At 37.3% G+C, this 69778-nt stretch overlaps 3 protein-coding genes and 1 non-coding gene across 6 annotated transcripts; 2 read left to right on the top strand and 2 right to left on the bottom strand.

Moving 5' to 3' along the window:
• The first annotated feature begins 6456 nt into the window (after positions 1 to 6456).
• Positions 6457 to 7474, top strand: LOC145018449 (hevamine-A-like). The gene has a single exon (XM_078976334.1). The coding sequence runs from the start codon at positions 6491 to 6493 to the stop codon at positions 7397 to 7399; it is 909 nt and encodes a 302-aa protein (XP_078832460.1). The 5' UTR covers positions 6457 to 6490; the 3' UTR covers positions 7400 to 7474.
• A 2299-nt stretch (positions 7475 to 9773) lies between these two features.
• On the bottom strand, positions 9774 to 24176 carry LOC145014583 (spatacsin carboxy-terminus protein). Of its 2 annotated transcripts, none has more exons than XM_078972995.1 (25): positions 24013 to 24176; positions 21805 to 21989; positions 20124 to 21704; positions 19937 to 20012; positions 19726 to 19848; positions 19405 to 19651; positions 18898 to 19302; positions 18552 to 18737; positions 18198 to 18476; positions 17467 to 18114; positions 16097 to 16475; positions 15861 to 16003; positions 15493 to 15660; positions 15195 to 15404; positions 14546 to 15118; positions 14129 to 14466; positions 13591 to 14014; positions 13069 to 13524; positions 12864 to 12980; positions 12597 to 12718; positions 11887 to 12511; positions 11489 to 11743; positions 11236 to 11418; positions 10801 to 11142; positions 9774 to 10726 (listed from the first exon to the last, which is right to left on the bottom strand). In XM_078972995.1, the coding sequence occupies exons 2-25, from the start codon at positions 21977 to 21979 to the stop codon at positions 9977 to 9979; spliced, it is 8805 nt and encodes a 2934-aa protein (XP_078829121.1). In that variant the 5' UTR covers positions 21980 to 21989; positions 24013 to 24176; the 3' UTR covers positions 9774 to 9976. The 2 variants fall into 2 exon arrangements, with proteins under 2 accessions (XP_078829121.1, XP_078829122.1); XM_078972996.1 differs by having other exon boundaries at positions 21805 to 21986.
• A 1444-nt stretch (positions 24177 to 25620) lies between these two features.
• LOC145014945 (uncharacterized) lies at positions 25621 to 28366 on the top strand. Of its 2 annotated transcripts, none has more exons than XM_078973393.1 (2): positions 25621 to 25773; positions 26320 to 28366. In XM_078973393.1, the coding sequence occupies exon 2, from the start codon at positions 26464 to 26466 to the stop codon at positions 28153 to 28155; it is 1692 nt and encodes a 563-aa protein (XP_078829519.1). In that variant the 5' UTR covers positions 25621 to 25773; positions 26320 to 26463; the 3' UTR covers positions 28156 to 28366. The 2 variants fall into 2 exon arrangements, with proteins under 2 accessions (XP_078829519.1, XP_078829520.1); XM_078973394.1 differs by having other exon boundaries at positions 25631 to 25773; positions 26421 to 28366.
• An 8917-nt stretch (positions 28367 to 37283) lies between these two features.
• Positions 37284 to 37386, bottom strand: LOC145018971 (U6 spliceosomal RNA). Its single transcript, XR_013667295.1, has one exon. It is a non-coding gene; the product is annotated as a U6 spliceosomal RNA (small nuclear RNA).
• Between the last annotated feature and the right edge of the window lie 32392 nt (positions 37387 to 69778).

The raw sequence follows: 69778 nt of genomic DNA, 5'->3' as shown, positions 1-69778 counted from the left end.
CGCAGGTTCTGGGGGCGAGGTCAATTTCGAAGGGAGGGTGCAGACAACTGTAAATAGGATATAAAGAGAAGAGGTGGGATGAAGGAGAAGGAGCAATCTTGTTGGAGCCTACCTCCTAGAATTCAAAAACAAATCAATCATAAGTCTGCATCGGGCGTTTACCATGAGGATCCGATCTTGAACTAATACCGGAACTTGAAGATTTCCGGAGAGGAACAGAACTCAAACCACCATGACCAGAGGGACCTGAGGCGGAGAGGTAAGAAAAGAGGTGGGATGAAAGAGAATGAGCCAAGCGTTGGAAGTCTTGGTGGGAGTCGATTTCAGGGAGGTCGACGACGGAGGAGGTGATTGGTGCTTGACATGGTCAGAGGTAGGAGGAGAGTTGGAGACAGAAGAGATGATCTGAAGGGGGTGTGTTGTTTTGGAGGCGGGCATATCAACAACGATGAGGGTAAAAGAGAGAAGGACGCGTGCTTTTTATTTTTCAGATGCAAGCCCAAGTCTAAAACTTTAAAAGGCTTCTGAAAGTTTAAGAGGCTTTAATTCATAGCCTACCAAACACTCTTAATCTGAATAATTAAGAGGTTTCCTCTTAATTTGTCAATTAAGAGGCTACCAAACAACCCCTTATTGTCCAACTAATCCACCGTAATCTCCTTTCACCCAAATCACCTACCAACAAAACAGGTTTCTAATATACTCCAAAAGTTTTATATTTTTGGAGTTTTAAGTAGGAACATATAATATATCCACATACCGCCCAAAACCAACATGAGTATAAGCAATCTACCACCCAACGAAAGCAATTTAGCCTTTAAATTGGAATTTTTTTAGGGTTGTTTTATTAGCTTATTACTGGTTTCATGTTGGTGATTTTAATATCATCATTTCATTTTATGTAATTGGACTAACATGTAATCTAAATGGATTTGTACGGGTTGGTGCAGAGTGTACGTATGTATAAGATCAAATTAGAAGTCGGTTCAACGTCAAGTCGAGGGTCTAGGGCCAGCGCCCCTGGGTCCGAGGTTTCCAAAGGAGCGGCGTCCCTTTGGCGGGGTCGAGGGGTAGCGCCCCAAAACCTCACCGAATATTACATATGGGAACATAGTGGAAAATTCAGATTCTTGAGGGTTATTATAGTAAAACTAACGAAACTCGTTAGTTTTGGTAACCCTAAATCCTCATTAATCTAGATTACCCTGACTTTCTTCCAAAGCAACTAATGACGGCCCAACCTAATGAAACCCTAATTTCGTTTATTATATAAACGACTCTTCCTATTGTGAAATTAAACTTGAAAATTAGCTCTTGTTTTCTTCAAAACTCTCACATAATTTTTCTAGGAAATTGGCTTACGATTTCTATGCCTAGAATCGTAAGTATCTACTTGGATTATCCTAGGCTGAATTTCTTGCAACCCAAATATAGGGTATAAATATCAGTTCGGAAAGTGTTCTCACGATCCAAGTTGGTATTTAGATCTCCACCACAAACCCTAAATATTCTAACATTCCACACTATAGCAAATTTAATGAATTGCCTTGTGTGATGGCGTTGAATTGATTTCAATATATATATATATATATATATATATATATATATATATATATATATATATATATATATATATATATATATATATAGAGAGAGAGAGAGAGAGAGAGATGTAGGTAGATTCAATTGAGAAAATAAAAAAAAAAATGAGAATGGGGGAATCATTCTCTACCACTCATTTATTTTTACCACAAAAATCTTCATCGTACCGACAGGGGAAATGAATACACGTGTGTTTTTTCAACAAAACATGTTTCATTAAACTATGCTAATCATTACCTTAATATATACGAAACATAGTTTTTTTCTTTTTTTAATTTTTAATTTTTAAGGAGCTATTTTTATCGAAAAATGATTTTAAATATATCAAAATTCATAATTTTTTATTCTCTATAAATAGACATCCATATTGATATAGTTTTAAGATAAATTAAAATTTTATTTGTTTTATAGTTTCAGCTATCGTTTTCTATAAATGAATAAAAATCCATCATATTTTTACTACAGTATATTCGTTATTCACTTATGAATTAAAAAAATATGATTAATTTTTTTTTTACAGTTTAAGTATCAATTATACTACTTATTCATATATGAATAGCAAATTAACTGTAACAAAAATCTGATAAATGTTTTATTCATGTATAAATATAAAAAATGATGACAACTAATACACGTTTTATTCATATATAGATATAATTTGTAATGAAAGATGATGTAAAAATATATATTTTACGTAAGAAAACTTTATTACGTGCTATATTCATATATGAACGATACTCGAACTATAAAAAAAAGTTAAACATATGTTTTATTCATAAGTGAATAACGAATACACGTTTTATTCATATATAGATATAATTTGTAACGAAAGATGATGTAAAAATATATATTTTACGTAAGAAAACTTTATTACGTGCTATATTCATATATGAACGATACTCGAACTATAAAAAAAGTTAAACATATGTTTTCTTCATAAGTGAATAACGAATGTATTATAATAAAAATATGATTGATTTTTATTCACTTATTAATAATGAAAGCTTAAACTCTAAAAAAAATAATTTTTTTATTTTATCATAAAACCATATCAATATGGATGTCTATTTATAGATAACAAAAAATTATGAATTTTGATATATTTAAAATAATTTTTTTGATAAAAATAACTTTCTAAAAATAAAATAAAAAACAAAAAAAATGTTTTGTGTGTATTAAGATAATGATTAATATAGTTTAAGGAAACATGTTTGGTTGGAAAACACATGTTTATCCGTTATCCATTTCCGCCGGTACATCTAAGTATTTTGCGGCAAAATAAATGTGTGGCTGAGAATTATTTCTCATTCTCAACATTTTTTTCTCAATTGAACTATCTTCTCTCTCTCTCTCTCTCTCTCTCTCTATATATATATATATATATATATATATATATATATATATATATATATATATATATATATATATATATATATATATATATATATATATATATATATATATGACTAGGTTATAATGTGGATGGATAACTATTATGTCGACGTGTGGATAATGCTATTTCATTAAAAATTACTAAGAGAATATGTTGTTTAGTAATGTGAATACGTTCAATCTCATAGAACTATTGTTATTAATATATATATATATATATATATATATATATATATATATATATATATATATATATATACATATATATATATATATATATATATATATATATATATATATATTAATTCCCAAAGGGTTTAGGTAACAGTATACTTTATCAGCTTCAAAGTTTTAGCACAAAATTTTGTAGAGATTGTCATTTTTACTCCTCTTTCATTTGGGGTTTAGACTTTTGCCACAATTAATTCCCAAGGGTTTAGGGAACAGTGAACTTTTCTTACTTTTTGTTTTCGCCACAATATTTTTTTCTTTTGTTCTTGTGGCGGAAGTTTAGAGTTTTTGGGTTTTTACCACCATTGTGGTTGTTATGTGGATTAACTTCTTTATAATATATTTTCTAATTTTTTTTTGTTGAGGTTTAGAGAATAGTATATTTTTTGTCTTTACAAATTTGTCACATAAGTTTTTTCAGTTTTACAAGGTGAAAAAGATTAAAACTTTTGAAAATTGTCAGTTTTGGTCTGTTAGGTTTGACATGTTGCCGATTTAACCATCAACACAATTTCCTTTATTAAAACTTATTTTATGAAAACTACAATATAGTCCCTGGACTATATATTTCATAATTTATTATTATTATTATTATTATTATTATTATTATTATTTACTATTGTCACTACAAGCCTTTATGTCTCACACATTTGTTTTTATAATGTTTTAAAAATTTTCGTTTAATGCTTCTTAAAAGTCATTATAGATATTTATAACTTTAGTTTAGTTATTATTATACATTTTTATCAAATCTTTTAATTATCTCCAAATTATTGACTTATTGTCATGTTCTTATTATATCATATGACATTCATTATAAAAATCGTTTGGCATTAACAATTTCAAGCTTATCAAAAAAATTATTTAGTTTAAAACTAATCAATCAAGGTTTAAGTAGAATCTTCACCTTTATGTTCTATTTACCTTTATGTTCAAGTGAGTTTCAATTTTATTTAGAATTCCATACTTTTGTGAATTATAAGAATCGAAACTATTTAATAGTTCTTATTTTGTTACAGGTTTGCATAAAAAATTTTTTTAACGTTGTGTTCTTGTATCCAAGACCACAAAAAAAAGCTTCTCGAGGTTCAAACAACAACTGCTTAAGTTGTGAAAAAAAATTATTCGAACCCACGCCAATGGTGTTGTGGCCTTTTACTATTACAAATAAAAAACGCGTCTTTGGTGTGACTGAGCATTTCCTAGTTTTAATGGATTCTCACCAATTCTAATTTATTTTTGCTCTCATTCATCGTTTTTTTATTTATTTTAATTCTTACAGAATACGACTCAATAAACATCCTGATAACATTATGATAAAATGAGAATAATTTTAAAAAAAAATGTATAATAACCTTATAGACAATTTAATTAGTAAAAATGCTTAATTATTAAAATAATTATATAAGATTGAACGTATTCATATTATCAAACAACATATTTTCTTTGTAATTTTCACAGAATAACATTATCCACACGTCTACACATAAGATGTCAATCCACATTTGAATCTAGCTCTCTCTCTCTCTCTATATATATATATATATATATATATATATATATATATATATATATATATATATATATATTCTAATAAATAAATAGTTCTAATCTTCTTTTGCTAAGTGTCACTTTAATAAACTCTTCATTAATATTATATCATCTATCATGTAGTTATATTAGGCAACTCATTTTAAAATTCAAATTTACATTTTCTAATTATATATTAAATTTGAAGTTATAATAACTTTAAAATTTTGATATATCTCTTAATTAATAATTTATTTAAAATAACTGATTAATAATTATAATTTTTTATAAAATTTTAATTAATTTTGTAACCGTAGTTCCCACAGATTATAACTTATATATATATATATATATATATATATATATATAGGTAGGTAGGTAGGTAGGTTAAAATATTTCTCACATCTATTATGTGATAGAATGTACCAATAAAAATTTAGTAAACATTAAATATATATTAAATGATATCCATACCTATAATTCATTTTTATAAAAACTAATTAAATTCATCATTAATGTCAATAATAATATTTTTGTAAAATGAATTCATATATAGAATAAAAAAGTATATTCTATTAGAATACACCCTTATTCTTCATAACCCATATAACTTTATTGTGTTTTAAGTGAGTGAGTCTTGAAAGAATGTTATTGCTGACATAAAAACCTAGATACAAATTCAGTTTGAAAAAATATTATTGGTAACATTAATGACGAATTTAATTAGTTTTTATAAAAAGAAAATTATAATTATGGATATCATTTAATATATCTTTATTTAATTAAATAATAATTAAATTTTACTAAATTCCTACATTATAGCACACCGTAAATGTAGGAAACACTTTAACCTAGTTATATATATATATATATATATATATATATATATATATATATATATATATATATATATATATATATATATATATATAGAGAGAGAGAGAGAGAGAGAGAGAGAGAGAGAGAGTTATATATAGAAAAATGGCAACTTGCTTAATGGTTGACTATACATTTAGATGATGGGCTAAAAAGCATAAATTTGATATTATTATACATAGAAATGGGGGACTCCTTCAAACCACGAACCTAATAATTAATAAACTAAGAGAATTTGTCAAAATATTTGTAGTTTTAATATAATAATCATTCAAAATCTGTTCTGACATTCTCAGTTGAATATTGTAACCAATATAACAATTAGTTTCCAAAGAAATTACATGCGTACCATTATTAGCATAAGTTCGCTAACAAATATAGGGCAAGCTTATAGTTTAGCTAGTTGCTATAAATTAATTTCGTACTGTAATTAATTACTAACTATATAATGAGTTCTTTTCATTTTATTCAAAACTTATAACATAGGTTATTAAATATTATTTTTGAACATACTTTTCCTAAAATATAATTCAACTTAAAGCATGTTCATTTTACATGTAGTTTGTATTAAGAAAAACAATTGTTATTCATATCTATCCCATACTTGATTACTTAAATATTAATATCACTTATTACTTATTATATGTGGTTTTTTATATGTTAAAAGAAGCAAATATTGACTACTTCTCGTCGACCAATTGCATGAGCTTTATGTTGGCATGGTGAGTACACGCACTTCCCAGTTCCCACGGGCGGCCGGCGGTGGTCCTTTTTATTTAACATTAAAGAAGTCAACGTGTCCACTTTCTAATCCTATTATATAAACACCACCACCACCATCCATTTTCTTGCAACAAAAATGGCTTCAAAATCTCTTAAATTCATCCCCCTTATCCTCCTCCTCCTCAGCCTATACACCACCCCAATCTCCGCCATCAAAAAAGGCGGCATCGCCATCTACTGGGGCCAAAATGGCAATGAAGGAACTCTAGCCCAAACATGTGCCACCGGAAAATTCCCTTATGTAAACCTAGCCTTTCTTAATGTATTCGGTAACGGGTCAACCCCAAGCCTTAACCTCGCCGGACACTGTGATCCAGCAAGTGGTGGATGTGTATCTTTAAGTAGCGACATCCGTAGTTGCCAAAAACAAGGTGTTAAGCTCATGTTAGCCATAGGTGGTGGCATCGGTAGATATTCCCTATCTTCAAAGCTAGATGCCAAAAATGTTTCCTTGTACTTATGGAACACTTTCCTAGGTGGCAAATCACCATCTGTGTTTCGCCCACTTGGCGATGCTGCATTGGACGGCATTGATTTTGATATCGAACTAGGATCATCAGAGTTCTATGATGATCTGGTTCGATATTTGAAATCTTACTGTGGAAAGGGTCAAAAAGTGTATATAACTGGGGCCCCACAATGCCCATTTCCGGATAGGCTAATGGGGTCCGCTTTAAATACTGGACTTTTTGACTATGTATGGGTACAATTTTATAATAACCCTCCGTGCCAATATAATGGTAATATTACAAATTTGATCAACTCATGGAATGTTTGGTCAAAATCGTCAAGTATAAAAAAGTTGTTTTTAGGGCTGCCGGCGGCAACACAAGCAGCCGGAAGTGGGTTTATTCCGGTGGAGGTTTTGAGGTCTCAAATCCTTCCGGTGATTAAGAAGTCCCCTAAGTATGGAGGAGTAATGTTTTGGTCAAAGTTTTGGGATGACCAAAGTGGATATAGCTCAGCAATTGTATCAAGTGTATAAGTAATTGGAATAACACTACTTTTGTATCAGAGGTATACTTGGAACAATAACACTACCTCTGTATACGTTTTTCAATCTCTCTTTTTTTTTTTTTTTTTTTTAATTTCCTTAATTTTCACAATGTTGAATAAATTAATATGTTTTTAGTTACTTATTAATTGCTCAAATATATTATTTTACAATGAACATGTAATGTTGCTAATTTGCTATGCTATATGCAACCTCCACAGACAATCTTCTGTTTGAATCACAAATTATTAATTACATCAAAAAATATTTGTTTGTAGTTATTACTTTAGTTAAACTCGTTAGGTATTCATGCATATCATGATATCAAACAACTATGTTTTTAATTACTGTGACAAAGTTTTGATACCTTGTGATAGTAACATTTGCATGATTTTTCTTTTTTGAATCGTAATTTATTTACATTATAAAAGATACCATAGTCCATTTTACAATGATTTCAAACCCAAATACTGCTATCATTGTTTGTGAAATATTATATATAGATTTTCTTTGGATTGTAGATGTAACATCCTTCAAATTTTGTTCCTCATGATAAATAATGGGTAAGAGATAAATAATGTTGGAAATATTTGAAATGATAAGGTACTACTTAAAAGCAGAGAAAGCTTTATTAATGATTTTAGATTTTAGGGTCTTTTTAGGTTGGCTTTTTAAGAAAAATGCTTATTAGTTTATGGCTTTTAGGAAAAACGGATTTTAAAAAGTGTTTGGATAAGAAAAACTGTTTTTCAGGAGTAAAATTGTTAAAAAGCTAAAAACTAGGATTTTCCAGTTTTTTTGAAGTTTATTTTTTCCTATCCAAAAAACAGTTTGAAAAAACGTTTTTTAAATAAACAAACACTTTTTTTTAACTTATTACTTTTTGAAAAGCTAAAAAACTAAAAAGCTAATAGCTTATTTTCAAAAGCTAACTCAAACACTCACTTAGTAGAATTATCAATTCCAATGCAAATAGTAAAGCAACCTTTTGGTAATTATGTGAAGGTAGTTAATATTTTCCTACAATAGCTTTTGCATTCTAAGTTTGAATAAATATATACAAGAGGGCCATGGGCCAATACATATTAAAGCTATATATAGGCTACATAATTGACAACACAAATGTACTGTACAAGATAATAAATACATAGGCTAACATCTTCCATATAATAAATACACCAATAACATCCTTTTGCAATTTCATCTGGAGGACAATTCCAAACCTTCAAACTAGATGTGAAATTGTTGAAGAGTTGTGTCAAAAGGCCTTTAGTGAAGATGTAAGTGTATTGAGCGGGAGACAAAACGTGGTAAACGTGAATGAGACCCATGACAACCTGATCTCGAACAAAATGAATGTTAATCTCGTTTTGTTTGGTGTGCTGGTGTTGAACCGGGTTCAAGGATATATAAATTGCACTGACTTTGTCACAATAAACAATTTTGGCTTTGACATGCAGATAACTTAGCTTACGAAGCAAATTTCAATGACGGTATATGTAATGCCACGATACTAAGCCTCAACATTCGAACAAGATATGACTCACTGACATATAGGAGGTTGCCTCCTAATAAAAAAAATATGATAATCATAGGTGTAGTGTTGTGACACGGGACACCCTCCCCAGTCGACATCAGAATAAGAAATAAGGTCTGAGGAAGAGGAGACATGAATTTGAAGACCATGATATAGAGTCCCGCAAATGTACCGTCGAATGCGCTTCAAAACGTGAAGATGTGGCTTTCTAGGATCATGCATGTAAAGCCAAATCTACTGCATAGTAAATGTAATGTCGGGGATAGTAAATATGAGATATTGTAAAGCTCTGTCAAGGGTGTATCAATTAGTATACGAGTTGGATTGCATTGAAGCATGTGAGCCCTCTTTAGGATGTCAGTAGCCTACTTTCTCTGAGAAAGAAAAAGACCATATAATGACCGAGTGGCAGAGATACCTAAGAAGTTGTTTCAACAAGAAGAATTATATATCGATTTTTAACAATGTCAAAACTAAAAAGTGATCATAAAGATTACATTGACAAACAAGAAGTACTTTCATATATTAATAAGTAGTTCATTTATTCATACATAAGTATGATAACAAATGATTAATCTCTTCGTGTCAAAAAATGAGGTTTTACTGTTTGAAGATCAAAAGGTGAGTTAGTAGTGAGATTGATTTACAAATTCTTTTAAAAAGATTTCAAGTAATTCATCCAGTTTTTCACTTTCAAAATTTTTTGGTAAACAAATTTGTTTGAAAGCATCAAAGTTTAGATGAATTTGATACGAGTAGCAAAATTGAGTCTTACAAGGCACAAGTATTTTGAAAAGGTATCAGTTTAAAGAAAAATAAAAAGTGGTATATTGAACATTTCTATATTGATGTGGAACCCTAAAATTGTGTATCTTTTCAAGTTTTCTACACCCAGCCTATATATATCATTATACATCTCATTTCTCAAATCTACATTTGCTACAAAAAAAAAATAAGTACAAATAAATAAACACAGCCCCTCAAACCAAAAACAACACAAAAATCAATCATGAGAAACATTGCACTTAGGTTTACATTAGAGGAAGGTAGGCCCCACCATGGCCTTTCCTCAACACAAGGGGCCCACCATTATCCGGAACCCGATCCAATGCTTTCAAACACCCATCAATGACATCACTAAACCCGGTGGCAACCGTGGCCAGCTGTAACCTCAACCTCAAATCCCTAGTCCTCTTCAACAAACACCTAAACGACCTCTCCAAATACTTGGCCCACTCAGCCGGCAACCCGCCACCTGTCAACCAAACCGAAAACTGCGACTGGTCCCCACGCGCCGCCACCTCCGCCCTATAAAACCTGGCGATCTCCACCAGCATGGTGGGGTGGAGCGGCAACACCGCCACAAACTCCGCCACAAACTGTTCGGTCAACTCCGGTTTCAACATCTGGTTCCAGAGCACGAGGGCCCACTCGCCGGGCTGGTTGAGGTTGTAGGCTTCCGCCACAATTAATGCTTCCTGGAAGCGGGACTGGTCCACCAAGGCGCGGCGGGCTTTGGTGGCGGAGAGCGACAGCCATTGGAAGTCTGGCATGCGGATTTGGAGGGAAACGAGTGATGCGCTGGCGCAGGCGGCGCGGGTTTTGTTTCCCGCGTCTATGGAGGAGTGGACTTGCGCGGCTTCGATGAAGTACCGCATGGATTCCAGAAGGTCTTCCGTGTGGTCTTTGTTGTAACGGAGGAACCACATTTGGTATGATTGTTCGGCTCGTGATTCCAGGAGTGATGCTGTTTCGTGCTTCATGTCAAAGTGATTGTACACCTGTGCATCGTTGAGTCAGACAGAGTAATTGTGGTATCAAACAGTCTGAATCTGTTAGTTTACCAGAGACATACCATAGCGAAAGAATCGAGATCTTTGGGGTTAAATTGCTTGAGTGATGTAAGGACGGCCATGCGGAAACCGCGAACGGCCTGGGCGGTTCCGGTGTGAGTGTCGGCTGCGGCGGAGTATTTTTGAAGAAGAAGTTCCAGCTGTCCGTTTTCGATAAGGATTCCAAGTATGAAATTAAGGGCATGGAAGTTTCCAACTCCGGTTATTAGGCGAGCCAAACATGCGAAGTCGCCTTCTGACACGTAAGCATCCACTCTTGTTGCTGCCAGGGCTACAAGAACATCAACACCATCCAGGCAAGCTGATGATTTGTAGAAATGGTGCGACAGAATTAGCAGCTCAACCTGAAAAATAAGTTATATAACATCTTAACTTCTCTCTCAGGCATTTCATCAAACACATAACATGAGTGTTTCTTTTCGACTTGATAAAAGTACCTCACAGGCATGTGGTATTTCCTGTCCTGTAATCACTAAACGCATCAAAGCATGACCAATTTCTGATTCTGAAGGACACAGCTCAGCCCATTTCAAAAAATCTGAAAATCTCCATAACAAAGGAGCAGGGCCTTCCTCTTTTTGAGAATCCATATATCCACCACGATGTGCAGCTAATAATCCCTGAATTGAAAAACAAAATAAACATCCACATATGCTAATCTTATATATAATAATAGTAAAAAAAGTGTACCTTCAAAAAGGATTCTGCAAGAATCTGAGCAATACTAGCAGCTGGCATGGAATGAGTTTGAATTAAAAGATGAGCTTCCTCGTAAGAATCTTGTGCTTTGAGAGAAAGAAGTTGTAGGAGTTCAATTGGATGTTTATCAAATGCCTCTGAAAATGTAACACCCAACACATTTGCAGCTTTTACAACAGAGACCAATCTTTTACATAACCCACGTCCTCTTCCATCTACAAAGAAGCCTGTCAAACTCTCCAATACCTAAAAATCATTTATATCAAAGCAAATCACATAACTGGGTCTGGGGCTAATCAACACACAAAGTATTTTTGCATCCATCAGCAGTCAAATAGCTTATTAACATGATCTTATTTTAGATAAGGATAAACACTATGAGCCAATACCTGAATAGGATCAATAAATTGATGGTGAGTTGGCAGATTATGTGACTGAATTACAGAACGCACATCATCATCCAACATGGAAATTGCTACTTTGTTTCCAGGAGTTGAGATCTCAGCAAGTTTCAAAGCTGCATCCACAAGAACAAATTCTGAAGGAAAATGTGAAGGAGATAGCTTATGTTGAAGCTGTCGAGCAGCTGTGATTTGTCCAAATTCCAACAAAGACAAAACCGCCCTTTCCAGCTCAGCGGGCCCAATACTTTCCTCCCATCTTGAAAAAGATAAATTTTCTTCTGTGTCCAAAGAAACCTCAGCAGCTTTTTCAACATCAACAAAAGCCTTTCTTGATGTCACAATGCCTTTAGCTCTACGTTTTGACTTATCTATGACCTGTGGACCACCCCTGTCATTTCTAGTCTTGATTGTGTTAATATGATTGTCCATTTTTGATACGATGCTTGCAGTATGGTCTACAATACTTGATCCCTTTCCATTTCCATATCCAGTTTCCCTACTTTGACTATTTAGGGTCAACTCTCCTTCAGTTTTGACCTCAGCTTCTGATTCTACTGCTAGAAGCCAGACTCTTGTTTCAAGTTCCCGAAGAAGATGCAATGGATAAACTCTGGAAAAATTACAACCAATATCATAAATCTTTGATTTAAATTACAAAAATTGGTAAAGATTTTGTAAAAAATGAGTGGACATACGGAGGAGTTTGAGTTATTGTCCCACTTAACCACTGGAGAGAAAGAAGCAACAATTCATGTAGTTCCTTTGGTGGAAGATCTTTGTCTACAGCTTCTGCATGTTTCAGGAAGAATAATCCAGCCTACAAACCAAAATACACCAAAAAAAACTTGTTTAAAAGTTATCTATATATCATTCCATTCCTTCAAGCCAACCAAACACGACACTGGAATGTAATGATCCATTCCATTCCATCATATCAAACAAACCATAAAAGTAACAGTTACCTGTAATGGAGGAAAAGAATATCTGAGAAAAAGCATCTGGCAGTGACCCCACAATGCAACCCTTTCCTCCGGAACATCCCAAAGAAACTCTTTCCACTCTGCCACCATTGATTCAGCCTATATAATACAAATTTACCTTTAGATACATACCATTAACTCTACATGTAAGATAGGGTTTTTTGGTCAAGTAGTCAACAATGCCTACCTGTGTTTCAGTGACATGGTGTACAGCTGACTTCCATGGCCCACCAGTTGCCTCCAACTGTTTTGTCCAATTACGCGCCTGTTCCCAGTGTCCATTTTCTTCTAGTGCAGTTAAAAGTGAAGCATCATCCAAAGTTTCATTCCCTAAATGTAACACATCATCTTTTCGTAACAAAGGCTCTGCTAAATTAATCTTCCAATACAGCCTCCGGTAGTGTGCCATGGCAGATCCCCCATCGCCAAAATCAGTAGCGGATAATAGTTGCAATAAGCATCTTTTTTCATAAGGTGATGGACATGTCATAAGCATGGAGTCAGAAGCTTTCTCAGCAATTGAACTCACCCATGAAGTGTTCATACACCCGTCTCTTTGCATGTTCAAATGCTCTTCTTTGATTCTTGCTGAAAAGGATCCTAGATGAACAGAAGCTTCTGATAGACGCATCTGAGAGAATGCCTGAACACCAGATATGGTTAATTTTTTACAATTCAACAACATTTAGGTTAAAGTTGTATTAAAAACCTGAAGAGCACGGATGAAGGGAAGTAGGGCACATGAAGGGAGAAACATTTCAAAAGCTCTTAGCAAAGGAAGAAAGAGACGTTGCTCACAAAGCACTGCCACCATTTTAGATAAAGAATCGAGTACTTTATCAGATTCGGTTGAAACTTTATTTTCATCAGCCATTTCTTTGTTTTCGCCTCCAAAAATAATTCCTTGATCAAGAAATATGCTACTGGAAGCAGTAGATACATCAGAATCCTTTGAAGTTAATGTGTCAACCGGAATGGAATCCATAAGCCGCCTTCGTTTGGGATTCCGGCGGTTGTAATGAAGTGTTTGGGCTCTAGCAGTTACTGGTAAGAAATTGTTAGCCTCCACAGCTGCTGCAACATTTGTAGATATTTGGGAAGCAATGTCGTTCACTTTAATGGATGTTGTCTCCCTAAGAAGGAATGGAAAACCACCGATATACAATTATCCAACATAAGGGTTGTTTCTTCTTTTTCCTATTAACTTCTGTATATATTTTAAATATATATATATTTATTTTACTAACCTTGCTGCTGTAATCTCTAGCCAAACAGTGAGGCAGCATAAAGGAGAGACATCTGGAAAACATGAAGCAACCATTGCTAAAACTGACCAGCACAAATCTTTTGCTTTTAACAAGAGAGTCTCTCCAGGGTTTTTCTGCTTCTCACAATCAGCTATTATACCAAAAAGTTCAACAGGAATGTAATTGTTAATGTTATCATCCAGGAAGGAAGAAGATTCATTCTTTTTGTTCGGGTTATTGAAGTTTGAAGATGAAGGGGAGTTTTTCTTTGACTGCATTCCTTTAAGAACTGTTGAAATGTGAACCTTTAAACATGGATCACTGAACTCCTTTGAAGCCTGTAAATGTAATAGAAATATATAATAATGAAATGTATTAAAACAAGGACAAATTTATAGCAAGGGACAAAAAGTGTACCACTTGGAATACGGTGTCAAAAGGTTGCCCTTCGATCTGAGCCTCTGACAAAAACCCAACCCAGTCATTGTCTTTAGCTAACACAGTAAGATATTTAGTGCTGATGGATATCTGATGCATTCTACAAAATTCAGTAACTAAACTCCAGTGTTGACTTGCAGCTTTCTGTTGTGATCTCAATTCTGTTCCATCACCATTTCCAGTCATTAGCCAAGATCCACATGTATCTCCAGTAGTATCCATTGATGGAAGACTTGCTTTTTCCAAATTCTGAAGGACAATCACAAGTGCTCGAGTGGCTTGTTTTTGTTTACTATTATTATCTTTTTCCTTGACAACGCCACTGCCAGTGTTGTAATTTTTCAAATAGTATTCAGCCAATGCTCGGGCAAGAGATCCACTAATATCGCCTTCAAGATTTTGATCAATAGATTTAAAGAAGGAAGATATCCGCCTGAGGGCAGAAATGTCCACTTGAAGCATAGTAGGAGATATGCCACAAAGCTCCAAAAGAAAAGCACAGGAAGCCACTAATACGGAATCCTCAAAATGCATGACTGCAAGGGGCATAACCTAGACGCATACAAACATGAGAGTGTGAGACATTAGGTTAGGGTAGTGTAAAAAGAGTATCTATGATTGATCTTACAGATGAAAGAAGAGATTCTTCCTCTTGTGTTATTGGAGAAAGTAGAGTGTGGACATCAGATTGAATATTTGATTGCCCGTTTACATCTGACTGCATTCTGCGTGTCTCAAATTCCAATTTCAGTTTTTTTAGTCTTAAAGAAAGGAGATGTATAAAAGCCGCCAAGGGGCGTCCACGGTGTAGGTGATGCTCATGTCCAAGTCTTGATCCCTAAAACCATTCCATTGGAAAGGGTAAAAGGGTAAATACGAGAAAATGCCACTAACTGATTAAATATGAAAAATGTCATGTCAACGACCTCTGCTGAAGGCCCATATAGTTCCTCTACATGCCTATGGATAGCAGCTTCCCAAGACAATGTGCTGATCTTTGATTGTTCATTACCATTATCTTCATAATCAATATCTCTAAGAAGATAAGATTCTTCCACTTGTAACCCCGGTACAGATTGCCCACCAAGAGGACCCTGCAAAAAACTTATTCTTTCTTATGATTTTCCTACCTGACCAAAAAAGACTCCACTTTCTTTCTTTTTGCAAAAAAAAAGGTCACATTTTTTTCACAAAAGCCACTGACAAAAAAAGGTGCCTGTTTTGGAAAAGAGTAAGGGCTTTTTAATTTTAACAATAACCCTTCAAAATCAAAATAAATGCAATCAAATATAACCTGCACATAAAGCTGAACAAGTCTGCGGACAGCCTTAGAGAACCATCCAGGGAGCATTTGTTCAAGTGAAGTATCATGTCCAGCAGAGTAAAAGATATTGTCACGCCAATTAAGATAGTCTGATAAAGCAGAATTTCTGAATGCTGTATTTTAAAAAAAAAAAAAACAATCAATCATGTCAAAAATTAACACATTCTAATAAATAAATAAACAAATAAATAAATAATAAAGCTTGCCTTTTGATCTGGAGGTAAAATAGTTGGAAGTAGGATCTTGTCCGAAACACACTGCAACTAACGTGCGCCATAGTGTAGGAAATCGTTGCATGGCTGGCCTTAGATTTTCTAAAGTACATTGAGCTGAAGAGCTGCGGTTTCTATTTACACTACCAGTGCTTAAACAGTCTTGAATAGGAAGAGGTGCGTATATCAATGTTGCTATTGCTGCCATTTCTCCTGCTCCTTCAGCAATGTCATCAACTGTATGAATTATATCCTCCTCTATTTCCAGATTCCCAGGACGTGATGCAATTGACCTAGCATTTGAGAATGATGCCTCGTATTCGTTCCCTTTAACCCTTGATAACACCAACCATTTTGCCCATTGACAATCTCCCTGTGAATCATTTCTCCCAAAATTAAATTAAGAATTGCTTCATAAACTTAAAGTTAGGGTGAATTACATTGCAGTCTAACCACTAATACTTTGTTTTTTCTGATCAAACCATAGAGATGATGTTTAAGACATGTTTCCAAACAGGTTTCACCGGTTAATTTGATTATGTGGCATTTTTTTAAAAGGGAAAAGAAAACGAAATGTCAATAATTATTATTAGGGAAAGTAATAAAAACACCATTACATTGTGAGCAGATGTTCACTTTAATTTAACCACTAATACTTTATTTTTTCCAAATTAACCATTTGAACCATCTATGTTATATCATGTTTCACCAGTACTTTTGGCTTTTGCTTATGTGGTATTTTCAAAAAAATAAAATAAAGAAATTAACATGTCAGTTAATAATAGGGCAACATATGAATTTAAAAAAAAAAAAAAAACATATTGGGCAGTTCTGCAGTTTAACTACTAATACCACTCAAAATATAATGGTTTGATTGGAAAAAAAAAATTAAAATCAAGTATCTGTTATACCGCAAAACTGCTGAATATACAATGTTTTTTCTGTAATTTACCCTAATAGAAATTGACATGTCATTTTCTTTTCTTTTTTAAATGCCACATAAGCAAAATTACAGGTGAAACCTGATATAACAACAGGTCAAATGGTTAATTTAATTTAATGTCTGGAGCTTCCATGGTTTGAATGAAAAAAAATAAAATATGTTAAACAGTTAATAACACATGGCATGCCATTTTCACTTTTTATAAAAATGACACATAAGCAAAATCACCAGTGAAACCTAATATAAAAGGTCAAAATAGAACTTTCATGGTTTGATTGGGAAAAAAAAAGTATTAGTGGTTAAACCGCAAAACTGTCCAAAACATAGTGGTTCTCTGTAGTCTGGTCATACAAGTACAAGTCAATTAATGTTGATGAGAAATGCATAAATAAAGAAAAACAAAAAATTAATGAGAACTTACAGCAGCTTCTAGCAAGGCAGAAAGAAGTTCACGATCTGTACCCAACTTATGGTGATCAAGGTAAAGATCAAGTAGGTGTGGCAAGTTATGTTGAATACAATGGTGCAGAAAAAGCTTATGAAGACCCTGGAAACAACCACCACTCATGTCTTTATCAATATTTGGGAAATAAAGATCTGTCGAATCTCCTCCTGTTGACTGGTCAACAGAAGCTGCATCACTGGAATTTGTGACAAAGTTTGACTTTGCGAGAAGACATACAATTTCCTCAGTGCCATCCCAGAATTCTTTAAGAAATATGAATTTTTTAGCAAGATGTGATTCCACAAGTGATTTTAGCCACATGGAGGATGTATTAATCGATGGGAACCTTAGTATTTTTATATCTTGGACATCCATGCACACAGCATCTAAGTCTTGTATAGAATATATGTAGTTTCCATAATCATTGAAATCGGTTTTGGCTTCAGTAGAAGCACTTGGTAAACCATCTAAACTGATTCGAAGGTTTCCATGTTGTGATGAGTATGATGGAATTATGTCAATGAGTCTAGAAGCTTCCTCCCAATTACTGTGACTTATGTGGTACTCAAATTGTGACTCCCATGATACATCAAAATCAACAAGAGAAAGCCTGTCTAACACTATCTGCACAATGACAAACAAAACATATAAATTACTTTTTAGTTTTTTTCAAGCATGTTTGAAAAATAAGATATAAACAAACTTACACGATCTATGGTTCTCTGATCCCAAGCATCAGACCAGACTGCAGCAGAAGCCCAATAACAAGCATGAGTGTCATCATCATCAACCACAGGAATCTCTGAATATTTGCTCACATCTCTCCATAAACCTAAAACAGCTCCATCAACTTCCCCACATTCAATAGTAAGGTTGTTAGATAGTATATGCAACACAGGCAGCTTGATGTCTTCTGGTGAATTGACAATTAAGTCCTTTTGCCGGGAAAGAAATGTTGTGTGAAAACTACTGCATGAGTAGACCCTCTATCACAAAGCAATAAGTTGCAGGATCAGAATCAATAGCAACTGTTGATAATAGGATTGAGAAAACACATGTACCTCAACAAATGATAACCCTTCCAATATCTTTGACTCGTATGGTCCAAAATACCCCTGACTTCTCATCACTTCAGTTATTTGGTTTCGAAGAGATCTCCTAACAGTGCCAAAAACCAGATGCCTTAGGCAACTTTCCACATCCTCTCCTAGTTTTTGCAGTGTGGCTACACCAACTTCAGTTTCACCCTGTTCATCATAATAGGCAGAAAATAAGTATAATGGCATTAGAGTGAGGGGCTGTTTCTTTTAACTTAATGAAGTGCTTAATCTGGACAGTGATACATGGCTGTTTTTTTTTTTTTTCTTGATTTATATTTATTAGAATGTGTTAAGAGCAACCGTATACCTTTAGAAACAGATCATAAGCAATAGCCCTTCCAATATCACGGACTTTCTCAAAAGTATTGTGAGGCTCATTGTTACCATCCATACCTTCTTGATTATGAAGATGCAATTTAAGAACTGCTAATGGAAGACGCCCAGAAAGTAAAGCATCTTTCACAACATTTTTTTGGTCTAAATGTTCCCAACGTGCAATCATATCCTTAGGATTTTCAAATGGAATAGCTCTTGTTTCTACTTGAGAAACAGATCTCTCCAGCTCTGAATAGAATCTAGAGTCAACTGAGTCAACCGACATCAAACCATTGGTTGTTTCCTGCTCATTTGTTGTTTCCATTGAAGAAACATGTGTGGAATCATCCTGTGATAACTCTGAATCCATAAATTCCAATGGCTTCAAACTCTCCCCCTGTTACATAACACACAACACATACGCAATTTAATTACTCATACAAATATATAAAAGCCAGCTATTGCAAATTTGAATGAATTGAATTTTAATAAAACTAACCATTCGTGTAACAGATTTTTTAAATTTGGTAGCAAGAAGACGTTGCATGTTTCGTATGATTTCCAGCAAACGGGCCATTTCCTCGAGTCTTTTTGAATTTTCAGTTTCATTATGTTCTTTATCTGCTAAAAGCAAAGGAAGAGAACTTTCCATGTCTGTAAATGATCCATTTCCATTTTCAATATGTTGCAATGATCCATATCTACGTATCATTTTTGTAGAGAAATGGGTGCCCAATGAAAGAAGCCTGAATCATAAACATATATTCTATAAGAAAATACACCATATAAAAAAATATAAGATGCATAACAAGAATCATACCTTGATGCAGATGATACATCATTATCATTTCCACCTTTATTCAATGACAAATAAACAGCAGCAAAGACCAATCTCAGGACCCCTTCTTCTGCCAAATTAACACCAGCAAGCATCTCTAACGAACTAATTATCCATTAAAAAAAAAACATGAGATAATGTCCTATTTGGTTATGTATCAATCAAACTAAAGTTTATAAATAATAAATCTTACATCTCAATCTCCTGAAAGTTCAAGTAATCCAGTGCCAGTTGCAACCGACGAATCCGGGGAACCTTCAGGTCCCAACCTACAGATAGATATCAACATTAAACATTAACAAGGAAAAACAAATTTTTAATCATATGTTTATCTTAATTCCACTTAGAATTATAAAAAAAAAAAAAAAAAAAAAAATTACCGTTTTCCAAGCATAAATGATCTGCTTCTTCATATCCTTCATACAAAAGAACTCTATCTAAAACCTCAATTTTCCAAGTTGGCCATGGCTGCTTCAATCCTTTTATTTCAATTAGGTTTACAGTTTGATCCATAGAGCAGATATTATTCTGTCGGTATCCAATAGCTTCAACAGGAATACAACCAGAAGCTAATTCCAATGAAATAGAGGGTAGAATTACAGAAATACCCTCCGATGTGACCAGATAAAAACATCCATGAAACACACATCCAACTGCATCTCCTACAGTGACTTCCTCTTCCTGACCACCATCATTCATAATCATAGCCGAGTCTACATGGTAGTTGAAATGGACAACTGTACTATATTTTTTACTAAGCCTGGTGATTCCAAATGGGGAAAGACATATAATATCATCTTTTCTATATTTATCTGTTGGAAGAAATACACTTCTCAAAGTAGGTAATAACTCTTTACTTCCCATTTTGTCCTTGGAAAAGCTTCTCTGGTGGCTGATATCAGCACCACCAACCTCCCACCCAACCAAAGTCTGGTGCCTTAATTGTTGGAACTGTGGAAGAGACTTCTCAACTGAGTTATTTATGCCTGGAATATGGTCACTACCACGAACTACATAAACAATACCATGCTCATCAACTGCAGCCATCAGTGATGTATGTGAAGCAACAAGAAGAGTCCTAAACACGGTTTGACCAATAAAATTACTACTAGTTTGACTTTGACCAGTAGATACTGTACAAGACCTACTTTCACTTTCACCTCCATTATATATCTCTAGCAGATTGACAGATCCTATGTATTCACCAGTTATATCACCAAAAAAGAATATTACACCAGCAGAATTAAGGCATATAAGATATCTATCAGAAAATTTGAAGTCCACCCATTGATCCACAGGAACTTTATATACATCCTCATCAAGCTTCACTGAGCAAACCCACTGTATGCCCCAGCTGACTATCCTACCAACAACAACTACTTTTTTTCTTTGTTTCCTTTCAGATTCATCATTGGTGTTCACAGGAGAAAAGATTAAGGAAAACCCAATCAGGTCATGTGAATTATTAACAAACACGCTACAGCATTCGTATGAAATGTTGTTCAAATCATCTCCATGAAATAGGTCTCTCAGAAGTGTAGAATCGTTCTCAAAAATGTTGAAGGAAACAACTGTAGTGGAAGATGGGAATTGAGACTTATCTGGGAATCTACTACAAAGCTTGCCTTCGGATTTGACTGTTTTGGCTTTAGTAAGGAAAGTTCTCAACCATCTCCTTTGTTCATCATCATTTTCCGGTTTATTTATATGCATTGCATCATTAGATGGGCCCCATTCAACCCATTCTCCACTATTTACATCTGGCATAGGCTCAAGGGATTCACTGCACTCAATGGATTGACAAAATGCATGAGCAGTCAACCCATGATCTCCAACCACAAAGAGAAGTTCTCTAAATAAACCCCCCTCATGTTGACTATTTGAATCTTCACATATACCCCAAGCAAGTGAATTTATATCAGAAAGCATGGGATAGCTTACAATACTACTTACAGCTTCACCTGCAAGGAAGATTCGTATAAATAAATCACATCTTAAAATCAACATAAGCCAGGTTCGATCATAGGATAAGTAATTAAGATTGTTAGATTGGATGTTCACCTTTGACTAGAGGAAGAAGTAACCCTTCATGGTGATATGAAAGCAATACTATAAGTTCCCTGGTTGGGGAAAGGAAAGCTTCACAGAACTCTGACAGGTTTGCTTGCAATTGAGAAGATTCCCATTTTTGCAATTGCACAATGGCAGGGCCCTCTTCACCAGAGCTATAAGTCATGTCGCTTCTACTACATAAGCAAAGAATATAAATCAAATTAAACAAAGAAGTGGATGTAATCAGGTGTTTACATTTTCTTATAAATCATATACAGGATGCAAGAAACATGCAGTAGAACTTGATGTGGTTAAATCTGGAAATTATATGAGGTTTGCGTTTTCTGTAAGGTTGGTATTATTTCTTTGTTATATTCGTTATATAAATCCAACATATACTGTGCATTAATATACTCTCATAAATTGTACAAATGAAACTATCGAACTGATAAGCTATAGTCTCAGGGTTGTTGAATACTCGACAGAAACCAAATCTAATGTTCTACTAAAATAGTAATTTAATTATTTGCATAAGTTTAAACTTCTAAGAAATTTGACAAGGAGAAGAGTTATGGTGATGAGTTTGCTATTATATCCTTTTCATTTACATATTTGGGATTCACTAGGTTTAATTTTAAATCATCTGCATGCATCTATTTTTTAGTATAGCAACACACAGATGCAACATCCTAGATATCATACGTAACTTGGGGATGTGTTAAAGATTTGTTAGTTTCTTTCATTTCCACTAGTTCTGCTATATTTAGGAGTTGGGACCTTGTAATATTCTATCTATTCTTAGACTTGTATAAATTGTGTTAAACCAGAAGTCGTTAGAGCAGCATTCATAAATCTGCACAATTGTTGTTTGGGGACAAAACCAACAAAAGGATATGCAAACAGTTCATATGGTTCCCAGATATTGTAGGATTCATCACTGATCAAACATATGACAAAATTCACTCTTTTCCTAGCAATGAAATATGTTATTGCACACACTCAAAGCCATCAAATGTGAGGCGTACAAGTAGTCACTAGTGAAGTAGAATGCATTATACATGATTACCAACTAAAACAATACTTAATAAGACACTAATATACATAGAAAATATGAGTATAAGATATAACTAGCAAATATTGATGATCTAAAATAAGTGCAGTACACTAGTAGTGTAGATGATATCAGATTAACAATAGATTTATTTCTAAAGGAGGAAAAAGGGAAGAAACAGAACCAGCATTATTGTTTCATCAATAACTCTTTAGTCTTTACTCTAGTGAAATTACAGTAATGAAAGAAACAGGAAAAAATTTCATCACATATGAGAGAAACCTTAAGAAAATAAGAAGGAATAAATGATCATCAGTCACGTATGAAGGAATTGCATATGCTTATGTACAATGGCTGTTACACCAGATGACAATGGTGGTGATCAGAGCTAGGGATGACTGTGAAGGTGAGGGTGGTCGGAGGTTAAACATAGAATATCAACTAAAAGAAATCTTGTAAACAGATGCCATAAGCCCATAACCTTAAAATGCTTGAAAAAAGCATGTAGGTTAAACAGAAAGAATTGAAGAGAAAAAATTATGATTTAGGATTCAAATTATGATTTAGGATTCAAAGTTGCAGAAATGAATATCATCAAAATCTCAGTCTATTATTGAGTTGGATTTTAATTAACAGTATTCAAATCTGTATGATTGTAAGCACCATACCACTTTGTTTGTTCAAATAAAGAAATATTGGAACTAATAACTTCAATTCATCTTAACAGTCTTGATCTGTATAAGTTTCAAGCAATTAATTACTGGAAATTGTGTCTTTGCTTATGAAGAGGCAGTAAAACCAGTAAGAGCCCAACTAATTTGGTCAGGTCATGCCGATTTCATTACCAGTTCTAACAGGAATTTCATCCAACAGCTTATAATGCAAAAAAGCACTTTGAGAAGTAGGTAAACCAATTATAAATCTAAATATCATAACTGTAGCATGAGAATTGACATTTCAGATTAAAGATGAACTCTCAATTAAACTGAGATTAAGCAAATAGCAAGAATGAAAAATCAGATTAAGCAAATCGGAGTTCCTAAATCGGCAAGAAGCAACATAAAAGTAATAAACTGTTATTATGGTGTGTGTACTGTGTAGGATTGGAGATGCACGTCGTTAGTCTAAAGATACACCAAGATGGAGATGTTGCAGACGAAACTCACCTGCGCTGTGATGCCGATTGCCGAGACAAAATCCCTAAGAGAAACGACACTCACTTCACTTCGTTGATTCAATAGAGCTTCATCGCTTATGGTTCGATCTTCGTCTCTTCGATGAGAAGGAAAAGCTGAGAGTCACGTCGTATAGCAAACAAAAGGGGATTAGAGGGTTGGGTTTGGTTTTTTTTTTTATTTTTTTAAGGGGGTGTTACGCTAAAAAGGTCATTTTTAACTTATTACCGATTATTACACCGGGATAAATCAAAATTCATAAGTAAAACCATCCTAATTTATCCAGTGAGTTATAAACTATAAATTGAAAAGTGTTTATCATTTTTTATAAACTTATCCAAACATCTTTATATAGGATATTCAATATCAAATATCAAATATTAAAAAAATGTATATTATGGGTGGGTTTGGTTTTTAATAGGTTGGTTTCTGAAGTACTAACCGTAATCGAAACTAATTTTTTGGTTCTTGAAATTGAAGCCGAAAATTGATGGTTTGGTTTTTAGGTTTCAATTTTTTGGTTTTGTTTACCTTTAGTTTTTACCTATAAGCACAACATAAAATAAATACGTAAAAAAATAGGTGAAAGTAAAAAAAATTATGAGAACCTGAAAATATATTTTAGGATCATAGTAATAACATATTATATGAAACGTTTAAAATACATAAATAATATTTTATGTAAAAAAACATATAAATTGTTTATATATATATTTCACAATGCATAAATATATTTTTTATTAAAAAAAATTATTGTAAAAATATGTTTTTTTTTGTATTTTTTATTATTTACGTTTTTACTAAATTAGTTTTTGGAAATATAAACTAAGTTTGTCTTTAGTTTAACAACTTGTTCTCAATGTCAACTTAACTAATGAAAATTTTTTTGATGGAAGTGAAAAGAAAATCAAAAAAATATATATTTCTGGTTTCATTAAAAAAACAAAATGAAAGGAAACAAAATTATCATTTTCTCTAATAAATTTTCTTCCAATTTGGAATGATTTAAACAAAATGTTTAATTTTTCTTTTATTTCTCTTTAATTCCGGAATACAAAATAGAAATTTATTATTTTTTTTCTCTTCTTACTTTTATTTTTATTATTATTTTTTTTAAACTGGAGAGTTGGTTGATGAGGGGAAGGGAATGAGATCCTAGGTTCGAATCCCCCTCCCTTGATTTTCTTATATTTTATTTGTTTTCAGATATATCAAAAAAAAAAAAAAAAAGTCACAATACGAATTCAGTCCAGGTATATACCTGAAAATACCAAAATATCCTGGTATGTTAGACACGTGTTATGACTAACGGCTGAAAATGTGAGTTAAAATAACCTTCCATGCAAGTTTTCAACCCTGAAAAGATAACTTTCGTAAAAAAATAAATAAATAAAGACTGATTTTATGGCCTATAATAAAAAAGTATAGAGACGATTCATGTTTGTCTTTATATATTATTAGCCAAATTTTTTTCTTTTAATTGGAGTGGAAGATTTTTACTAGGAGGAGGTAGGAACACGTGAGAGCATAGAAGGGTAGTGGGGACACGAGGAAACTCACAAGGATAAAACACACGTGGAAACCACCGTGCACCTCTTTCTTAACATGCGCGTCCTTCCTTAATTTCCTTTTTCCTCATAATTTCCACCTCCAAAAGACCAAACTCACTCCCACAAATCTCCTCCCATCCCTTCCAATCGCCAAACCCTAGCTCGCCATCGCCCACCATCAATTTCATCGACCTTTCTTTAGGTATTTTCGCAATTCTCTGTCTTTTTGTTCATTTACACTCTTGTACTCTGTTTTTTTAATCCGATTATCTTCCTTCGTTGTTGTAATTGACTCGGGTTTCGTCTTGCTGTAATTCCTGATCTTTTGATGGTGATTCGATTTGGTATCAGTCAATAACGAAATTAGGCTAAATAACAATCTCTATGAATTGGGTATGTTTCCGTGAACTGATGAATTGGTTTGAAAATCGTCAAGTGTTTGTTTTACTGAACTGATATATAAATTATTTCCTGTTTCTTCTAATCGTCTTACAATTCTTGAAGGGTGAGAAGTTTATTTTGTTGGTTATATGCTCAATTCAGCTGCCGATTTTCTGTAATTTAGTTCTATGAAACACCCTTTTCAGTCTGTTCTTTTTCTTTGTGGGAAGCTGATATGAGTTCTTAATTTCGGTGTGATTTTGCTTATAATTGTCATTAAATGATTCTTTTATGTCATAACTGTCGGTCATTCAAGGCTTTGATACGACCTTATCACCACCTGATAAGTTTATTTAATATGGTACAGGAGGCTTTAATTGGAGGTTATCTGATCAATAAAGCCTCCATTTTTATTATATGATCAGTGTCTTCATGTAATTCCTTTAATGGATCGATGCGACACATCAGGATTTGTTAGCAGCGGTTCAAAGTGTTGATTGAAGAAAGTCCAATGGCTGACACCCCTTCATATTTTCCTTCCAATTCACCTTCAAACGCATGCAAATGTATTAAAAAAGTCGTTAATGGCGGAATTAATTTCCCCTCAAGCTTTTACTCACTGGACTCCACACAAAGCAAAATAAAACGTAGCTTCATTGACGGGTGTTTGGATTTGCAAGATGCGTCTTCCTTGTCTCTTGGATTGGGTTGCTCTACAACCTCCGGTCTCACCATGTTTTCCGGCAAAGAAACTGAAGAAAATTCTTCCGGCAATCTTGATCTTACAATGAACCTCAACACACAGAACGTTGACCAAGTCAAACCATCAAGGATTGAAAGAACCGAAGTTGATCTTGAATTAAGTCTCGCAGGTGGCTCAATTGAATCTGATGTAACCGCTGTTAGTCAACCATCTTTTCCGTTCATGAATAATACTGGCAGCACCATGACCTCTGCCGGAGTTCAACTTGTTGATGAAGGCTCCACGTCATCCAGATGGAAATTACCCCTTTTGCCCCCGTTTCTTACTAAAGACCCTACACCTCTTCTTCACAATATTCAAGGGTATAACGGTCCAAATTTAGTTATTCATACCGCATCACCTTCATTAGATTCTGTATTACCCCAACAACAAAATCGACGTACAGGTAACGTGAAAGACTGCCGGTTCACCGGATGCACACGTGGCGCAAGAGGAGCTTCCGGATTCTGCATCTCCCATGGTGGCGGCAGGCGGTGCCAGCGAGGCGGCTGTCAAAAAGGAGCCGAAGGTAAAACAGTGTTCTGTAAAGCCCACGGCGGTGGTCGCCGGTGCGAGTTTCTCGGCTGCACCAAAAGCGCTGAAGGCCGTACAGACTACTGTATCGGCCACGGTGGCGGCAGGCGGTGCAGCCACGAGGGCTGCACCCATGCCGCCAGGGGAAAATCAGGGTTATGTATACGCCATGGTGGCGGGAAGCGGTGTAAAGCGGAAGGGTGTACGAAAAGCGCCGAGGGTGTTACCGGTCTCTGCATCTCCCATGGTGGTGGCCGGAGGTGCCACTTTCCGGCATGCACGAAAGGTGCTCAGGGGAGCACGATGTTTTGTAAAGCTCATGGTGGTGGGAAGCGGTGTACTTTTTTAGGGTGTACGAAAGGGGCGGAAGGTAGTACGAATTTTTGTAAAGGCCATGGTGGTGGGAAGCGGTGCACGTTTGAAGGCGGTTGTACGAAGAGTGTCCATGGTGGGACTCTATTCTGTGTGAATCATGGTGGTGGAAAGCGGTGCGCGGTGGCCGAGTGTACAAAAAGTGCTAGAGGCCGGACTAGTTTTTGTGTTCGTCATGGTGGTGGCAAAAGATGTAAATATGAGGGGTGTGGGAAGAGCGCGCAAGGCCGAACGGATTTCTGTAAGGCACATGGCGGTGGAAGGCGGTGCTCGTGGGGCCAACCGGAACAATCCGGTGGTCAAACCTCAACTCCTTGTGACAAGTTTGCTAGAGGGAAAACCGGTCTTTGTGCTTCACATAGTCAGTTGGTTCAAGATGACCGGATTCCTGGACTCATGGTGGACCAACCTCAACCGCTTATGGCGGAATACGGTGGCTACGTGCTACCAGAAGGCAGGGTTCATGGCGGCAGTTTGATGGCTATGCTTAGAGGATGCACCGGTGGCCAGTCGGAACAGGGGGGAAGTCAGCCTATAAATGGTGGTAGGTGGTAGGTGGGTGTAAAGTGAAACTTGTGAAGTCTCTTCCATTTGGTTTGGTTGTAATGTGTTGTTGAACATAAGGTTAGAGTGATGTATATAGGTTAGTGTTAGATATTGGTTGTGGTTCATGTGTATTTGGTGTAAACATAGTTGGTTATGTTTGGTAGGTTTGTTCCTGTTAAAAATTTGAAGTTCATAATATATTCATCATTTGGAATTGGAATTGGAATTGGAAAAAGTTATTTTTTTATCTTAAAGTGATGGCATCTGGTAAAATATAGATGATGATAAACTGGATACTAAATGTAAAATGATATAAGAGATGAACTATATTTTGGAAAACTTGTGGAGGAGTATTAATGTCTTGATATTTTTAAAAGGTTCGTTTATAAATTACTTTAGTTGTATTACCAACCCTTCTATTGCAATAAACTCAAAACATAAAATAGTTTATGTACGTCAAATATAATCTTAAGGTGATAGCATAGTTGATTTTTTGATAGTAGAATTGCAAACAAGTCTAAGGTTCGATTCAAGCTTTTTTTATGCGAGTTATAATTCCGTTCATTATGTTGGTCGTTGTATACCTGTTATGAAGTTGTTTTATATTAAAATAAAATACGCAAATATATAGTCAAAATTAATAGCAAACAAGGATGTAAATTGTGAATAGTATTGGTATGGGCTTCTTGACAAAGTTTGGCGTGATAAACTCCCTTCGTCAATGACTAGAACTAGTCTAGATTTAGAAAGAATAAAACCCATGGTAGTTGAACTTGAAGCCCATAAAGCCACATTCTCTATTTGGTTCATGCTTTGCTTGCAAATAAGTAAGACTACACGGTGTGGGTGCGGTCCAAGACCGCACTTCGTGCCGCATAGGACGGGAACACCATTCCCAGACCGCTGTCTGGTGCGGTCTTGGCCGCAGTGCAGTCCTCCAAAACCGTGTGTTTTGATTGGTTGAGGAAGGACTGATCTGTTGAGAATTTAAATTTTTTTTTTCTTTTTGCTTTTTCTTTCCTATATATACATACCAACTTAATTTTTTTTCACTACACAATCTCCTCTCTCAAAAAAAAAAATTAAATTAAATTAAATCACCACTCTCTCAAAAAAAAATTCCGTAGTTTGCTTTAGTTATTTTATTTGTATTTTTTAAGTTTCTAGGATTATTTAAATGTCATGTGTGTGAGTTTTTTTTTTTTAGTAACGCAATGTACTGTTTTTTTTAATTTTCAAGTAATGAAAAATTATGTTTTTTTTATTAAAATAGAAGTTATATTATATTAAAATAGTTAAAAAAAAAGTTTTATTAAATAAAATACTTAAAAAAAAAAAAAAAAAGTGTGGCACCACACCCTTGGTGTGACAAGAAACCACACTTGAGTGGTAAAAAGTGACATGACGCTTATGTGGTGGGGGAGGGAGTGCGGTTTCGGTGGTATCACTCCCTCCAACCTAATAACTCCTAGTTGTTGTGCCTTGCATGGATGTTTGGACGTGTATTTGGAAAATGGAAACTAAATAAGTAAATAATCAGAAGCAGATAATCAACTATAACAACCAAAATGTTAATGTCACGGTAGCGAAGTGTATCATTTTTCTTCACTCTAGACTATTAATATGTTTTTTCCCATCTAGGACCTTAAACTTACTATTCTTGTTCGAAAACTAACAATATTACCAACTATAAGACCAAAGGTATGCATCCTACAGAAGACGCGTAAGGATGACATGGAGGGCATGTCTACGCATGAACACCACCCCCATGTCTTGTGGTGGTGGTGTGGAGTGGAGTCTGCTAGGACCATCAGATCAAGTGTTTAAAATTATATATATATATATATATATATATATATATATATATATATATATAAATTTTAACTATAAATACTAAGAAACTATATACATATTTCTACACTACAACCACCAATTCTTTTTTTAAGAGCAGTTTACACACATCCACTATTATACTCTTAAATCTATATTGCTCATCTATCCGTGTGTTCATGAATATTTTACAATGCTCATCATTTCAACAAAATTACTTCTAACAACAAAAGCAATTTCAAGCAAACACTTACCCCCAACAATTTCAACAAAAAATCATCCTTCTTATTGTCAACATTCTCAAGTTCAACCTTCTCCGGCCTAACGATCTCAGACATAACCTTCCCACAACAGTGACGAATTGGTATCGAAATTGCAACCAAAACATTCAAGAAGAAAATAATAAAACAAAGACAACCAAAGGTACTACGAGTTGGAGCAAAGATGAGGAAGTGACATTAACACGAGTTTGGATATTTATATCTGAAGACCAACATAGCAGCAACCACCAATCCACGAAGACTTTTTGGAACCGTTTTTTAGCGAAATTCCATGCCAAAATATGAAATTGTGAATATCATACTTTCAAATGTATAAATGGAAAATGGCGCGAGTTAAGAGCTAGCTGCATCAACTTTAACGATATGTTTACCTATCTTACAAAAATGCATAAAAGTGGATCCAACAAATTTAACATTTTAGTTATCTCGCTTCAACAATATTAGGTACCCATAGTGATAAAACATTTGATCATCAAAAAGCATGGCTAGTTATGCGAGAAGGTCCAAAATGGATGCTTAATTCGGAACGTCTTTTTTGCAATCCACTGGCTCCAACAAACTAAATCAAACAACTACACAAATATGTTGCATGCAGGTACACGAATCGAACTCAACGATGACATCGACAAGGATCCACCATAAGTCACCCTTCAACTACCGGTTGGAAGGGACAAAGAAAAACGGGCCCGGTGATGAGCAAGAGCAAACTGGGCATAGGAACAGGGTCCATTTTTTGATGGGGCCCAATTTTTTTTATATATTATATTGAAATCAGGCCTAATGTCCAAGTCAACATCGTTGACCAGCAAGAAAACGTGAGACGCACTGAGAATGCAAGAATCCAAGCACGCATCGCAAGCCAAGAACGTGATAGAACAAGAGCGATTTTCGATTGATCATCATCAATTCAACATTCAGCGGCTTTATCAGGATTCGGGTAAGGGTTTTAGTAATTGATTGCTAATCACTCATGTAAGGGATATTGAATCAGAGTTAATGAATTAGGAACGAACGAATGTGTATCACTCATCAGAAAAGCCAGAAATGGGTAACCTCAAATTTGTTGGTTGGTATTTCTGCATAATTCAGATTTGACTTTTGGTTTATATTTTTTTTTTTCCGTTTTACAGTGAAACAAGAATGAATGTTTATGGCTATCTTGCAAAGCTTTTACTCAGAGTCTTTGGGTAATTCGTAATTCCTTTACAATAAAAAATCAAATTTTATGTTTATTAAAATTGGGAATCGATTGATTGTGTTCCCCTTGTTAGGTTAATTTTTTCAAATGCTTGGGTTGCACACGTTATTATCTATTGATTGACCCTTCACTTTCTTCATTCCTGAATGAGGTTTTTAGAAAGTTGGATGACATTTGGGGTAATTTTTTATTCCTATTCCATATGTGAGTGAAGAAACACATTAATGTTGTTAGGTTGACCAAATTATCCTTCCTTCACCAGGTCTTTTGGGCACTGTAACCTTTGCGTTTTTCTGCTTCTACCTTTGCTTGCAGTTATTGTTGGGGGCAATGATGCTTAGTCTCAGACTAGGGTTTATCACTATCCATCCAATGAAGTAAAATTACCTTTCTATCTATTTATTTTTTGTTTAATTGTGACTTGTGAATGAATATCAAGTAAAATAACCTTCTGTCCAGGTAGGGATGTACTCTTATGAACTCTTTCTTGTTCAATGTGACTCTCATTCTTCTTTGCTCCATCAGGTAGGATGAATCATTTTCTTTATTAATTATTAATATTTTTATAGTTTTTTAACATGTATATTAGAACATAGCGTAATGACTCATCCCATTTCATTATTCTATTCCATTATTTGTAATGGGTGCATTGTTGCTCTAAATAACTTATGATTTACACTTTCACATGAGAAAAACAAATTTCTAAAACTTATCATCGTCTTAAAATAACTTCAGTTTATATAATTCTATTCATCACACATAAGGGCCCAATGGCTTTTTTTTTGCGGCTCGTCCTGGGCATTTAAATCCTTAGGACCGGTCCTGATAAAAATGTATTCGTAGGAAATACCATGTAATCACTTTCGGAAAAGTTCAATGAACACATTCTCTTACTAAAGAAAAAAATTAAAAACTAAAACCGAAGCGAGACGGGAACAACAAATGTTTTTTCCTGATATGCAAATTTTGAACACAACATCCCAACCGGATCTTTCACCAGAAGACCTCCTAAGGTTTTTAAAGCTTAAACGGAAAATTCGAGAAAATATGATGATTAGTAATTTTTATTTACTTTTATTAAAGTATTTTTATTTTTAGATTAAGGTGGTGTTTAAGTTACGTGTAAAAATACTTTTATTAGTAGTTTTTTTTTATTAATGAAGTTTTTAGTAAGTTTTAGGAATTTTTTTATTTTATATAAAATGTTAATGATGAGTATTTCCCAAGGCTAACTGATGTACTCATAACAGTATAACACAAAAAGTTTCTCATCTCAACGGCACGTAAACATCACTTTCTAACCACTTACCGTAAGAATACCTAGCTACCACTCCACGACCCCAAATTCTCCTAACATTTTAATGTAAAAATAATATAAAAGAGAATAAGATAGAGAAAGAATGAAAGAAAATGGCGTTAAACCATATTACCAACTTAACCCACCTCCATTCCACATCAGAATAACATATGGGGGTGTTCACATGCTATAATACATGTCACAAAAGCTTAACACAATGTACATTAGGACATCTGTAATGCATTGAAATCTATAGAGTTCAATGCATTGTTATATCATCTTTCAACATTCTATACAATTCTAACAATTTTTTCCTAAAATGCATTAAACTCTACAAAGTTCAATATAAAATTACAAAAAGCTAATTTATAGTATTTATTTAAGAATTAGAGAACTTTTCTTTTTCTCATTGAAGAATTCAATGACCATTAACTCAAAATTCATTTAATGTCAATATGACATCTCATAATGGTAAAATTTTATCTACTGAATGACAACTAGACATATCACCTCATTCAACTCTACAACTCAACGAAGCATTATGGATGCTCTTAGAGGCATACATCATAACTTAAGGTTTGTGGTGTGGTAGTGGAGATGAGGTGGCAACACTTTTGGAGTTGAGATGTAGTTCCCATTCATGATAGCCTAATCTTTTTTTTTTACAACTTCAATGCTTATTTGGCATAAAGATGTACACTCGAACAATTTTTAGAACATAATAAACTTTATTAAATGAGTTGAATTGATGTGATTTTGCCCAATACTTTCCATACTTTGATGAATTGTTAAACATTATATGTAGGTAATCAAATATAGTTGAAGTGGGATGAATCTACAAGGAAAATAGACAAAGAATGGCTAAAGAACATGTGGGATGGACTACACAAAGTTATGAAGAAAAATGTTGTTGGAAAGTTGACCATGCTCCAATGTTTTTAATCATATCTCAAGTTTATTGTGCTTCGGTTGATGTAAATTGGATGCTTCGGAAACTAGACAACATTTTCCACAACTTTTATGTTTTACGTTTCTTCCAATTTTGATAGTAGCACCATCAAAAGAGATAAGAAGATAGTTCAACACTCAAGGACGCCCACAAACATCTAGGACACCTAACTGTTGTAGCCTTGTCTCGACGTGCAACAACCATTTATGAAACACATAAGAAACCATGTAGGACATCCCTCATGCATCTAGGACGCCTCAAGGATAGAAATCCATCTTTATCCATTTTCAGTATAAATGAAAGACGATAGAGAGCTTGTAGAACACCCTCAAGGATACCTAGGCTTCACCACATCTAGGACATCCCTAAAGACGTCTAGCATCCCACATTGCCTGATTTTGCCTTATATATAAGGAATTAGGACATCCGTTTTTAGGGTTCCCACTTTCTAATTTTAGAACTTTTTCCTGCGTTTATGAGGCATCCAAACCCCTAGAAACACTTCGTAATGCACATTCATTTCATTTTAGTCCGAATTCAAGGTGATAAATAATCAAGTTTGTCCTTAATCGACATTTGAAGATCCTTCACTCGGTGAACGTTCGTTAATTTCATCAAGTTCTAGAAAGTGTTACTTCTTCCTTAAGGACTTTGTTGATCACTAGACTTCATTAGTTTTATGATTTTACAACTTGTATTGTGCCAAGGAGTTTATGGAAACCTAAAAAGAATGGACATAATGAACACTTATAAGAAAAACCAACATACATGAAAAAGAACTAAACTGAAAACCAAGATGATGAACTAAACCAACTACAAAACGTTGATCAACATTGATTAACTAAAACAAAAAGATCAAACTCAAGGAAAAATAAGTATCAATAGATCATGTCCTTCTTCTTTATTTGGGTTTTTACCAAGACCTTCATCTCCATCCCTAGACCGAATGACCAACTATGTGAGAGAATACTACCATAAAGATTGAGTGTGCCAAAATTTTCAAACGTGCATTGAGATTGTGAAGTTGTACTAATCATATGGACCACTTTTGTATTTTACTCTAATTTAAAAATAAGATGCTCAAATGTTTAGTAATTTATGATTATATAAGGTAATAACGATTTAATAGAAAAAAAAAAAGGAGAATATTCTGTAGTGAAGGTAAAATCTTTTGATGACGGTTGAAAGAAATGATAAATAAGAAAATTCAATTTACTTCATATTATATGGCTTGAGTCCTTGGTTGATAAATTCCATTTGCTTAAAGGTACGGACTAAACGATGTGCTTGTGGTTTTGAAGCGGAAATGCTTTCTATTTTTATATATGTATTTTTAAAGTAAAAAGAAATGAGAACGAGAACAAAATAAAAAGCTCGGTGAAGGACCAATAGCTTTCTTAATTCAATGTATATGTGGCCATAAAAGATGAGTTGTTACTTGGCAACCCTCATGTGCATATTTCACCTTTTGGAAGTTGATCGTGCATTTCCTTTAGAAAAAGTGTCCCCCATCCTTTTTCTTAAATTAATTACCTTTTTTATTAACCATTTAAGAAAATAGCAAACACGTTATGCAACAACTAAATTTACTCCTCTCTTTAGTTACAATTTGCCTAGAATAAATGTAAGCTTGATTTAATACTTTTTCTTAGTAAACATGTTTTAGTGTTTTTCAAACATATTTTATATATTACCGGATTTTGTCTCCATGTTGAACGTATTCCTGTATTCCTAAGGGTGTAATCGCAAATTTTGAATCATTTTAAAATGTTATACTGTGCAACTCTATAATACATAAATTGTCACTTCCATTTTGAAAATATTATAGCATTATATTTTAGTTGGTTTTGTCATATAAATTGTATAACATCAAAACCAATTGGGTTATGTGGTTGCATAATCAAAATTTGCCTTTCAATTTAAAATTGTTTTATATTTAGCTAACTTCTAGTTAGCTTTTTTTAGTTAATATACTTCAACTGTTTAAACAAAGTTAAAAAGAAAACTAAAATGATCGTATCTAAAAAATGAAATTTTATTATCAGGAGATAGATGCACCAATAAACATATGACAAATATTTATCTAAAGTAGTTAAGGTAAAGTTTTAAAGCTTCATTTGTTTAAAAACAAATGCGACAAATTGTATTTGGTATGCAATTTATGTATAATTGGGAAGAGATATCGAGGTGTATGCACCAATAAACATATGAAAAATATTTATCTAAAGTAGTTAAGAGTTTTAAAGCCAACTACTTGGGTTGTGGTGATTTGGTAACAGATGTAGAAAATATAATGGATAACATATTGATCTATGTTTTAATCTTGGTACCACTCAACCTTTGTGGTTATGAAAGTTCGTCTGCAGTGATCCCATGAAATGAGACAAAACTTCATGTTTACAATGGAGGATTAGTCGATGCGTGAAAGTTGGCTTGAAAACCTTGATTAGGGAAATTCCATTTCAAAATAAAATAAAATTAAAGTTTTATTTGTTTAAAACAAATGCAACAAATTATATTTAGTATGCAATTTATGTATAATTAGGAAGAGATATCGAGGTGTATGCAAGTTAAATATTATCTTATGAACTCTAATCCAAATAGAAAATAAACATAAATGGATCAACGGGATGTTATTTATTAAACGAGTATTCATATAAGGATGTAAAATTCTAGGGATAATGACTTGGGAGGGTAATAAGGTTTCAAGTTTGTCCGTATTAGGTCACTAAGGTTTTTTTGTGCGTATTAGACCAATATGGTTGTTATTACCGTTTAGAAATAGTCCTTTTACCGGTTTTAACGGGTAAAAATGACTATTTCTAAACGGTAATAACAACCATATTGGTCTAATACGCACAAAAAAACCTTAGTGACCTAATACGGACAAACTGGAAACCTTATTACCCTCCTAAGTCATTAACCCTAATTATTTAGAAAACATGCTTACTAATCAATGTGACTGATTTGTTTGACTGAACATAGTTGCTTCCATTTAAACTTATCTCACAACCCTTCCAGAACTTCTAAGTCCAGAAACTCATATGATTGATGATCTTCATTACATAAATATGCAACATTTTTATCAATAACTTCTTTTTTGTCATTTAAATGTTTACATGAACACATCCATATGTACAAAAACAAAATCTCACTTTGATACCTCCCATCAATGTCTACATTTGATAACGAATGGAAATGTAAAACCAACAGGGACTTGCAGATGATGTCTATTATCAATTATTTTATAAAAAGCATAACCACAACATGAACTAAGAAACTGAAGTTGCAAAATTAATCAAAATCAACACATAAACAAACATATACAGGCTATATACAACACATAAACGGAAGTTTATAAAGCATGAAACTTAATGACAGGAAAAGTAAAAAACTTAAAGGAGACTTTATAGAAAGAAATATCACTTTTACTTGCCACAAATGGTTGAAGACATCAACAAGAAGATCAATCTGACCATAGAATCCACATGTTGTCTGATTATGACTTCAGTAGATGAACTACTGAAACGTAAGAATTGCAATTGAACTCTATTAGCATTTGAAAAGTGAATTAGTGTTAAAAAAAATTTGGACCATTTCTTGATTTGTGTGTGTCATCCTTGTGCAGGGGTCATGCTAATCTTCTCTGTATCGTTCCAATTTTATCGGATGTCCCCAAAGGGACGACTATAGATGAAGAGCTTCACCATATAGAGGAGTAGCAGGTTATATGGGACGACGCGAGTTCTAAACGAAGTAGTTTACTGTTGATGGTCATATATTCTCAATGTCTTTAAAATTAGGGTTAATGACTTAGGAGGGTAATAAGGTTTCCAGTTTGTCCGTATTAGGTCACTAAGGTTTTTTTGTGCGTATTAGACCAATATGGTTGTTATTACCGTTTAGAAATAGTCCTTTTTACTTGTTAAAACCGGTAAAAGGACTATTTTTAAACGGTAATAACAACCATATTGGTCTAATACGCACAAAAAAAACCTTAGTGACCTAATACGGACAAGCTGGAAACCTTATTACCCTCCCAAGTCATTATCCCAAAATTCTAACATCAACTAACATAATAGGCTTGCAACATGAATTTTTGGGATGTTATTTATTAAACGGGAGTTTTGAAGATTAGGCCGGGCAGGAAAGGGATGAGTGTGGAAATTGAAGTTCGGGTATGAGGACATTTTTACTATTTTTTAAATTAATTTATTTAATTTATTTTAATTTTAACCGTAAATATTAAATTTACAATTGTAATACAATACTTTATTTTTTATAACTATAGACTATAGTTGACAATTACATCTTATATTTCTATAACAGTTATACGTATATAATCTAGATTTAGGATTATATATCTTTCTTATTTTCAAATGTTGTAATATATTTATATTATTAAATGTTATTTGCAAGAGTACTTTTTTTTGTATGATTTGTGTTGGAACAAATTAAATATTGTTTTTCTTATATATATATATATATATATATATATATATATATATATATATATATATATATATATATATATATATATATATATTGTGACATCCCCATTTTCACGGTCAGAAAAAACCGATTTGTTTATGCTTTGTTTTAAAATCAGAGTAATCTTTTAAAGAAAACAGTTGCGGAATTTGTTCTCAAAACAAAATGTGATAAGAATTTATTAAATCATTTCTTTAAAGAAACATATTTTTCATTTATAACAAAATCACGGGATGTCATGTTATGATACAGACCAAAAGTATAAACAGTATAAAATAGACTTTACAACAGTTATTTATAACTACTAATCTATAACCCAAAATCTCTCGTCAACTCCACCAACTTTTACTCTTGTGTCATTATCTGTAATGCAAAGAAAACTGAGTGGGTCAGGCTTGGGAGCCTGGTGAGCATATATGGTTTTCAACCCACAATAATAGAATTATTATATTCAATCATCAAACAATCAACCCAATTACCTATCCCCATTATCTTCTTTATTTCTTAAGGTTTTACATTAAGAAAAGACTATCCTTCCTTCATTTGTTTCTAAGGATTGACCTAAGAAATTGGCACAAAGTCCATTGCTGCCCGAGGTTCTTATAACAAACACTAAATCCATAGCTGCCAAGGTTCATCTATACAATACTAAATCCATAGCTACCAACATTCATCTGCACTGTACTAAATCCATAGCTACTAACATTCATCTACACTGTACTAAATCCACAGCTACCATCGTTTTATTATGAGGCACTAAATCTATAGTTGGTAGGGTTTTTAGAGTACACCGGTGAACATCAAGTCCACAACACCTACAAGTTGCGAGCTTGCTAGTGTTCCACATGATTGTCTAGAATAGTTTGTGGTTGTCATCCCTACTCTGCTGAATGACGGGGGCCATCGTTTGGGTAAAAGTTTAACTCATTTTTCACCTGTCACCCTCATCTCATGATCCATATCATCTTTCGTCTCATCCTCAAACTAATCTTTCATCACACACCAACTATTTCATGTATCCATGTTCTACCCAACATATTTGTAGATATAAATTACATATATAGTTTAAATCATATACAAAACTATATAAAATATTCATCCAACATCCATCTCAAATAAACAAACAATATATATACACATAACACATATTTCATAGCAAATACCTCATATCTATGTGTTAGAAGAAAGTAACTACACACTCACTCATAACATAGATATAATACATTCATCCAATACTTGTACTAAAATCGTGTTTATGAAAGGGATTATACACTCACTTGGTTAGACGATGCTCGAACAGCACTACGGCTCTTCAAGTAGAAGTTCTTCTATGAAACCGAGATATCTTCACACACCGGACTTCTCGTGGGAAGAGCTTCGGCTTGAAACTATTTTCTCTTTGGGATCTTCGGGGCTTCGAGACTTGCTTCAGGTGTCGGGATGATACCGGGGATTCGGGGGTGCTTTAAAAGGGCTAGAGAGGGTATCGGGAGTTAGAGAGTGAAGAAATTAGCAACATGGCTGGCAGCCCTTCGATTTCTATTTATAGGGCCATTTTTCTAGATTCACGTCGTGAATCTCAAATATTCACGTTGTGAGTTCAGTAGTCATCAGGTGCGTCATCGCAACTTGCGTCTGTCAGGCTCCAGAAGTCATAAATACCGAATTCACGTCGTGAACTCTGACACAGTGTTAAGGTTCGCGCCCCGAACTTTAGAAATTCTTAACTTTCGCATACGAGCTCCGTTTTCGATGTTATTTTTTTCCACGTGTAGGTAAAAACAATATCTACAACTTTAGTTTAGACTTTGTCGGCTAATTTTGAATTTAATTTTTATTATATTATTTTTAGTAGACGGGACAAGAAAATTTCATTATAAACTCATAACTTCTTCATCCGACGTCCATTTTCGTCTGTCTTTTTACCGTTAAACTACTATCAACGAGATCTTTGATTCTCATTTAGATTATTTCGGCTAGAAATCTGTCGATCTCATATTCGAACTTCGGGTTGAATACTGATAAGCTAAAACTTAGAAAAATCATAACTTCCCCATACGAAGTCATATCTGGACGTTCTTTTTATGCACGCTCTCAGTTTAACGTATTCTACGACTTTCATTTAGATCGCTAAGGCCAAATATCGCTCTAACGTAAATTCACTATTTATGTCGCGCTATGTTGTGCCGGTTCTGTCGCGAAACTTCGACAGGTCATAACTTCTTCGTTATAACTTGGATTTCGGCATTCTTTATATGTACGGAATGCTTGTAACATATACTACAACTTAGTTAAGATTACTCATACTAAATAATCTTCCATAAAAAATTCATTTTTGACGCTCATTGTCTCTAAATTGACTAGCCTTGATCTACGGACGTTATATATATATATATATATATATATATATATATATATATATATATATATATATATATGAAGGACAAATGGAGAAACATTCTTTACATGTGAACATACAGAGATGATGAAAAATCGATGGAGTGGATGAACAAACCAGATTCCAAGATCTCGATTTTACTTTGTTCCTCAAATCCTCGATGAAGCTCTAGAATAGATGAACAAGAAGGAGACGGAAAATGATAGTGGTCGTCGATGGAAGTGTTAAACGGAGGTTAAAAAATGAAGTATCTGATGAGAATGGTTGAGTTCGGTTGTTGATTTTGAAGAAAGAGGAAAAGAAAGGTAAATTAGGGTTATTGAGAAAAAATAGGCTAGTATCCATAATTATAGGGATATATATTTTATTTATTTATTCAATATTATTAATTTAAGCATAAGATTACTAATATACCTCTGATTAGGTTTTTGAAAAGATTGGTTCATATTGATTTCTAAATCCACACAATAGATAGTTAGAACATATGAACCTACCTACCTACCTCTCTCTCTCTCTCTCTCTCTCTCTCTCCCTCTCTCTCTCTCTCTCTTTATATATATACACACACACGCACTAGTAAGGTACCCGTACGATGCGGCGATCCAAATAGTTCATTTCGGTAGATAAATTACATGCAACGATTAGTTTCAATTTCGTGTCCGATAGTTCTTTTCAGCATTTTGACAGATTGTTTTATTTCAAATAGTTCATTTCGATAATTAGATTTTGGAGTCAGTTAGTTTCTTTTAGCGTACAGTTTCAGCTAAAAATAAAATTATGTTGCTAATTTGCAATGCGACGGGCGTTGTATCAAGGCGGTGAATTGTTTCTTTTCGGAGAGTAATTCCGTTTCGATGATTATGCGTTAAGATGGGAGGGAGAACAAATGTAAGTATGTTGTTTTGATTTAAAAATATAAGTATATTGCAACTCTGACATAAAAATAAAAATAGATTGTCTTTGCGCCACTAAAAACAATGCAAGTTGCTATTATATGATAAAAATAAATTACGTTGATGTTTTGAGGAATAGTATATTTTGCGGTATTATTGTAGGTGGGGATGTAGTGGAATAGATAGTTTTATTTGGACAACAAGATCTTTACACTTTAAGAGGGTGCCACAAATAAAATTATTTTTTCTTTTGGATTAAAAATATACATAAGGTATTGTTTTTTTATTAAACAACTCTCTTATTTGAAGAATGTTCATAATTCATGCAAAAAATTGATAATTTATACTCTGTTTTATGCAAAATAGTAAAAAATTAATAATTTACACTCCATTATATTCATTATTCAAGATAGTAAGGGCATGTTATGCGCTCAATTTAATCAGTTATTGATTTGTTTGTTTCATTTTTTAATATCAGTTATTGATTTGTTTGTTTCATTTTTTAATATCAGTTATTGATTTGTTTGTTTCATTCCATTAAATATTTGAAAAAGTTGTGAAAATAAGGACAATTTTTGAAGGAGAAATTAAATATTCTCTTACATTTTGTTCCTATCAATCTTCCTACTCATTTAAATGATGACATGTATCATATTAGAATTCTAAAATATCATTAAATGAACATTAAATATTACATTTGTCGCCATTTTATTGGGTAGGAGGATATATAGGAATAAAAAGGAAAAGGATATCTAATTTTTCATTTTTAAGTGTTTGCATTTTATATCTTTACGGTCTTACTTTTATCTAGTTTATGTTTTGTTTTCCACATAATTGTTTTTGAACATATGAAACAACAAACCCAAACTATTTCATAAGAATAAGTTATAAATTATTTTTGCTTGTAACATAATAATCTAAACGTAATACTATTTATTTGAACTTTATAATAGTGATAATATAAATGTCATTGTGTTAGCATCTTTTATGGTGGAATAAGTAATAGTTAACAAAATAAATATAAGAAAAAAAGGGAAAATGACGAACACAATATTTCCTCAATAATCAAGTTAATCTTTTTGGACCCGAAAAATATCATCAATAAAAAAAACAATTACACCCGCCTACCAAGGAGTTAGACGGGGCAGAGAGAAGTACAAGAAAACAGAGTGTTACATACAAAGGAAAAAAGACATACCAATCAATCTAATTATAAGAACAATTCGCCTTTCTATGTTTGATCCAAATGAATGTTTGAGATTTTATGATATCGTAGGCTTCTTTTCAAAAACTCTATCACATCTTGCCTTCCAAATCCACGAGACAGTGCAATAACATATGGTAATAAGTATGTTTCTGTAACACCCCCCTCTGGCACGTATCACAATATTGTCCGCTTTGGGCCACTCGGCACGAGGAATTCCCAGGGGGGTCACCCATCCCGGTACTACTCCCGCCCGAGCACGCTTAACTGCAGAGTTCTTATGGGATCTGCTGCCCTCACGGCTTTAAAACGCGTTGTGTTAGGGAAGGTATCCACACCCCTTATAAGGAATGCTTAGTTCTCCTTCCCAACCGATGTGGGATCAGGTGCAACCCACCTTCATTTGTAACACCTGGTTTCCGGTATGTGAATTTTATTTGAGCATTGCCCTAATTTAGCCTTAGACTCGGCGAGTCATAGGGTCCGACTCGCCGAGTAGGGACGAGACTCAGGACGCGTTTTAAGTAGGCGACTCGACGAGTCCATATCCTGGACTCGGCGAGTCACCGCTGCGGGATGAAACCCTAAGTTTCAAGGGTTTGCACCCTATTTAAACTCTCATTCCGCCCCCAACTCGTCCCCATTCACCCCCAGAACTCCCCCTACATCGTTTTCCCTTGTTTCCTTGAGAGTTTGAGGTGTTCTTGGTGTGTTCTTGAAGGTTTTGAAGAGTAAGAGGAGTAGATCAAGAAGAGGAGAAGGAGATCAGCCATCCTTGTGTCATTTCGACATTTCCTTTGAGGTATAACCCGTTTTCCCCTTGATTCTAAACGCCTTATTACAACATATAATGAACATGCAAACTTGGGGAATTGACCAAGAAGGACCCAAATGAAGTTTTAAGCATAGAATCAAGGGGAAAACGGGTTATACCTCAAAGGAAATGTCGAAATGACACAAGGATGGCTGATCTCCTTCTCCTCTTCTTGATCTACTCCTCTTACTCTTCAAAACCTTCAAGAACACACCAAGAACACCTCAAACTCTCAAGGAAACAAGGGAAAACGATGTAGGGGGAGTTCTGGGGGTGAATGGGGACGAGTTGGGGGCGGAATGAGAGTTTAAATAGGGTGCAAACCCTTGAAACTTAGGGTTTCATCCCGCAGCGGTGACTCGCCGAGTCCAGGATATGGACTCGTCGAGTCGCCTACTTAAAACGCGTCCTGAGTCTCGTCCCTACTCGGCGAGTCGGACCCTATGACTCGCCGAGTCTAAGGCTAAATTAGGGCAATGCTCAAATAAAATTCACATACCGGAAACCAGGTGTTACAAATGAAGGTGGGTTGCACCTGATCCCACATCGGTTGGGAAGGAGAACTAAGCATTCCTTATAAGGGGTGTGGATACCTTCCCTAACACAACGCGTTTTAAAGCCGTGAGGGCAGCAGATCCCATAAGAACTCTGCAGTTAAGCGTGCTCGGGCGGGAGTAGTACCGGGATGGGTGACCCCCTGGGAATTCCTCGTGCCGAGTGGCCCAAAGCGGACAATATTGTGATACGTGCCAGAGGGGGGTGTTACAAATGGTATCAGAGCCCTGGTTTGAGGGATTCGGACACGCCTTCGGGAGTGTTTGGACTCAAATCGAGGGATTGAAAGATTTTTTCAAAGGAAATTGTTCTTTAAAACCCGGAAAAGAGTCACGAGAAAGAGTAAAGTGTGTGACGTGCGCGACCGGCCGAGCTCAAGTAAGTATTCCCCATAGTACCCATACAAGTTTATGTTATGTTTATCAGCTTTATGAATATTGCATGCTAGAATAGGCTAAGGATCTAGGAGTGATGCCTTATGTGCCTGTTTATTTGTTACAGCTTATTGAATATTGCATGCTAGAATTGAGTAGACAGCAGTAGGGTAACCTGTTTAGGTTATGCCTGATAGTATGAGCTTAGCATCCTATGTTAAGTGTCGTTTCTTGTTCTAAGAACAGTTTTGGCTTGAGTCTGTTTTTCCTTATCCGAATGCTGCTTGCTTCGTGCTCGGTGGGATTCTGAGTAATGGGAGTGAGCCACTAGGTAAACACGTCACACCACATGTAATCGGGGTTGAATAATCCCAAAGTGTTGGAACTGGCCCTATTGCGCAGCTCTTGTTTGAGTCCAACCGTTGTAGGGACGGGCCTTTTACTTGAAGGATTATCTAATCCTCATCACAGGTGGTGGTGTTTAGGTGGTGGCTAACTGGCATTATGAGGAGACCTACAGCAGCTGAGGACCAGTTGTGTTGAACTTGAGTTCTCCCTAGGGCAAGCCTAGGGTGAGAATATCGGAGAGTAGCAGTAGTAGAGGGGAGTTGGTGGAGTCGAGGAATTCCTCGGAGAAGGTACGGATAGATGTGGAAGGTAGTATGGGCCCGTACTACTGAAAGCAGAGGATCCGTACCCGAGTCGAGGAAGGCCAAGACGAGACCAAGGAACCTGTAAGTAGTTGAGATCCCTCAGAAAGTAGCAGTACCACTAATGATTATTATTGATGTTTTGCAGAATGGTGGTACTTCGACCGAGACCGACAGATGGCGGGTCAGGAGAGGGGTCAGGATCGGGATCTGGCACCGAGCCGATTGAGGAGAGGCTACGTGAGTTCATCATGTCGGAGATCACTAGGGGCATCCTTGAGTCGACCCCCATCATCTTTGGGTCGATCAAGGAAGGGATCGTGGAGATGATGGAGGATCGCCTATGGGCATTCAGGAGCGACTTGGCCTCTAGCCAGTCAGGATCTCGCACACTGTCCTTCAAGGACTTCAGGAGCAGTGGTGCGCCGGATTTCCATGGGGTGAAGGACCCCATTGTCGCCAGGCGGTGGATTGCGGATATCGAGTCCGCCCAGTTGATCAGCTTCTGCCCCGAGGGGTCGAAGGTGAGGTACGCAGCAGGGTGTTTACGGGACCGGGCCCGAGATTGGTGGGAGTCAGTGGGTGACTCGATGGGAGCCTCGGCTATCGAGGCAATGACCTGGTCGGACTTTGTGGCTAGGTTCAGGGCAGAGTTTGCGCCAGCGGTCGAGCTTCAGCAGCTGGCCAGGGAGTTCTTAGACATGAGGCAGACGACAGAGACCGTGGCGGAGATCACCGCCAAGTTTCGGGAGAGGGCTTTATTGGTGCCCCAGTATGCAGGTGACGAGGATATGAGGAGGACTCGTTACCATGATATGCTACGAGCTGACATTCGGGAGCATGTTAGCTTTTCGGCTTGCCCTACCCTGGACTCCATGATTGCCAGGGCTAGGGAGAGAGAGATAGATTTGGAGCACATCCGGAAACGGAAATTTGAGGATGGTCAGGCATCGGGGGCTTCGGGGAAGAAGCCCAAGGGATCAGATGGGAGGCCGAAAGGCCAGACGGGACCGAGCCGCTGCAGGAGGTGCGGCAGGCCGCACGAGGGGGCGTGCAGGATGGGATCGTCAGGCTGCTACAAGTGCGGCAAGTTTGGGCATATCAGCAGGGATTGCACTGCTCCTGCGACCGTTATTCAGACATCGGAGTTGCTGTGTTTCCACTGCAACCAGAGGGGCCACAAGAAGGCCAATTGCCCCATGTTGACAGCTTCAGCGCCAGTGAAGGCGCCAGCTCCAGCGACCCTGCGGATCACGGATGGCCGTCAGGGCAAGGCAGAGGCTCCAGTGGTGAGGAGTCGGGCATTTCAGTTGGCTGCCGAGGAGGCACGCGCCGCGCCCGATGTGGTGACGGGTATGATTCCTTCCTTCTATCTTTTATTTTACGTTGTTATGATATTGATATGTGCTCCGTGTGTATACATGTGTATTAGGATCGTTCCATGTGAACGACATCCCGGTTCAGGTATTGTTCGACTCGGGTGCATCCCGATCGTTCGTTTCTCTTGCTCTTAGCAAGAGATTTCATGAGACTTCAGGCGAGTTAGATTGCCCGTTAGAGGTAGAGATTGCCGATGATCGATCGGTGCGAGCATCGATGGTGTTTCGAGATTGTGTCCTGCGACTGTTTGAGGAGTGTTACCTGGTAGACTTGGTTCCCATTCCATTGCGTGGGAACAAGGTGATTATTGGTATGGATTGGTTGAGCCCTAATGGGGCAGTGATAGATTGCGCACAGCAGCTAGTGCGAGTCAAGACCCCAAGCGGGGGAGAGTTAGTGATTCATGGAGAACGGCCGCAGTGTGGACCCACTGTATGTTCAGCAGCGAGGGCTAGGCGCTACCTTCAGCAGGGATGCGCGGGTTATGTCGCGTACGTGATGGACACCCGGGAGGCGGGTAAGGCGACCGTGAGCGAGGTCCCGGTGGTTCGAGATTTTGCTGATGTTTTTCCGGAGGAACTACCTGGGATACCTCCGGAGCGACAGGTGGAGTTCAGGATTGACCTCGTTCCCGGTGCGGCTCCGATAGCCAAAGCATCGTATCGGTTGGCTCCTCCCGAGATGCAGGAGTTGTCTACGCAGCTGCAGGAGCTGCTGGACAAGGGATTTATTCGGCCGAGCAGTTCGCCCTGGGGAGCCCCGATTCTATTTGTGAAGAAGAAGGATGGATCGCATCGGATGTGTATAGATTATCGGGAGCTGAACAAGGTAACGGTGTAGAACCGTTACCCGCTTCCGAGGATTGATGACCTCTTTGACCAGCTTCAGGGCGCGTCTTGGTTCTCCAAGATTGATTTACGTTCGGGTTATCATCAGATGAGGGTCAGGGAGGAGGATATGCAGAAGACTGCGTTTCGGACGCGCTATGGCCATTACGAGTTTGTGGTGATGCCGTTTGGGCTCACCAATGCTCCTGCCGCGTTCATGGACCTCATGAACCGTGTATGCAGACCGATGCTGGACCGGTCTGTGATAGTCTTTATCGATGATATCTTGGTTTATTCCAAGACCCGGGAGGAACATGAGGAGCATTTGAGAGAGGTGTTAGAGACCCTGAGGAGGGAGAGCTTGTATGCCAAGTTCTCCAAGTGTGAGTTTTGGTTGCGCGAGGTGCAATTTCTGGGGCACCTCGTCAACCAGAACGGGATTCTGGTCGATCCGGCCAAGGTCGAGGCCGTGATGAGATGGGAGGTTCCGAAGTCCCCATCTGAGATTCGGAGCTTCCTAGGATTGGCAGGCTACTATCGGAGGTTTATCCAGGATTTCTCCAAGATAGCCGTGCCCTTGACGCGGCTGACGAAGAAAGCCGTGGTCTTTCGGTGGGGACCCGAGCAGCAGGCTGCATTTGAGACGCTGAGGCAGAGATTGTGTGAGGCGCCGATCTTAGCCCTGCCAGAGGGCGTAGAGGATTTCGTGGTTTATTGTGATGCGTCCATTTCTGGGTTGGGCGCGGTGCTGATGCAAAGGGGGCATGTCATTGCTTACGCTTCGAGGCAGCTCAAGCCTCACGAGGCGAACTACCCGACGCACGATTTGGAGTTGGGGGCGGTGGTATTTGCCCTCAAGATTTGGCGACATTACCTCTATGGGGTTCGGTGTACCATCTACACGGACCACAAGAGCTTGAGGTACCTCATGGACCAGCCGAATCTGAACATGAGGCAGCGTCGGTGGTTGGATGTGGTGAAGGATTATGATTGCGAGATCCTTTACCACCCGGGAAAGGCCAATGTGGTGGCCGATGCGCTTAGCCGCAAGACGGCGCCGATCAGGGACGCCTGTTTGAGGATGACTGTGGTGACTCCCCTGTTGGAGCAGATTCGGGAAGCTCAACAGGAGGCTATCAAGGAGGAGCATCGGAAGAGCGAGTGTGTAGTAGGTCAGGTTTCCTCCTTCGATTATGATAGCCGAGGGTTATTGACACTACACCATAGGGTGTGGGTGCCGTATCACGGGGGCGTGCGCCAGATTTTGATGGAGGAGGCGCACAAGTCCCGATTCTCTATTCATCCCGGGGCGACGAAGATGTATAGGGATCTTCGTCTAGACTATTGGTGGCCCTGCATGAAGCGGGATGTGGCATGGTACGTCGAGCGGTGCTTGACCTGCAGGAAGGTCAAGGCCGAACATCAGAGGCCGCATGGCAAGATGCAGCCGTTGGACATTCCACTGTGGAAGTGGGAAGATATCACGATGGATTTTATCACGAAGCTTCCCAGGACCGCACGTGGAGTGGATTCGATTTGGGTCATCGTGGATAGATTGACCAAGAGTGCTCACTTTATTCCGATTCCGGAGAGCATATCGGCCGAGAAATTGGCCGACATCTATATCAGGGAGATTGTGGCACGGCATGGGGTGCCAGTATCGGTGATCTCGGACAGGGATGTGCGTTTTACTTCCAGGTTTTGGAAGAGATTCCATGACGAGTTGGGCACTCGTCTGCATTTCAGCACCGCCTTTCACCCGCAGACAGATGGACAGAGTGAGCGGACCATCCAGACTTTGGAGGACATGTTGCGGGCGTGTGTTCTGGATTTCGGTGGTAGCTGGGATACCTATCTTCCTTTGGCTGAGTTCTCCTACAACAACAGCTATCACGCGAGTATCGACCGCCCTCCCTTCGAGATGTTGTACGGACGGAGGTGTAGGACCCCGATATGCTGGGGTGAGGTTGGCCAGAGAGTTATGGGAAGCACCGAAGTGGTGCTCAAGACGACTGAGAGGATACAGCAGGTCCGGAGCAGGCTTCAGACTGCTCAGAGTCGACAGAAAAGTTATGCCGACAAGCGTCGATCCGATTTAGAGTTCCAGGTCGGGGATATGGTCCTCCTGAAGGTGTCGCCGTGGAAAGGCGTCATCCGATTCAGGAAGCGGGGCAAGTTGGGCCCGCGATTCATCGGACCGTTCAGGGTCTTAGCCCGGGTGGGCAAGGTAGCATATAGGCTGGATCTGCCAGCCGAGCTTAGCCAGATCCACAGCACTTTCCATGTTTCGCAGTTGCGGAAGTGCCTAGTGGACGATTCTGCAGTAGTACCTTTGGAGGATATTCAGGTTGATGACAGCTTGAACTACATCGAGCGCCCAGTCGCAATCCTCGACAGGAAGTCGAAGGATTTAAGGAACAAGAGGGTGGAGCTAGTGAAGGTGCAATGGCAGCACCGCAAGGGTTCAGAGTGGACTTGGGAGCCGGTAGACGAGATGATGGAGCACTACCCCGAGCTGTTTCAGGATCAGGCAGCAGACTTCGAGGACGAAGTCTAAAATAAGTGGGGGAGATTTGTAACACCTGGTTTCCGGTATGTGAATTTTATTTGAGCATTGCCCTAATTTAGCCTTAGACTCGGCGAGTCATAGGGTCCGACTCGCCGAGTAGGGACGAGACTCAGGACGCGTTTTAAGTAGGCGACTCGACGAGTCCATATCCTGGACTCGGCGAGTCACCGCTGCGGGATGAAACCCTAAGTTTCAAGGGTTTGCACCCTATTTAAACTCTCATTTCGCCCCAACTCGTCCCCATTCACCCCCAGAACTCCCCCTACATCGTTTTCCCTTGTTTCCTTGAGAGTTTGAGGTGTTCTTGGTGTGTTCTTGAAGGTTTTGAAGAGTAAGAGGAGTAGATCAAGAAGAGGAGAAGGAGATCAGCCATCCTTGTGTCATTTCGACATTTCCTTTGAGGTATAACCCGTTTTCCCCTTGATTCTATGCTTAAAACTTCATTTGGGTCCTTCTTGGTCAATTCCCCAAGTTTGCATGTTCATTATATGTTGTAATAAGGCGTTTGGCCTTTGGATCTATGTAAGATTGAGCTCCAGGAGCTCAGATCTGTTAGCTTTTTGGCCTCATGAGGCTTGTTAGCCCTAGATCTACCATTTTGAGACATTTTGAGCCTTATAATCCATATTGGTGAATATCCACACGTAAAGTTGGAAACTTTACGTGTGATTCGTGTCCTAGAAGTCCAGATCTATGAATGGCATGGACTGGAACCGAGCAAATCGGTATATTTAAGGAGTGCATGGCGACGACTCGGCGAGTCGCATAGGTGACTCGGCGAGTCTGGTCGCGAGTCACCGATTTGGTCCCTTCTTCATGTATCGAGTTGTGCCTTGAGTCACAGGGGGTGACTCGGTGAGTTGGGAGCTGAACCCACCCATGTTAGGACTCGGCGAGTCAATGCCCTGACTCGGCGAGTCCAAGGCAATCTTCATAGCTCAAGAACAGACTCGGCGAGTTGTTCATACAACTCGGCGAGTCTTAGCATAAAGTGTTCTTCGGATGAAGATGAACTCGACGAGTTGTTCATACAACTCGGCGAGTAGGATGAAGGTGTTGAATAACAGTTAGAAGGTGAACTCGTCGAGTCATAGCCCGACTCGACGAGTAGAACCAGGGACCCAGGACATTGGTTTGCTAGGGACTCGGCGAGTGGTGACCCACTCGGCGAGTCGGGTCAACTGAAAGTTAACTCCAGCTTTGACTTAGAGCTAATCCAGGGGTAAAATGGTCATTTTACCTAAAGGACAGTTAGCAGTGTTTGATTGAGTATGTCGTGGAAATTGCAGCCGGAGGACTCCCGGAGCAGCAGCAGTCAGTTAGTTCCCGATCAGTTCAGCAGCTACTTTGAGGTGAGTTACCTTCCAGTAGCGGTGGGTCTAAGGCCACAATGCCGACCCACCAGTAGGAGTTGTATGATAGATGATTGTCTTTGTGATATCATCTAAGTTCGCTAGTACCTGACATGTTATATGCTAGCATGATATGCTGTATGTGATAGTAGTAGAGTTTGGTTGTTCGGACCGAAGGGTAGTCAGACACCCCAGATACGTCTGACAGTATGTGACGATATGTATGCATGCTGGCTTGTTATGTTATATGTGATCGTAGTAGTAGGGGTGAAATAGTCCCCGAGGATCGGTTGTTAGGACCGATGGGTAGTCAGCACCCCAGAATGGCTTGACACGGGTAAGACGGCACCCCAGAATGGCCGTATAGGTAGGTCGGCACCCCAGAATGGCCGTACCGGGTAGTCAGGCACCCCAGAATAGCCTGGCAGTATATATGTTATGTGTTTGTATAGTATGCGGTACGTTGGGGGAAACTCACTAAGCTTTGTGCTTACGTTTACAGTTTTGTTTTCAGGTACCTCTGCATCGAAGGGGAAGGAGCCGGCGCGGTAGCGGCACGTCTTACACACACTCTTCGGTTTCCGCAATTATGAGATTTACTGGGATTGTACTCTGATATTTTGATGGGATGTACGGTTTGGCTTTTGAGAACATGGTCGTAATGTGTTATAGTGTGAACAAACAATGCTTCTTTTTATTTAAACAATGTTTTTATTTATTAATGTTTTCTAAAGTAATATCTTAAAAATGAAATTTTCGGACGTAAAAATTGAGTCGTTACAGTTTCTACTTTTTTTACACTTCCACCATGTTGATATCTTCACAATTGAGAGACAAATTTAATTTATTTTTTATGGATTATCATCTACGCTATAAATAATAATCGTTGTGTGTCATAATAAGCTAGTAACCAAGCATTATAATTTGACAACAATAGGGTGCGTGAGTATTTATTCATTCATGTATTCAAATTTTGAGAAAATGAATGTCCAAAATTTGACAACAAACCATTATAATTTTAAAATAAGGTACGGAAATATTTCAAGAAATAGAAATTTGTTTATGAACGTATATGGAAGGCAATATCATATATTCATATTCAAACCATCACCACCTATGGTTGTTGCAACAAACCTACTACATGGCTAATGTCATCATGTCATAAAGAAGCTAATATTGTTGAAATCAACCATATTCTAATGGCACATCTTAACAAACCGGATAACAAAAATAAGAGTTTAATAGGTAAAGAGATTAACCTTATAGCATTTTAATTTAAAAGTACAATTATTAAATAAGTAAAGACATTAAAAACTTTGAGAAATAGATATGAAAAATATGTCATATTAAGGTAATTCTGACTGGATTCAACTTTTAGTGACAGGAACATGTCTCAATTGCATTAGTTCGATTCATATTATGTAATTGGTAGATCCAGACTTGTCCTAGTTTCAAACATAGATATCTGGTCACAGTTGCTCATGCTAAAACCTCTTCTTAAAAACCAACATCTCATGAAAATATTGACATAAGAGAAGCAGGTGGATATTCTTTATTACTACATTTTAGGTTTTATTCTCCCAACTTCACATGACACGCAATAAAGATCCAATATAATCTATAACACAAGAAAGAATCTCAAATGAAGCAACTACTAAAAATAAAAAATGTCATTGTCCCATGATGAATCTTATCTTGAACATATGCATAGCATCATCCTCTATAGAGTGGCGAAAGATGGCTAGCCACTATGGAAGTTGGAGTTCTGAAGAGGTTCAAGTAACAATGTAAATGAATTCTTCCTAAGAGCATTAGGTATTAGGTGTGGGCAATAAGGTGCAACACCAAGTTGTGCCACCTCACATGCCACATAAGCAAATGGTGTTATAACACCAAGTGGAGAAATGAGCAACACGATGCAACACCAACTTTTTGAAAATAAATATTTTTATTTTTGTATTTATTTTTTACTATTTCGTTTTTTTTACTTTTTTTTGGCTTTCGTTTTTTTTTCTTTTTGTGTTTTTTTTAATAACTAATATATTTTTTTTATAAAATATATAATTTTAAAAACAAAAAAAAAGACATAATATTTAAAATCTAAAATTCCGATTACAATTAAAAAAACATAATTTTAAACCTAAATTAATAACTAAAATATCATTCAAATTACTACTAAAACCACATCAATCCTAATTAACCCAAATATTTTTTCCTAATTTGTTCCTTCATCCCTTGTAGCACTGCTAGATCAGCAGAAGATAAACCCTCCTCGCTTGTCCGAAGAATTGACAACTGATGTGTCATTAGTTCCCTCTCTTTTTGTTCCTGCTTCTCCCATGTCTGCCTTTCCAGGAACTCCAAATGACGACGTTTCAACTCATTTTTTTCTTTTACTAATAAATTGTGCTCGTCGAATTTCGCTCTCATTTCCGCCGCATCTTTTGCTCTCGTCTCCACCTCCTCCGCATGTCTTGCAGCGTGTCTCGCTTTGTCGCATCCGGGCGGTCGTCGTGGTGGGGATATCTCTTGGATATCATCCGGGATCTCATCGTCATCGGCGTTTAGGTCGATGCTAGTCTGTGCGTCCGACACGTCGACCGAGCTAGAATTGCAAGACCTTTTGGATTGAACCTCCGACGATGTAGGCATTTTATTCCACTTTGGATCCGCTCGCAACAATTCCCATGATTTTTCAAAGTCGAAAACATGACCCATTTCGACCCGATATTGTTCCTTAGCAGATTTGAACAAATCAAAGTCGTTGGTTCCGCTTTGTTGTTGCGCCTCAAACCGATTGTAAATACCGTTGAATTTGCTGCACCGCTTAGTTATCATACCCCATTTGCTGCTCAACATATCATTGTTGCGATACATATTTTTCTTTAAAATAGCGTGAAACTTGTCGAGCACCGCCCCCCCCCCCCCAATAAGCTCCTTTTTTCATTCCGTTTCCACGAAGTTCGTTTTTTGAAGTAGCACACCAAGCCGTTGTCAAAGCGTATTCCTCCTCCGGTGTCCACCATTGTGGAACGTCTGTATTTTCTGTTTCTACCGATATTGATTTCCCTTTTTATTTTCCTTTCCCTTTCCCTTTCCCTTTCTTGTTCCTACTACCTCCCGCTTCCGCTTCACCCAATTGTTGTGTCGTAGGCGATGGTTGGTTGGTTTGTTGTTGCCTCGAAGCAAAAGAAGGGAAAAGATTTTGTTGTAAATTTAGGTTTTGACCGCCTTGATTTTGTTAAAAGTAAGGTGAGTTGGGAAACTATAGTGGCGGTGAAGCGGGGTTGAAAGTTGCGCCTTGGTATGGGATCTGTGGTGAGCCTTGAGTCGATAAAATGTTGAAATAACCTTCATAACCGGCAAACCCGACAGGCGAGGTTGTGTTTGGGTTTGATGATGGGGAGGTGTTTTGGTTTTGCTCTATTTTTTTAGAAAGAAATAAAAATGTAGATAGAAAAGAAATGTAAGGTTTGAAATGAAATGAGTATATATATATATATATATATATATATATATATATATATATATATATATATATATATATATATATATATATATATATATATATATAGGTAAAAAGGTAATTTTTTTTAATTAATGTGAATTTAACCGTTTTCAAATGGTAAATTACAACAGCTCAATTTTATGTGTTTCAGCTCGTTTCCGTGGCCACGAGAACCGCATGACGAGAAGCAACGAGTTAGGGGGGGTGTTCCCCCTGTTACGACGTCGACGCAAAGCGCCACGTCACCGACGTTACTTCTCGTTTGTACCCATACCGTGTGGTCTAATGTGCAAGGAATATTTGGATCTACATTCTAATTTTTGACAATGTGATATAGATAAGTTATTTGATGTGAAATAACTATTAACAAAAAAGGTGAACAAATGAAAAACACACATGATTGTTAGAAATCACACCAAATAATGGATTCAATGTTAGTTCAAATATAAGAAAGCACTCTATGGAATGTTTCAAAGTCAATTCAAACATCAAAGGGGTAAATATAACATATATGTTAGCTACCATTCACTCTTTGTAAGAACCGTCAAGATTAGCCATCCCCATATCAAACTATTTAATTTTGTCAACCAAAAATGTAACCATATAAAATCTGATATAAAACAAATGGGTATTTTACTTGTATACCTTCAATACATATCAAATGATTATAAGCTCTACCTTCTTCTTTACATTTGCAGATCTGAAAAATATTTGAAATTATGAATAATATTTGAAACAGTGAACTAAAAGAAAGAGAGATCATGGGTTTTCAGAGGTGAAGATGGTGATATGAGTGTGTGTTTTTAGATCTATGGGTTTCAGTAGATGTAGGAGGGTGATGGCAGAAAAGACGTGCTTGAAGGAGGTTGTTGATCGAATTTTAGCAGTGGTGACGCTATCGATTTTCAACAACAATGCACAATTAGATGGTGGGAGCAACTACGGTGTGTTGTCTCTACAGCGACAGTCCAACGGTTGTGGCAGAGTTGGTAGCGGGGCAGCGACAAAAGTGTAACATCCCAAAAATCACAACCAATTTAAACCTTTAAAAACAACCCACAGTCATAAAATGTTTACAAATCATTGTTTCCAATTTTTTTTATCATAATCAAAGTATCCCAAAATCATAAAGCCACAAATACAGGATGTGTACGGTCACGCCTTAGCCTTCCCACGATCATCAGAAGTACCTGAACTAATAACTAAAAACCGTAAGCCAAAGCTTATTGAGTTCCCCCAAAGTAACACCACATACAACATATAAAACAACATCATGCATAACCAATCCTTCAGCCTGACCAGACCATCTCGCAGGGCCTACAACCAATCTTGACCGCTCCCGAGCCTTCGACATGACTGGACCGCCTCGCAAGGCCTATAGCCTATTCGGACCGCTTATCGGGCCTTCAGTCTGACTGGACCGCCTCACAGGGCCTATAGTCTATTCGAGCCACCCTGGGTATCTTGGCCTTCCGCATAAAGCATGAACGCCTCAACCTAACCAACCATAACATGTCCACATACACATAACAAATAAACATATAAGCAGGCATCAGTCAAACAAACAAATTCACAAATCACGACCACATGCTAACATCCTATAAACCAAGATACCGATTAACATATCTATACAACATAACAACATACTATCATGTAACATCATATACAATCCATTGTGTCGGCGTTGGTGCCTTCGACTTGTAAGTACGGTGAGGAAGACTCACCTCATAGCCTGACGAAGAAAACTGATCAATACTCTGATCCCGAATACTGACTCCACCCAAGTCATAAATTTCCAAACATTTCCCATTAATAAAAATAATCACAATTTCCTAAATTAACCTTGTTCATATCCAACAAGTCAACTGAGTCAATCCGGCCGAGTCGACACAGATTGCGTATGTGGGGCATACTCTGAAGGTACGTTGGGCGTATTCAATCCTTGACCACATTCAGGATGGTTGACCTCATATGCACTGCGTACTCCAGGTACACAGGGCGTACGCTAGATCTCTCAGACCTTAAGAGCTTAATTCCTTAAGCTCTCACGTCCATCTTTCAGATCCAAGGCCAAAATACTTCTTGGAGTCATAAAGTTTTGAACTTTATGACTTCACATGTCCATTAAGTGCTTAACTCAACATCTTAATGATTTAAAACTTTCTAAGGAAAGCATGGAGCGAAACTAACCCCCAATACTACATTTTTATGACTTAAGACCCCCGTAAAGGTTTGAAAGGATGAGTTATTGGGTCAAGAAAATGTTATGCTCAAGAAACACCACATTTGGTAAAAAAAAAAAAGAACATAAAATCAAGCCCAAAACAATATCTAAATAAAACTTCATCAAGTGCATAACTTTTTACCTACAAGTGATGCCAAATGATGGTGTGTTTCTGGATCTAAAGTGCTTCACTCCTCCACGATGGTCTCTACTTCCTTCCTTCTTCTTCAAATGTACAAACCATACACATACCAAGCTTAGAAATGCTTCACAAGGTGGATTAAGGTTGCAAGGACGTTTGGAAGGATGGAGGTCGATGGAAGGAGCCAAGCTTGGGAGTTAATGATGAATAAATATGGTCAAAACCCTAAAGATTAGGGTTTGGGACTTCACCGCATACGCCCTGCATACACAAAGCGTATGCCCAACGTATGTGGCTCCACCCCAACATTCAAAAAGTGGCAATATTAGCCCCTCCCATCCACAAGTCTTACATTATAAGGACCAAAATGCAATAAGTCTTAATATAAGGGTAAAAAATGGATGTACCACAAAACACGATGTTAAAATTCTCCCCCACTTGACTTATACTTCATCCTTAAAGTCTACTGGAGCAAATAAATCAGGGTAATGCTCCCTCATCTCAGCCTCCGGCTCCCAGGTCTACTCGGAGCCTCTTCGATGTTGCCGCTGAACCTTTACCAAAGGTATCTCCTTGTTCCGCATGACCTTCATCTTTCTTTCCAAAATAGCCACCAGTCTCTCAATATAATATAGGCACTCATCGACCTAAATACCATCCAAAGGAATCACTGTCTCGTTGTCCAACACACACTTCCTCAACTGAGAGATATGGAAAGTGTTGTGGATGTAACTGAGCTCACTAGGCAAATCTTACCAGTAAGCCACCCTGCCTATCACTGTCTCGTTGTCCAACACACACTTCCTCAACTGAGAGACATGGAAAGTGTTGTGGATGTAACTGAGCTCACTAGGCAAATTCTACTGGTAAGCCACCCTGCCTATCACAGCGGTCACACGGAAAGGTCCAATATTATAGCACCATATCGCTGACCTAAAACTCCAACTCTGACCGGCACATGTCTGCATAACTCTTCTGCCGACTCTAACCGGTTTGTTGTCTCTGCCTAATCTGTTGAATAAGCTCCATGGTCTGAAGGACTACCTTGGTACTTCCCATGACCCTATGATCAACCTCTCCCCAACATACTGGGGTATGACATCTCCAACCTTACAAGAGATCAAAAGGTGGGCCACCAATGCTGGAGTGATAAATGTTGTTGTAGGAGAACTCCGCAAGAGTTAGGTAGGAATCCCTACTCCCAGCGAAATCAATAACATAGTCCCACAACATATCCTTGAGGGTCTGGAAGATCCACTCACTTTAACCGTCGGTCTGCGGATGATAAGCAATGTTGAAATATAGCCTCGTACCCAATTCCTCGTTGAAATTCTCCCAAAATCGGGAAGTGAACCGAACATATCGGTCTGAAACAATGGAGAATGGAACCCCAAGATGAGCAATGATATCCTGGACATACACATCGGCCAAATTTTTAGTCGAAGAGCTCTCCCAGACGACCAAAAGTGGGCACTCTTGGTCAATCGATCCACAATGACCCATATAAAATCATAACCCTTGGCCATCTTCGGCAACCTACTGATAAAATCCACGGTGATTTGTCCCCAATTTCACATGGGAACCTCCAAAGGCTGCAGCTTACCATGTGGCCTATAGCGGTCGACCTTGACCATCCTACAGGTCAAGCACCTCTCAACACACCAGTCTATCTCCCTCTTCATAAACGGACACCCGTAGCTCAATCTCAAATCCCGATACATCTTGGTGGCTCCTGGGTGTATGAAAAAATGAGACTTCTAAGTGTCCTCCAACACTATCTACATGATTGCACTGGAAACTGGAACCCAAAACTGACTGCACTAGGTCAATAACCCTTGACTATCGGTGACAAACTTGTCAATCTTGCCCCTGATCCTCTTCTACTTCCTGTTCTCTTTCCGAACTCCCTCTACCTGAGCTTCCCTGATCAAACCCAAAACTAGAGAATCAACAGATATCCTCATACACATCTCCCCAATTGAAGACCCAACCGACTTACAACTTGATGCATCCGCTACCTATTCGCTTTACATGGATGGCAAACGATCTCACAGTCATAATCCTTGACCATGTCCATTCACCTGCGTTGCCTCATGTTCAGGTTCGGCTGATCCATAAGAGATCTCAAACTCTTGTGATCCGTGTAAACAGTAAACGGACCCCATAAATATAACGTCTCCAAATAGTCAGGTCAAACACCACCGCCCCCAACTCCAGGTCGTGAGTAAGATATCGCGTCTCATGTGACTTCAGCTACCACGAAGCATAAGCAATCACTCTTACTCTCTTCATAAGTACCACCCCTAAACCAGTGATGAATGCATCACAAAATACCACAAAATCCTCGACTCCCTCTGTAAGGGTTAATACCGAGGCCTTGCATAACCTCCGTCGAAGATTCTCAAATGTCGACTGTTGCTCAGGGCCCCATCGGAAATCAACTCCCTTCCTCGTCAGACGGGTGAGGGGGTACCGCAATCATGGAGAAATCTTGAATAAATCTCTGATAGTATCCCGCCAAACCCAAGAAACTCCTAATCTCTTAGGGAGATCTCAGAACCTCCCATTGCATCACAACCTCGATTTTGGCTGGATCAACCAAAATCCCATCTTGGTTAATGAGATGTCTCACGAACTAGACCTCTCGTTACCAAAACTCCAGGTTGGGAGTAGGATATTGCGTCTCATGCAACATCAGTTGTCGTGAAGGATAAGCAATCACTCGTCCTCTTTTCATAAGAACCGCCCCCAAACTGGTAATGGAAGCATCACAAAATACCACCAAATCCTCGACTCCCTCCTTAATGGTCAATAATGAGGACTCATATTGCCTCTGCTAAAGAGTATCAAATGTTGACTACTACCCAGATCCCTATCGAAAATCCACTCCCTTCCTCGTCAGACGAGTGAGGGTACCGTAATCTTGGAGAAATCCTGAATAAATCTCTGATAGTATCCCGCCAAATCCAAGAAACTCCTGATCCATGAGATCTCGGAACCTCCCACTTTATCATAGCCTCTATTTTTGGCCGGATCGACCATAATCCTGTCTTGGTTAATGATATGTCCCAGGAACTTGACCTCTTATAACCAAAACTTACAATTTGAGAACTTGGCATACAGTCGTTCCTGCCTTAACACTCCTAAAAGCTCTTGAAGGTGCTCCCCGTGCTACTCTTTGGTCTTGGAATACACCAAGATATCATCAATAATAGCAATCACAGATCATTCGAATACACCAAAATCTCTCGAAGGTACTCCCCGTCCTGCACACCCGATTCATCAAATCCATAAACACAGAAAGCGTATTAGTGATCCCAAAAGGCATCACCACTAACTTGTAATGCCCTTAACAAGTCTGTAATGTAGTCTTCTCCATGTCCTACTCTCTCACTCTCACCTGATGATACCTGAACCTCAGATCGATCTTGGAGAACCAAGATGCACCTTGCAACTGATCAAAGAGGTCATCAATCTATGGAAGGGGATAACAGTTCTTCATTATTAACTTGTTCAACTCCCGATAATCAATGCACATCCAGTGTAAACCATCCTTCTTCTTAACGAACAAAATCGGCGATCCCCACATCAAACTTCTCGGTCTGATGAACTGCTTGCCTAACAGCTCCTGAAGCTGAGAGGACAACTCTTGTATCTCAGGAGGTACCAAGAGGTATGGCACCTTGGCAATTGGAGCCTCACCTAACACTAGATCAATCCTGAACTCAACTTGCCTCTTGGGAGGCACACCAGGTAACTCCTCTGGGAAAACATCGACAAACTCCCTAACAACTGGTACCTCTAAAACTAAAGTCTGCTCTCCGACCTGATTATCAACCACATAAGCCTAATAACCCACACACCCATGCTGAATATACTGTCGAGCCTTGGGTGCTGAACAAAACCCTAAACCAACCCTAGTACCCTATTCATAGATAACCAGTTCTCCCCCACTTGGGGTTTAAACTACTACTCACTTACCCTTGCAATCGATCATAGCACCAAACTTGCTCAGCCAATATATTCCTACCATCATGCACACACCCCTATGGGGATAGGGATCAAATCAATCGGATATGCCACCCTGAAAATCTTCAATACACAACCCTGATACACTATGGATCAAATAACCCTGTGTTCGCTGGCAATAGAAACCTGCAACGGACACTCCAACTCACTAAGGGGCATACCACAATCCCTACTAAGAGGTCAATACATAAAGGACCAACTCATGCTCGAGTCAAATGACACAAGATCATGCAAAGAGTTCACTAAGAAGGTACCTATTAGAAGTATAAACATAAGCATAGCATAAAAATAATTAACAGAAGAATAAATAGAAGCATACTGGTCACAACGTCTGACACTGCTCTGGCCTCCTCAGAAGCTCCAACCTCCCCTGGCGCCCATCGGTGATTCTCAGAGTAGCTGGTACCAGGGCCTACGCCAGCTTGGCAGTGAGTAATGGACAGTTGACATTCATATGGCCAAACTGATCACCGTGGTAGCAAATATAAGTACTTGATACTCGGGCTAACTGGCGACAATCCCTCATACAATGGCCCTCCTTGCCACATTTGTGGCATGTAGAAACAAGTCGACAAGAACCCTCATGCATCTTGCCACACTTACCACAAGTGTGGCCCCTCTAACTCCCATATCTATTATCTAACATCAAGAACCCTCATGCATCTTACCACACGCCTAAATCCGAGTTATAACGAAGAAGTTATGACTTGTCGAAGTTTTACGGCAAAACCGATACGGCACCGGGAAACATAAATAGTGAATTTATGATAGAAAATTTTTTAGCCTTAGAAACCTAAGCAAAAGTTGTAGTATATGTTAAACCGAGAGTGTGCATAAAAAGAACGCCCGAATCTGACTTCGAATGAGGAAGTTGTGGTTTTTCTAAGATTTGGTTTAGTAGTGCACAGCCCGAAACTCGAATTTTAGATCGAGCAGTTTTTGGCCAACGCGACCTAAATAGGATTTGAAGATCTCATCAATAGGAACTCAACGATAAAAAGAAAGACAAAAACGGAGTCCGTATGAAGATGTTACGAATTTTACGCCGTCATTTAACAGTATAATCTCCTCCTGCAGTTAAATTTAAGATCGGTCGAGAATTAACTGATGGAGTCCAAATGAAAAATGTAGATTTTATTTTTACCTACACGTGGATATAAAGAACGTTATAAACAGAGCTCGTATGAGAAAGTTACAGATTTTAGAAGTCGGAAGTGTGATGTGCGAAAATGGGTGACGTGGCACAATCATGGCCATTGCTTTCTTCCCAAGGCTTGCCACCAGATGGTGACATGTGGCACCAAGATGAGCCATATTTCACCCTATAAATACAACCAATTCCACCCTCATTTCTTCACACCTTTCCCATTCTTTCTTCTCTTTACTCTCTCTTTAAACCTCCCCCCCCCCCACCCCCACGTCCTAAGGAACTCTCCTAGCGCTAGAAGAAAGCCCCAGAGCACTCGATGGCTCCGAGAATAAGAGCTTTTTGGCTCGGAAACGCTGCACCAGCGAAGCCTAGTTTTTAATAAAAATCTGTTGTAAGTGAGATACGCCTACCATATTTTAAATATAGCTTATATATAAATATAATATCGTTATTATGAACATATAAATAAGATTTATCAGTAATTCAAAGTCATTATACTGATTGATCTACTTACGAGAATGATGTCTAGGCTATGATTTAGTGAGGTGTTTAAAGTGGGATCTCCAAACAGTATACTTTGTATACCAAACGGACCCTACCTCCGATATGATCCTACCTGGTTGTTCATTACTTGATAGATTATGAAGTAGACTCTGAGTTAATGATGAATCTAGACTAATAATTAGTCGCAATAAATATTAGACTAAAATCTAGTGGTAATAATACTAGGTTTCGTCAAAGGAAATCATATTGTTAAGAAGCGAAGCACTGGTCGAATTTCAATTTGTCACTTTAACAAGTGAGTACATAGTTATTTTCATTTTACACATGAATATGAAGTATTTTATATAAATTACGTGCTATGTGTGCATATTATCTGTATGCTTGCTATCCATGCTGGATGAACGATTTTATACATGTTTTAAATGATTTAAATTGTATATGTATTTTATATATACAAAATATGTTGGGTAAAATATGGGTAGATGTAATAGTTGTTATGTGATAAAAAAATAATGAGCGGCCTCGATGTTATTGATGATCAAGTCATGTAGCAGAGTATAGATGACCACCACGGACTATTCTAGACAGTCCAGTGGAACGCTAGCAGGCTCGCAACCTGTAAGTGTTTATTTGGATTGTGTGCTCACTAGCAGTACTCCATCCCCACATGTTTGCCTTATTTGACATGAATTGCTGAGGAACCCCCAAAGCATGTGTTATTACCCCGTTGAAAATCCTTAGTCTAGGTCCCTTATGTTAGATGTTTTAGGGACGTAAAGTAAGAATAATGGGAACGGGTAATCGGTTTTGTTTGATTGATGAAAATAATAAACTTATTTATTGCGGGTTGAAAACCCTATGAGCTCACCAGGCTCCCAAGCCTAACCCACTCAGTTTCTTGTATTACAAGTAGTGGCACACGAGCATAAACATGATGTTGGGATGAGGGATTATGGATTATATGCCTATAAATATGAAATAATGTAGTAAGGATTATATTGTACTGTTTATGCTTAGATTTGTATCGAACATGACATCTTGAGATTTTTAATGAAATATATTTCTTTGAAAATGCTTTGATAAATCTTTATCATATTTTGTTTTTTGGAACAAATTTCGCAACACTTTTCTGTAAAATATTACTCTAATTTTTAAACAAGCATAAACATAATCGGTCTTTTCATAAGGATGTCACAGTTGGTATTAGAGCATTAGTTTAAGCGAACTAGGAATTTGTAGGATTTCTACACTTAAACTTATAATGCTAAGTGATGATTGTGATATGAGTGTCTAGTATATTTTAGACACAAGCACTAGTTTATTTTAGGAAATATGTCTAAAATGCTTTTATGTGCTATATGTTGTTATTTGTTTGGATCTATGGTCTGTTGCCGACCAGATCTGGAAACCTTATGTGTTTAGGATTTTAAACGTACGACTATGATATTAGAACTAACATGTAAATGTTTAGGAGTGATAAGGATGATTTAAACATCCATCAAAAATAAAGATCTAAATTCACCCTATTCGGTGTATAGATCAAAATGGAAAGAACCCAAAGTGGAGTCGGGAAGGAGAATGGAAATAGGAATCAACCCCCAGTGATTGAGCAAATATTGGTTGTAGCAGATGCTCCAGAGCCAATCACAATGGCCAGAGTACACGTAATGATCCAAATGATGTTGTATCGTCAGATGGAGGAGACAAGAAGATTGCTCCAACCAAATCGAGAGGAACCTACTATGCCAGTTGAACAACCCGAGCTGAATGATGGGCATTCTGAGGAGGGGAACTATAGCAGGACCGTTGGTCAAGCTGATCCGCTAGTGATTAGGAGGAACAATCAAGATGACGGAGTCCAGAGGAACAGATGTAAGTACAAAGATTTTATGACTTGCAAGCCATCAACCTTCACCGGGAAGGAACATTTGAACAAAGTTATTGATGTGGTCCCTCGTGTGGATCATCGGGCCCATGCGTCCCTAGAGGCCCACGATCGTGTGATAAAAGGGGCTTCACGGAAATGGCCATAACTTTGGCTACGAATCGATTTCTAAATGGATTTATGAACAATTTTGTTATTTTTCCTTAATTTTTAGGTTTTGTTTTTGGGTTTGTATTTGGCCCATGGACTTCTAGGGTTTCATTTTAATTTATGCTTCTTATTTAACTATTTTTGATGTAATTTGGGTGGTCGATCATCAATTTTATGAACTTTCGATTTTCTCCCAAATTATGTGCGTGTTAACCCAGATTTTGAAGCCAATCCCACCATATTCGTAGAATCAACGTAGTTTTGAAGAGATTGTCCTGGATATTCTTTTAGAATCAACATGTTCATTGTTGGTTATCTTTGTGTTTTTTTGTGCACTGCATCAGTTGGTATCAGAGCCGAACTCCTGGTGCAAAATGCCTCCGAGGAGAAACAGGACACCCCCCAATGTCACGAGCAAGAACTAGAAGAATGTATTATGGCATGAATGGAGGAGAGGATGGATCAAATGGTTGACCAACTGACTGATAGGATTGTCGAACTGATGAATCGAGGAGAGAAAAGGTCTCGAACTCATTCACAAGTGGAAGATGGTGAGTTTGGGAACCCGTTCGGCGGTAGTAACGACTCATTTTCTGAAGACAATCTAGAAAGGCGCCAAGGTGTGATCGTAGAGGTGACAATAGGCGTTGGGAGGCCGGAATGAGAATTGATATCCTAGAATTTAATGGGGTCAGTTTGAATCCGGAGGGGTTCATCGACTGGTTGGCTACTGTTGAGGAAGTTTTTAAGATCAAAGAAGTCCCTGAAAACAAAAGAGTGTCATTGATCAGTACCAGGCTACGTGATAGGGCATCTTGTCACAACTAGCATTTTTAGCTAGGAAATTCTATTCTCATGTAAACATCATCCATTGTAAGACTTGTACTCTAAATGAATATCATACTTTATGCTCACTCAACATATTTCTTATAGTCAATAAGGGGTTGGAAACTCTAGAAAATCCCGATTCAAATTCATTATGGACTAGTAATTTTTTTATTGGACCTAATGGACCAATAAACCTTCCACTTGACTACTTTGGGCCTAGAACCCTTAAATGGGCCCTAATTTGATCCATTTTCATAAAACTTAACACTTTGGGCCATAATGAATCCAAAATGAATTGGTTTCCTTTAATGGGCCGTATTGGGCCATAACTAACCTAATTAGTTTCAATGGACCACAAAATTCATTCTTTTATACTAGTTGGGCCGTGAACCATCTTAAAAGCCTAATGGGCCGAAAACCTTCTTAATGGGATTCATGTTTCAAGCAAAATCAAGATTAGTCCCAAACTAAATAACTCTTTCTTTCCCTAAAATCTAAATTTCAGCCCATGAGTGTAAAAAAAGAGAGAGAGAATGGAAGATCAAATGAGAGTTAGCCACCACATTTCTGTTTAGTGGTTATCTAAGCCTATTACACATCAAATAACTAGGCATAAACTCATGTTTCCATGCATTCTTTCTTTCCCCTCTTCCTTTTCCTTCTTGGTTGAGAACCACAAACACACACACACACACACGCACACTTCATTTGAAATTCTCTCCAACACTCTTAAGAAAACAACTCTCTTTTCCTCTCAAAAATTTCGAGATTTAAGCATTCAAGAAGGTCTTTCCATCTAGATCATCATCTTGGTAAGTTTTCGTTTGGATTCATGGTTTAACTTCTTGACTTCTTTAAAGACCTCTTCCTAAAGTATAATATTCCATAAATCATACCTCCTTGTTTCATAGATTTCGAAAACCACCCAAGGAAAGCTTGTTTAAGGCCTTAAAATTCTTCATCTTTTCTTCAAAACCGAACCAACAAACTCAAGGTGAGTTTATACCCCTCTATTTTCGGTTTTACATGTTTTATTGGGAAGAATACAAGTGACATGGGTAGATCTATGTGTATTTGTATGATATGTGTGATTTCTTGTGTTTTTATGTGATGATTATGTGCTAAAATATGATCTATTCGAGATTTCTAACTATAGTGGGAAAAATATGTGATCTAACACATCTCATACATCTTAATGTCAAGACAAAAGTGTTATACAAGTTTGAAATGAACAAAACAAAACACAAATCTTATTTATGGGCCATTTTTGACAAATAAGCAAAAATGGGTAAAATGATACCATTTTCATTTTCATAAAGGTTAAAATTTTCAAATTAGTTAAAGTATGAGCTTTTATAAAAATCATGACTTTTAAAGGACTAAAAATGTAAATTTTAGCTTAATGGTCTAAAATTTGGGCTTTTTGGTTTTTAGGCCCATAATTGCAAAAAATGTGATTTTAAGGACTAAAATTGTACATTTATCAAAATCTGCATTTTAAAAACATAAATAACAAGTTTTAGGGGCTGAAAATGTAATTATTACAAGAAAGGACTAAAAATGTAAAGTTTTTGGATTTTTGGATTTAAATTGTAAAATTTCGAAAATATGGACTACAATTGTAATTCTTTTTAATTAAAGGGTTGAAACTGTCCAAAACCTTATTTTGGGCTGAAAATACTGTTTGGATAAGTTTTTGGGCCTAAAATGTCATTTTTCATAAAAAGGGACAAAAATTGTCATTTTATTAGAAAAGGGACTGAATTGGCCAAACAATTATTTCTGGGACTTTACGATTGAACAATTCGTTTAAACAAAACTTCCGATTTTTATACTACACAAAACGGGTAAACACTAAATGTATTGGGCTTAATATTTGTAAATTATGCATAATGGGCCTTCGTGATCCATTAACATAATTATTGGGCCCAACGATAATAATAATACATGTTGATTGGGCTTCTGGTGACCCAATTACATGCTTAATGGACCCTCAATGGTTTCGCATGCCATTGGGCCTTAGGGGCCCATCTGCATTGCTAGTATGGTCTAACTTACTCATGTGCTCGATAACCTAAATTAACATACGTGATTAATGGACCACAATTGTTCTTATTCGTGTTGTTTGGACTTTACTCATACTCATGTAAATGATAAAGGGATTGTGATCAATACTATTCAACTTCTCGTGGTAATAATCGAGATTAGTGACGAATATGCGGTCGGCACCAATAAGTGTTGGTTGTAGCTTGTAGTTATAACCAGAGTCTCCTGGAGGGAGGGCGAGAGTTTGTGTATAGATCTATATGGGGGTGACTCCCCCACACCTGAGCTGTTTGCTACAGTTAGACTCGGCTAGTCTAGGGTGACAAAATCTTGAGCAAAACTGGCATTTGTAAAAACACCAAGACAGGCGAAATAGTCATTATCATGCATGGTTATAACATCTCACATAGAGATCCATTACCATTTCACTATTATTTGGGAAAATTGACTTCATACATATGGTCGTACTATGAGATTTATACGAATTCATAAAACTATTACACTGTTTTATATCGGAAAATATTAGATTTTTCGGGACTCAACATCATTTTTATACCATACTTCAACTCCTATATGAGAAATACTAATGTTAATAAGCCATATATACTAATTCTGAAATTACACACATATGTATACACTATTGGATCATTACATTGTGTTACAAACAATTTTACTTACATCTAATAGTGTTGGACCAAATCCTAGGACAAGTGTTAGTAGCAACTTGAAGTGTTTTAGTTGTGGGGAGACAGGCCACCGACAATCAGAATGCAAGAAGGTCGGAAAACGTCATTTGTTTGTTGAGCAAGATGATTGGCAAAATGATGATGCTGGTGAAAATTATGAAGATCCCCCTGTGTATGACGAAGAGCTTCAATTGGAAGAGGAAGTTGTAACTGGAGATGTAGGGGTAAATTTGGTGGTAAGGCGGTCTTGTTTTACACCAAAAGTTGTTGGTGATAATTGGCTCAAACACAACATCTTTCAGTCGACATGTACTATTTTGGGACAGGTTTGTACTTTTGTTATTGATTCAGGAAGTTATGATAACCTTAGATCTGAAGAAGCAGTTCAAAAGTTGGCTTTGAAAATAGAAAATCGCCCTAAGCCTTACAAGCTACAGTGGCTTAAGAAGGGTGGCAAGGTCACTGTATCTAAACGAGCCCTTGTTCAATTTTTCTGTTGGTATGACGTATAAAAATGATGTGTGGTGTGATGTGCTTGCTATGGATGCTTGTCATTTGTTGTTGGGCAGACCTTGGGAGTATGATCGTAACATAGATCATAACGGGCAGACTAATACTTACAGTTTCTTGTTTGGTGGTGTGAGTATAACATTGGTTCCCAGTAAGCTAAAGGAGCTAGTTCTAAGACCTTAAGGTACTATATTGACCCTTACTCAGTTTGAAGACGAGTTGGAGGCGGAAAGTGAAATTTTTGTATTTCTAGGGAAGGAAGTCGCTAAGGAGGTTGAAATTCCTGATGCTATGGTTCCTCTGCTCAAGGAATTCGCTGATGTTTTCCCTAATGAATTGCCTGATGGTTTGCCACCTTTACATGACATCCAACATCATATTGATTTACAACCAGGAGCTTAGTTCCCTAATAGGCCACATTACAGAATGAGTCCCGGAGAGCATGAGGAATTGCAACGACAGGTGGAGGACTTGATTTCAAAAGGTCATGTTCGGGTGAGCATTAGCCTGTGTGTTGTTCCTGCTTTGTTGACTCCTAAAAAGGATGGTACTTGGCGTATGTGTGTTGATAGTCGCGCCATCAATAAGATCACAGTAAGGTACATATTTCCAATTCCTCAACTTGATGACCTACTTGACCGGATTAGTGGTGCCTTTGTCTTTATGAAACTCGACTTGAAGGGCGGGTACTATCATGTTCAACTGAGGCCTGGGGATGAGTGGAAGACTGCCTTCAAGACTCATAAAGGATTTTATAAGTGGTTGGTGATGCCTTTCGGTTTATCAAATGCTCCTAGTACATTTATGTGTGTGATGAACCAGTTGTTCAGACCCTTTATTGGTAAATTTGTAGTCGTTTATTTTGATGACATACTTATTTACACTGCTACTTTTGGTGAGCATGTCAA

Source organism: Lactuca saligna, chromosome 9 (genome assembly GCF_052625555.1).
Source record: "Lactuca saligna cultivar CGN05327 chromosome 9, ASM5262555v1, whole genome shotgun sequence".
NCBI classification, from domain to species: domain Eukaryota; kingdom Viridiplantae; phylum Streptophyta; class Magnoliopsida; order Asterales; family Asteraceae; genus Lactuca; species Lactuca saligna.
Note: the sequence above shows the minus strand (reverse complement) of the source record. Positions and strands in the feature narration are given on the sequence as shown.

Bases quoted from the DNA above. Each gene is read 5' to 3' on its own strand.
- LOC145018449 (XM_078976334.1), top strand. From the start codon at position 6,491: ATGGCTTCAAAATCTCTTAAATTCATCCCCCTTATCCTCCTCCTCCTC.
- LOC145014583 (XM_078972995.1), bottom strand. From the start codon at position 21,979: ATGACTTATAGCTCTGGTGAAGAGGGCCCTGCCATTGTGCAATTGCAA. The intron at 14,467-14,545 runs GTACACTTTTTG...TTACATTTACAG, and splicing joins TTGACACCGTATTCCAAGTG to GCTTCAAAGGAGTTCAGTGA. The intron at 12,981-13,068 runs GTAGGCATTGTT...TGTATTATATAG, and splicing joins ACCATGTCACTGAAACACAG to GCTGAATCAATGGTGGCAGA.
- LOC145014945 (XM_078973393.1), top strand. From the start codon at position 26,464: ATGGCTGACACCCCTTCATATTTTCCTTCCAATTCACCTTCAAACGCA.